Genomic DNA, 67,897 nt, shown 5'->3' on the forward strand with positions numbered 1-67,897 from the left:
AATTTTCTATGCATCTATGCATTTTGCCTAGGTTTTCAAACTTATGGGTGTATACTTAAAAAAAACACCTCCTGTGTTTAGAATAATGATCATAGGCAAGAGTTATTTACCCCCTTTGTCCTATATTTTGTTTTACCTCTTTTTTTCCCTTAATCACTCTTTTTTCTAAATATTTAGTTATTTATTTGGCTGTGCAGGATCTTCGTTGCAGCATGGGAACTCTTAGTTGCAGCATGTGGGATCCAGTTCCCTGACCAAGGATGGAACCTGGGCCCGCTACATTGGGAGCGTGGAATCTTAGCCACTGGACCACCAAGGAAGTCCCTCCCTTAATCACTCTTGAAATAAACTATTTAGAGAGCCAACTTTGATTTTGTCATCATTTCTACTCTTCATTCTTGTTCCCTCTTGGTTTATGTTTTTATTATTTCCTTCCTTCTTCTTAATTTCTTTGGATTTATTCTGTGCTATTTTTATAGATCCTTGACTTTTTTATTTTCAGATAAACATATTCAAAGGTATACAATTGTCTCTAATACTGTTTTAAACGTGTCCCACAAATATTAACTTGTAAAGGTTCCATTATTGTTAAATTCTAAGTATTTTGTAATTTACCTTATGAATTCCTCTTTAATCCAAATGTTATTTTAAAACATAACATAACATATTATGGGAGGAGAAGGGAATGGGGGGAGGGGGGAGGGGGAGGGAGAGAAGGCCCACCAAGCCGAGGTGGACAGCACAGGAGGACAGACCTTGCTGGACGTCCTCGCTCCCCTCCTTTTCCAGATCAGAGGGCACTTGGCTTTGAACTGCTGCTGTGAGGGACTCCGCTCTCCCTCCCGCGTTCCATGCCCCTAGAGGCTGACTGGTCCTGGGACCTGGGAAGTTCTGCCCTGAGAAAATTGTTGCCGTGTGGCTGCACTGAAATAATCAGGTTGAACAGCATGAAATCATTGTTATGTGTCTGATTTCACCTAAAAAAGGCAATTTCACAGGGTTCAATCTAATGGGAAAAAGGCCGCGTGGCGTGGAGTGCGCATGGGATGGAGCTCTGCAGGGCAAGGATAGATGTGCCACCCACAGCGGGTGAAGACACGGGGGTGGGGGTGGGGGGGATGCCCCTCAGTCTCTCACTGCAGCCCCCGCCATCAGCAGTCACACCGCTCCAGTGCTCGGGTTTAGAGACCCATTTAAAAATGGAGCTTCAGGGGCTTCCCTGGTGGCGCAGTGGTTAAGAATCCACCTGCCAATGCTGGGGACACGCGTTCGAGCCCTGGTCTGGGAAGATCCCACATGCCGCGGAGCAACTAAGCCCGTGCGCCACAACTACTGAAGGCCGTGTGCCTAGAGCCCGTGCTCCACAAAAAGAGAAGCCACCGCAATGAGAAGCCTATGCACCACAATGAAGAGTAGCCCCGCTCTCTGCAACTAGAGAAAGCCAGCGCGCAGCAACCAAAACCCAACGCAGCAAAAAATAAATAAATTTAAAAAAAAAACCAAAAAACGGAGCTTCGTGCCTGCAGCCGCGGACGCCCACAGGGAGCGGGCAGCGCGTCCAGGGCAAGGGCCGCTTCCCTCCCCCAGCCCCCTCCAAGCAGCGGCTCTGCCCGCTCCCACCCTGCGCACCTGTGACCATCAGCATCTCTTCTTCAGAACCCCACCCACCCTGGGACCCCTCCGCTTAACATCTGAAAATTTAACGGTGGATCCTCGGGGATGACTCAGCGCCTCCTCGCCAACAGAGCTGTGTCAGATCCTAAGTGGTAAAGAGGTGGGGCTAGAACAGAGAAGCAAATGTGTCAAGGCTGCAGGACACACGATCCTTAAAGAAAGCTCAATTACATTTTTATATTCTAGCAAGAAACAATCAGAAATTGAAAAAAATACCATTTACAAAGGCATCACCTAATAGGAAATACTTAGGATAAATCTGACAAAAGATGTGCCAGAGCCGTAAATGGAAAACCACAAAGTGTGAACTACACACTTAAAAACAGTTAAGATGGTAAATTACATGTTATGTGTATTTTACAATTACATATAATAAAAGGACAGAAAATCAAAAAAAGTCCCAAAATATTAACAGTGGTTGTTTTCTGGGTAGTGAGATTGTGAAAGTTTTCCCTTCATTTCTATGTTTTTCTATATTGTCCACATTCTCTCTAATCAACAAGTATCACTTATACTTGGAGAAAAGTAAAATTAATTTTTAAATTTTAAAAAAACTACAAAGCATTGCCGAGAGAAATTCACAAAGGGAATTCCCTGGTGGCACAGTGGTTAAGAATCTGCCTGCCAATTCAGGGGACACGGGTTCAAGCCCTGGTCCGGGAAGATCCCACATGCCGCGGAGCAACTAAGCCCGTGTGCCACAACTACTGAGCCCGCGTGTCACAACTACTGAACCTGCACACCGAGAGCTCGTGCTCCACAACAAGAGGAGCCACCGCAATGAGAAGCCCATGCACCGCAATGAAGAGTAGCCCCCTCTCACTGCAACTAGAGAAAGCCTGCACTCAGCAACACAGACCCAGAGGAGCCAAAAATAAATAAATAAATATAAAGAAATTCACCAAGACCTAAATCAATGGAAAGGTACACTACAGGGACGGGTGAGAAGACCCAATTTTGTTAAGACGCGGAATCTCTCCAAATTCAACACAGCTCCAATGAAAATCCCAGCAGGAGTGGTAGGGCCATTCCTTAAATCAGTCAGGCAGCTTCTTAAAAAGCTAAACATACACACTTACCCTACAACCCAGCACTCGCACTCTTGGGCATTTATCCCAGAGAAGCAAAAGCCACCATTCACACCAGTGCCTGAACACTAATGTCTATGGAGCTTTCTGTGTGGAAACAGCCCAAATGTCCTTCAGCAGGTAAACAGCTGGACAAATCTTGGGGCGTCCATGCACTGGAACAGAGCTCAACGATACATGGGAACAGACTGTCCATCAACAGCTCGATGGATACAGAGGAGATGATGCTGCGGGAAGAAAGCTCGTCTCAAGCGTTGCAGGTTGTGTAGTTCAACTCACACAACATTCCTGAAACGACAAAATTGCACTGGTGGAGAGCAGATTAGCGGCTGTCAGGGGTGCGGGCGGAGGGGGACTGGGAAAGGGCAGCAGGGTGGGTGTCTTTGTGGTGGTGGTGATCTTGGTTGTATCTAACTTGCGGCAGTGGTTGCAGGAATCTACTTTTATGATAAAGTATCAAGGAGCGATACACAAAGACACACACAAAAAGGAGCGTCTGCAGAAACTGGCAATGTCTGAGGAAGGTCTGCGGGCAGGTTCATCATATCGTGTGGGTCAGCGTGCTGCCTTTGGTAACACACCACAGTTACGGAAGATGCTGCCAGAGGGGGATGCAGGGTGATGGGTATGCAGGACCCCTCTGTACTATTTTTTGCTACGTCTTGTGATTTTATAATTACTTCAAAGTAAAAAGTTAAAAAACAAAACAGAATCTCAGCAGGTTTTTTGGGGGGGAGGGGTAGAAATTGACCAAGTGATTCTAAAATTCAGATAGAAATGCAAAGGACCTAGAATGGCCAAAAGAACTATGAAAAAGAAGAACAGAGTTGGAGGAAATTCCCTGGTGGTCCAGTGGTTAGGACTCAGCGTTTTCGCTGCTCGGGCCCATGTTCAATTCTTGGTGGGGGAACTAAGATGCTGTGAGCTTCGCAGCACAGCCAAAAAAGGAAAAAGAAAAACAGAGTTGGAGAAGTAACACTACCTGATTTCAAGACCTATCATAAAGCTATAGGAATCCCCAAACTGGAAACAATCCAAATGTCCACCAACGGGTATGAATGGATTAACCAATGGTGGTACATCCATACAATAGAAAACTACACAGTAATAAAAAGGAGTAAGCTATTGATTCGTACGACAGGGACTGACCTCAGAATAATTAAGCTGAGGGAAAGAAACCAAGTCGAAAAAGAGTACATCCTGTATGATTCCATTTGCACGAAGTTCCAGGCAATGCAAGCTAATCCATCATGAAAGAGAGCTGACGAGATGTTGCCTGGGGCTGGGGGGGGGATCACAGAGGGGCACAGGGCCACTCTGAGGATGATAGCCGAGTTCACTCTCGATTGCTGCCATGATGTTGCAGGTGTACACTCACGTGAGAACTTACCAAGTGTGTACTTTAAGCCTGTGCCATTTATTGTGTGTCAAGTACACTTCAATAAAGCTATGTTTTAAAGTAAGGAATGTGTGATGGTAACTGTAAATTTTTCTTCACAGTTGAGCACATATTCTGTTCCTTGGGAGAAGCCATGGTTCTTACAGCAGGAGTATGCAGGTAGAAAGCATCCGGGGCGTTCATGTCCCTGAAACCTAAGGTCACTGTCGTCCAGCTTGGGGAACGCCTGTGAGGTCATATTATATGCACAGAGATGGATATGCATGTATGACACAGATAGTCATGATTTATTTTTTTTCATTATTTACTTATTTATTTAATCTTAGGCTGCGTCGGGTCTTAGCTGCGGCATGCAGGCTTCCTCTCTAGCTGTGGCGCTTGGGCTCCAGAGCGCGTGGGCTCTGTAGTTTGCGGCACGTGGGCTCTCTAGTTGAGGTGCGGGCTTAGTTTGCCCAGAGGCATGGGGGATCTTAGTTCCCCGACCAGGGATCGAACCCATGTCCCCTGCATTCTTAACCACTGGACCACCAGGGAAGTCCCATCATGATTTCTTTTAAAAGAACACACATAGATCATCTCAATATCACTAATCATTAAATAAATGCAAATCAAAACCACACTGGGACACCACATCACACCCATTAGGATGACTACTATAAAAAAAAAAGACAGAAAATATTGAGTGTTGGCGAGGGTGTGGAGAAATTGGAACCCTTGTGCACTGTGGATGGGAATGTAAACTGGTGCAGTCACTGTGGAGGACAGTATGATGGTTCCTCGAAAAAATAAAAAATAGAATTACCATATGATCCAGCAATCCCGGTGTGGGTGTTTATCCAGACAAACTGAACGCAGGATCTCAAAGAGGGATCTGCGTTCCCATGTTGATAGCAGCGTTATCACAACAGCCAAGAGCTAGAAGCAATCTGAGGTCTACGGACAGATGAAAGGATGAACAAGATGTGGTCCATTCAGACAACAGAATACCGTTCAGCCTTCCAGAGGAAGGAAGTTCTGACACGGGCTACAGCATGGATGAACCTTGAGGACATCGTGCTGAGTGAAATAAACCAGTCACAAAAGACAAATCCTGCATGATTCCGCTTGCATGAGGTACCTAAAGTAGTCAGATTCCTAGAATTTGAAGCCAGGGGCTCTAGGGAGGAGAAAATGCAGAGGTGCTGTTTAATGGGGATCAAGTTTCAGGTTTGCAAGATGAAAAAGCTCTGGAGAGCTGTTGCATGACACTGTGAATATACGTAACATTACTGAAGCACACACCCCAAAATGGTTAGTATGGAAGCTTTACATTGTGTTTTTTGCCACAATTGAAAAAAATTTTAAATAAATCATGACGGTTCCACAACAGTGTGAATGTACTTAATGCCACAGAACTGCACGCTTTAAAGGCTAAGGTGGTAACGTATTTTATGTCTATTTTACCACAATTTCTTAAAATGGAATTAAAGAAAGAACACAGAATAGATATCATGACTCCTTTTCCGGATCTTTCCTTTCCAGCTCAACCATCCAGTGGGGCAAACTTCCCAAGGCCGCGGATAGCGCTTCAGTGCGCTCTTCGTAAACCTCGCCACGTCCCACCCGCGTAGGCTGTCGCGGCTTAGGTGGCCCTCCCCGACGGATGGCATGGCTTGGGGTCTGGTTCTTGGTGACTACTGGCCACGCGCTATAAACAGCCCAGACTTAGGACCCTAATGCTTGGTGCTCTCAGGCTGCACCAAAGGCTGCAAACACTGGACGCTCGTCCAAGCGCCGGGTGCTTTCCCGACGGCTGCAGCTCTTCCTCCTTCTCGGCCACCAGCCGTCGGCTCCTGCCACTCCCAGCTTCCCTCCACCAGCCGGGCTCTCGATCCTGATGAGGTCAAGGTGCTATTTCACGCTGAATGTAACTCGCATTTCTCAGATGGTTATGAAAGTGGAACAGCTTTTCTATGTTGGTTTCCTAACACAACAAATCACCACAAACTTTCACAACTTAAAACAAGACAAATTGATGATCGCGCAGTCCTGGAGGTCAGAATTCCAACCTGGGTCTCGCTGGGCTAGGATTAGGGTGTCAGCAGGGCTTTGTTCCTCCCGGAGCCTCCAGGGGAGAATCTGTTCCTCACCTTTGCCAGCTTCTGGAGGCGCTGAGTTTCCTCAGCTCGTGACCCCTCCTCTGTCTTCGGCAGCTCTCAGTGGACGTGTCTCTGCCCTTTCCCGGGGTATCGTCTCCCCAGCCTCACTCTCTCCCCAGCCACCAAGGTTTTCTAAGGACTCATGAGAAGGCCTTGGCCCCTCCCGCATCTCCCAGGACCATCTCCCCGTCTCAGATCCCCACTTAGTCGCATCCACAAAGCCCCTTTGCTCAGGTACGGTCCCATCTTCACAGGTTCCAGGGACCAGGACACAGAACTGCCCACCACACTATTTCCTTTGTTGCCGTTTGATTTTCTCTTCCAAGAATTCTTTCCTCGCATTCCTCACCTAGTTTTCTATTGGGCATATTTGTCTTCCTGCTCGTCTGTAGAAGCTCTTTGAATATAATAGATATTACCGCTTTGTCAGCGTTATATTTAAGTCCTTATGAATTTTGTTGTATAGAAGGTGGAGCCATGTGTGCGAACTCCACTTACTAAACGATCGATCCATCAAATCCCACTTTGTCACGTGGGTTCTCTTTATATCAGCGTCTAATTTTATTTTATTTTATTTTATTTTATTTTATTTTTATTTTTTTATTTTTTTGCGGTACGCGGGCCTCTCACTGTTGTGGCCTCTCCCGTTGCGGAGCACAGGCTCCGGACGCGCAGGCTCAGCGGTCATGGCTCACGGGCCCAGCCGCTCCGCGGCACGTGGGATCTTCCCGGACCGGGGCACGAACCCGTATCCCCTGCATCGGCAGGCGGACTCTCAATCACTGCGCCACCAGGGAAGCCCCTCCGCGTCTAATTTTAGACTCTCTTCCGCTGAGGAGTCAATGTGAGTGCCTGTGAGCCCGATGAGCACACACAAGTGGGGTCTTGGCTCCTAACCAAGTTGAACACCGGCCCCTCCGAGGGAGCACTGCTGGGTTTGCTGGGCCGGGAGCCGGAAGGGCAGGACTCACTGCATCTCTCCTCCTGTGCTCTGCCCCTCCCTGGCTCCTCTTCTTCCTGCTCTGCATTCCGAGGGTTTGATGCCCCTGCTGTTCACTCCTTACCTCCCTGTTCACAGGAAGTTCTGCTCTCCCATCCCTCTCATCCCCCCTGTGAGTGGAGACTTACCTGCTTTTCTGTTCAAACATGACTCTCCTGCTGTTAGCAGCTGGGCAGCCAAACACCTGTGCCCTGACCTGCTTACCGCCACCCCACACAGCAAGGATGAGCCTGTGGGATCACACTCCCCCAACCCCTCCATGGGATGAGAGGTGGACACGCCCACCGCCCGCCCCTCCCCCACCCCTCCATGGGATGAGATATGCACACGTCCACCACCCCTCTCCTCCCCATGAGGTCCTCACCCTGACTCTGGCCGAGCTTCCCTTCATGACATCTTCCCCCTCCTCACCATGTGGTTGCCAGCAGCGCGGCCACTCCCGCGGGGCCCTGTCCCCTCTCCAGCTGCCCAGCTGCTCCCACCTGCGCCCCACCACCGAGGGCAGCGGCCAGGCTGCAGGGTCCCTCGTGCACTCTACACTCGTCAAGCCCCCCGCACCCTCTCATATCCCCACCTCGGGCGTCCACACCGAGGATTCCTGCAGCTGGGCAGGTCCCCAGCCAGGGCGAGGGGCGGGCTCCCTCCTCCAGGCGCCCCCATCTCTCCTCACAAGACCCCGGGGTCGACCCCCACTCCTCTCCCCGAGGGATGGGGAGGAGAAAAGCCACCTGCCCCCAGGACTCCCTGCAAGGCAGGCAGGTGTCTCTCCAGCCCCCGCCCCCCCCACCCCCCCCACCCCCCGGCCTGCAGCCTGCACCTCGGCCTTGGGAGGGAGGCGCCCTCCCGCCTGGTGCTCCAGGTGGGGCCTGGGAGCCCACTGCTCTGACTCGGGGCCCAGCTGGGTGGGGAGCCCCGCCCCACGCCCGGGCAGCCTCTCCTCCTTCCTTCTATCGGGTGACAGGTGCGGGAGGGAGACAGCCGTCCAGCGTCCTCCGCATCTGCTCGTCCGGGGCTGGCCTGGCTCTCTGTTCTGGACACTTCCCTCCTCTGTGTGGGTCGCGAGGCACTCTCGGGGCTCCCGGACCCCAGGTCTCTCCCACGCCGGCTGCAGTGGGGTCCCCGCGCTGATTCCCCTCCCTCGGAAGCCTGGGTGCCCAGGGTGGCGCTGGACGTCTGGTGCCCCGTGTGTGTGTCAGGTCGGGTCAGGGGGGCGGCCGGTGGCGCTTTTAAACATGTTCTGGGTCCTCCTCCCTCGGGTGTGGGCAGGACGCCCAGGTGGAGCTGGTGCAGCGACGGCACTGGCGGGTCGGTCAGCCAAGCCTCGCAGCTCCTGTCCTGCGGGTCCCGGCCCCCAGCGCCCCTGTGAGGATGCTGTGGGGACCGCCGGGTGAGGCGCTCAGGCCCCACCAGGAGCCACGTGAGGGAGCTTGGAGGCAGAGCCCCTGGTTCCAGCCAAGCCTTCAGAGGACACGGCCCTGGCCGACACTTTGGCCATGACCTCGGGAGACCCCGGGCCAGAACTGTCCCGTGAAGCCTCTCCCAGACCCCTGACCCACAGAAACTGTGAGATGATAAGTTTGTCATTTTAAGCCACTACGTTTGGGGTAACTTCTCACGCAACAGCAGATAACCAATCCTGGCACAAACAGACCCTGGAGACGTTGCAGTTCAGGTCCAGACAACCCTGATAAAGCAAATATTGCAAGAAAGTGAGTCACATGAATTTTTTTGGTTTCCAAGTGCATATAGAAGTTATGTTTACACTATACTGTAGTCTATTAAGTGTGCAATGGCATGACGTCTAAAAAAAATGTGTACAGACCTTCATTTTAAAATAATGCTGTTGGATGTACTGAGCCTGCGCTCTAGAGCCCACAAGCCACAACTACCGAGCCCACGTGCCGCAACTACTGAAGCCTGCGTGCCTAGAGCCCCATGCTCCGCAACAAGAGAAGCCACTGCAAGGAGAAGCCTGCGCACTGCAAGGAAAGAGTAGCCCCCGCTCGCCGCAACTAGAGAAAGCTCTCACGTAGCAATGAGACCCAACACAGCCAAAAATAAATTAATTAATTAAACTTAAAAAAATAATAAAATAAAATAATGCTGTTGGATGAATGGCGCTGATGGCCTTGCTCAACACAGGCGTGCCACAAACCTTCAATTTGCAAAAACGCAGTGTCTGCGATGTGCAGTGAGGCGAGGGTGCCTGCACGGACAGGAAGTCCAGGGCCCTGTGCATGTCGGGCTGGGAGAGGAGGTGCAGCTGGAAGCAGCAGCCCCCAGTCTCAGGGCTTAACACACACGTGGGCTTCTTGCTCCCACTGAGGCCGGCTGCGGGCGTGCTCGGAGCCCAGGTCTCAACTGGTGGCGGGTCCCAGTCACCACGGGCCTTGGGCGGGGGGGCGTTGGAGGGCAGAGAACCAGGGCGACAGGTCACTCATGCATGTCACCTGCCTGGGGAGGGAAAGTACTGGAAACGCCGGGGGCGGCAGTGCTTCCTGCTGCACAGTCGGACTGGCTCTTGTCATTTCGTGGGTTGGGCTCATCTCCCTAGATCCACGCGAGCCTCCTTCGCTTCCCAGAGAACCTCCCTGGCGCCTGCTGAGGCACGGCCTGGGGCAAGGGCCCTTCCCTTGGAGCCAGGGCTTTCACGCTGTGTCTGCTTCTCCTGTCTGCTCCTTTCTCTCTTCCTGGAGCTCCTGTTACTCACGTCACCTCCCCTGAATCTCTACCCAAGAATTTCATCTTTTCCCTTGTGATCTTCAAGGCGCTACTTTGCGTCTCAGCACTGACCACCTGTTCTTTCAATTCTGCTGTTGAATCTCTCACTGGGACCTCATGTTTTAGCTGCAGAGCCATTTCGAGCCATCCTTTGATCTCCTGCAATGCTTTCTCTCTCTCTCTCCCTCTCTCTGTCTCTGTCTCTGGCTTTGATAATTAGCTCTGTGGCCAGCTTCTCCTGCAGCCATTGTCTCATGGGGCAGGTGCTGGGGGTCCTGACGGGGCCTCCCTCTAGATACCAAGCCCCCCTGAGGGCTATTTTTGTGGCTGGTTCTGGGGGCCTGGGGGGCCCGTGGGAGTGGACGGCGCAGCAGCTCTACCCACAGGTGGAGGGGAGGGTGCAACAGCCCCCAGCGCCATGGGGACCTGGGAGGATGCAGGGAGGGCTGGGATGTGAGGTGTAGCCACCACAGGGCCTCTTGGAGGTTTTCTCCCAGGTGCAGGTGCAGGGGCGGGGGCGGCCTAAGCGTGAAGAGGACGGCGTTCGGGAGCTCGGGGCGGGGAGGCTGTCTCTGCAGGACCCCCACGTGGCGCACCTCTGCCTGATGAGCGGTCTTTCCCACCTGAGCAGACACCCGCCCCCCACGGCCCCAACTCAGAGCCCGTTCCCGACCTTGTCTGAGCATCGCCAGCGCCGTCCTGGACACAGCTCTCACGCTCAGGCACCGCCCAGCTGCCACCCTGGCCTCATTGCTGGCCCTGAGCCTGGCCGGATGGCAGCAGGGTTCCGACGAGCCCTCCGTGGCCCCATGGCGGGCTTCCAGAACCTGCCGGGGCCAGGGAGGCCACAGACTGCTGCAGCCAGGTCCTTCCTCTCAGGCCTCAGTTTCCCTTTCGTATAGTGGTCTCCACGCCCCTGGCACCCAGATGCTGGCAGCTGGAGACCCTCACAGGTCCCTGACGACCCAGCGCCTTGGAATATCTGGGTCTGGGGTCTGATGAGGGAGGGGCAAGTCGGGCTGGGTCCCAGGATAGCTGGAGCTGGGCCACCACGAGGCCAACACCAGCCCGGCCCGCAGGGGTTAATGGGCCCAGCTGCCCTGGGGACGAGTGTGGAATCTCCTCCCCGCTCCCCAGGGCCCATTTTCTTCCGAGACTCAGCAGGCAGAGCCGTCACCAAGCAGAGCCGGCTGGCGCAGTCCCTGGGGCTGAGCACTGAGGAAGCAGCGGGCAGCCCTGGGGTGGCGGGTACGAGAGGCCCCGATCCTGGCCTCGGAGTTGCTCCACGCCTGCAGTGGAGGCTGGGTCGTGACACGGCCCTCGGTCCAGGCCCGGCAGTGATGGGGCACTGCTCCCTGCTCTGACCACATGCAGATGAGGGGGTGGGAGAGGCTGATCCGATGCCAGCCTGAAGGAGCCAGTGTCGCCACGGGTGGGTGCACCGGTGCCGCTCCGCCCGTGCCATGATGACCACTGTGCACTGGCCTCTCTTTACCCGGTGGGCAGGCCGAGGCTCCCTGGCCTGGGTCCCCTGCCTGCGGAGAGAGTGCCCGCTGCCCAGGGCAGCTCCAAGCACAGTCTCCAGCACTTCTCCCAGCACAGCCTGGCCAGGCTCCCACCTGAGGCCTCGGACTCCGCCTGGACCCACCTCATCCCCAGGCCAGTGCCTCAGCGCGCGGCTGAAGCCCACCTCCCTCTCTCCCGATGGCTGCCCTGACCCCACCAGCATCCTCTCTCCACTGGACAGCATTGGGGTCACAGATGCAAATGAGGGGTGCATGGAGACCCTGCTGGGCCCACTCAGCCTTCCCAGACCCCAGCTGGGAGCAAACCAAAGGTCCTGGCCAGGCTGTCCTCTCAGGGAGCCCCGGGCACCCGAGGCCTACACCCCTGAGCCTGCCTCGCGCTGCCCCAAAGCCCACTGCCCACCAGGCTGTGGGGAGGTCCAGACCCTACTGTGGTGACATGCGCCTCAAGGTCAGTGAAGAGGCCCCCTCAGCCCCTCCCGTCTGGTTTCCCCAGACCCGTCGACCAGGAAGGGGAAGAGGTGGGGCCGCTGGGAGGAGGCCCTCAGGTGCTCAGAGCAAGGAGGCTGCAGAGGGGCCCCGGGGACCCCTCACTGCTCCTGGACTTCACGTCCACTCCTAGCTGCCACAGCTTGACACTGCTGCATCACACAGGCAAACGGAGGCGCCTCAGTCTGGGGGCCCAGCTGTCCCTTGGCCACAGCTTCTTGCTCTGCCGGGGGAGTCACAGGAGGCCAGCACCAGCCTCGGGGAGACGCGGGGCAGCCTCAGGGAGACGCGGGGCAGCCTCGGGGACGGCGCAGGGGCCCGCGAGCGTGCTTTCCTTTGTCTGAACTTCCTAATTAGGCGGCTGTCCCTCTGGGGGCCAACTGCCCACCTACCCACCCAGGAGAGGACAAGGTGCTGGCAGGGGTGGGACAGAGGTGCCTGACCCTTGCCGTAGGGGCCGGCCTCTGTGTAGCCAGCCTAAGAGAGGGCAGAGGCTGGCAGGGCGAGCGGCGCCCTGGGGGCTGAGGGGCTGCAATCCCACCCACGCTTCGTGGCCTCACCGAGAGCGGGGGAGGGCGCCGTGCTGAAAGTGGGAACGAGCCCCACCGGCCAGGGCCACGGCAGCAGGAGAGGGCGGAGGATGGGACGCGCCCGCGCGGCCGGCAGTGTGAGCTGGGCCTGCGGAGGCAGGTGGGCGGCCCTGCCCCGCCCCTGCCGGGCACCGGGTCACCCAGGCCAGGCCTGAGCCGGGCTCAGGATGCTGGCAGCAGGCGGGCAGGGCCAGGCTGCACAGGAAGCGGCACCCGCGGGCGTGGTGTGCACGACGGCCTGCGGCAGCCAGCCTCCCCCCAGCAGGAAGTGTCCGGCGAGCCCTCCAGGCCCAGGCCAGACCCACCCCCTCGAGGTCACGGGGTCTTGCCCAGAATGTGGGGGACCGACTGGCATCGCCTGCGGCACACGTCCTGAGGAAGGGACTCAAGCGGCCCAGCCGCTGCTGCCTCTGCCACCTCTCTGCTCGCGCCACACCCGCCAGGCTCCGCTCGCCTCGGGACACCCCGCGGGCCCCCCCAGCCACACCAGCCGCTTACACTCTTCCCACCTTCTGCCTCTGGGCTGCCTCGGGACCACTTTCTTCTGACCTCTTTTTCACTAATTCTTTCTTCAGCAGCATCTCAAGGTGACTGTTGAGTTTTCAGTTTAGGGGATGACGCTTTGTCATCTCTAGAAATTCCACGCGTTTTTTTTCAAATCCACTTGGTTATTTTCCAACTCCCATCCGGCCTGTTGGCATTGCTCAGCTGTCCTGTTTGAGCGCGGCCAGCAAACGCTTTTTTTTTTTTTTTTTTTAGCATTTATTTATTTGGCTGCGCCAGGTCTCGGTTGGGGCACACGGGATCTTCGTTGCTGTGTGCGGGATCTTTAGTTGCAGCATGAGGGACATAGTTCTCAGACCAGGGATCGAACCCGGGCCCCCTGCATTGGGAGCGTGGAGTCTTAGCCACTGGACACCAGGGTAGCCCCAGCAGACACATTTCAGACTCTGGGTCCGAGCACCCGATGGGCACCTGCAGCCTGGCAGCGCTCTGCCGGCTGCTGCTCCTGGTGCTGGGGTTCCCGTCGTGCTGGGCGTTCTGCCGGCTGCTGCTCCTGGTGCTGGGGTTCCCGTCGTGCTGGGCGTTCTGCCGGCTGCTGCTCCTGGTGCTGGGGTTCCCGTCGTGCTGGGTCTGGACTGTGGTCTGTTCACTGACTTCGGAAAATCACGAGGCATAGACAGTTCCAGGACAAAGGGCATTGGCGTTTGTTTCCCCCAGGCACCTGGGGGCCCAAGTTAGGTAAACATGGCTTAAAAGGAAACCGGAAGCTCAGGATCTTTCTGGCTGAGCTCCACACGTGCACGAGGCTGGCGTAAACCGTGACCTGGTTAGCGACCACCTGGTCTTCTCGGTGACCTGTGCACAAACTTACAGGTGCCAGGGCCTTGAACGGCCACCCCGAGGCCGCCACGCTGAGTCCCAATGTGCCCGACCCGCGGGAGCCAAGAGGCACTCACGGCGCAGCGTCTCGCACTCTCAAGTTTTGACCTAATTCCTTGAAACCTTGAGAGCTCTTCATTGCTAAGCGACTTGACACAATTTACAAAGCTCTGCTCACCTGTTTTCAGTACGGAGCGGATGCAAAGCGCCTCCCTCGCCTCATTTCCAGGAAAGCTTGTGTCAACCACACGGATGCGAACGTGTTCCCCGCCCACAGGGGCCCTAGGGCAGCAGGACACTCCCACTGCTCACACACAGCCCACACCCGCGCCCCCGCGCCTGGCTCTGCGCCGTGGACGCCCCCCTCCTGCCCAGACTCTAAGTAACAAAGGAACAGTACCCGAAGAACAAGGGAGGACAAAACATTTAAGTTATTAAATCAAATATACAGTGATTCATTTAATATGTACATATTTACAAAAATGCACTTTCACGAGGAGGGGCGGCCGGGGCCAGCAGGTGGGCAGCGGCCTGGTGCCCACGGCAGACGTTGACAGTTGCGAGGGGAGAGTCTGTGTGAAGGCACTTGTCACAAGCTTCAATACTGCCACCGTCCCGGGGAGAACAGAGCAGTCAGGAAGGGCACTTCTGAAAGCACAGTTGAGAGATCTCTGGAGCGAGCGCTCTGGGCAGGAGCGAGCGAGGACGGCAGACTGGGGCGGATGGACTGGCGAGCTGGCGAGGGTCTGCCCACGGGCCTCAGGCCACGCCGACCGCCACGGGCCCCACCAATGACCTCAAGCCCCACTGCAACCGCAGGTGCCACCAACAGCCATGGGCCACGCCGAACATCACAGGTCCCACTGAGAGCCACGGGTCCCGCTGTCAGCCTCGGGTGGTCCCACCGACAGCCATGGGTCCCACTGGCTCTTTGGCCTGGAGCCACTGAGAACCCCAAGTGAGGAATAAAGGAAGATTCTGTAAACAGTGCACCACCTCTGGGAACAAACGCTCAACGATTTGGTGAGAACACAGACATCCTTGCTTTTTCCTGCCACACGGCGAGTGCGACACACAGAAACGTTACAAAAATAGCAACTACCCGAGAATACTGCATTGTTTTCCGCCTGACAGTTACCCAATAATTTATACAAGCTTAAAGAAACATAGAAAATAAACATCTGTTTCTCGTTTTTGGTGTTTTTTTTTTTTACACAAAATAAAGGAACTATGCACACGGCCTCGGCCTCCTGTGGTCCGGCGGGTGGCGTGGCACCCGGCGAGGGGCCCTGGGTCCCGGCCCAGCTGGCGGCCGCAGCCCTACTCCCGGACGGCACGGCACGTGGCGCCGAGGCTCCCAACGGCGCGGTTGTCCACCTTAGGGCCTGAGGCCCAGTGGGCCGGCCTCCCAGGCGAGCAGCCGGGGTCTTTGGTGAACTTGCGCGAGAGGAACTTCTCGGCCTCCGGAGCGTCGTCCTCGCCACGGCCGGGCTCCTCGTCCTCCCTGCTGCCCGCCGGCCCGGGCAGCACCTCACCCACCCTGCGTGGGGCTGGCGTGAAGTTCTTGCAGGGGAACAGCACGTCCTTGGGGCCGCCCGGCCGCTCGATGGGGTTGCGGATGGGGTTGAGCGGGGCCCACTGGTTGTTGGCGCCCTCCTCCCGCGGCAGCCGGCTCCTCTCTCGCTCTTTCCTGCGCTTGCGGGTCCACCACACGCAGATAGCCACGCACACCAGACACAGCATGCTGAACACGCCGCACAGCACCGACACCAGCAGACCTGGGGCGGGGACGCCGCGAGGGGACCGTCGGGCGAGGGTCCTCTGGCTCCCGGTGGTGGGGAGGGTCCCAGGATCGGGGCTGGGGAGGGGGTGCGTGGGGGGCTGGGGGTCCTTCGCTGGCAGGTGCAGAGCAGTTGCAGCGTTTTGTGGATTGGATGGCACGGCCCCGCGGCAGGGCCAGGACAATTCGCAGGCCCTCCCCTCCAAGCCCCACGTGCCTGAAAGATTCCCACGGCCCGGGGGCCGAGAGGCGGCCCCCTTCCTCCTTCTCACCCGTGGAGGAGCTGCCCACGACGACCGTCTCCACCTTGACCTCGGTGACAGCCAGCAGCAGCGAGCTGTTCCCCTGTCGGGTGATGGCCGCCACGATGGCTCGAGCTGCACTCTGGATCAGACTGCTGTCCGGCAGGTCGCGGCGTGCCGGGCTGAAGGACTGAGGCAGAGGACAGAGCTGAGGGGCAGCACGCCCGCGTCCGGAGGCCTGGGACCCCCACCCCCAGTGGGACAGCGTGCCTGGCCCCGTGTGCAGCCCCAGGGCACACTGAGGTTCCCGTCCAGGCCAGCAGCTCTCGATCAGCGGCAAGGAGGGATGCGGGTGGCTGTGGTCCCACGAGCAGGGCCGTCCTGGAGCAGAGTGAGGGGCTTGGGAACCTGCGGCCCCAAGGCTTCCTGGAGGGAGGCTCATCGAAGGGCGGGGGGTCGCCCCACGCTGGGCAGTTCACGGGGAGGTGGGTGAGGCTTGGTCTGCACTTTCCTGGTCTGGATCCCCTGCACCTGGGGCTAGGACGGCTGTCCCTGCGGATAGGCTCCCAGCCCCAGCCAGTCACGCCTAGAGTCCAGAGCATGCCACAAACCCAGCACTGGCCCCCGATGCCGGGGCTCCCCCGAACCCTGCCGGCACCGTGCGGCCCTGCTGCCCCAACACCGGTACCCAGCCAGCACCCCGAGAAGCTGCCCTGCCCCTACCCCCTTGTCTCTCCCCGCACGCCCCCAGCCACAGCCTCCCCAGACCCCACGGTGCCCATTTACATTGGGTAGCCACCTGGGCCCCCAAGCAGGGCCCCAAGGACACCCACTCAGCCGAGGGCCCGGGCAGGTGGCCAGGCCCTGACCACACATCCCAAGGCGGCCTGATACCACAGGCACCCCCGCTGCCATAGACACCAGGGAACACAGCACAGGTGAAGTAGGGACCCGGGTGCAGCCGAGGCGACAGAAAAATGAGGCTTCCACCCACAATCCCGCCCGCCCCATCCAGTCGGGCAGGCCCTGGCCTTAGCGCCGCACCCAGGCCACAACTGACCCCCATGGTCTCGAGTCAGGGTCCCACCTGAGGGCTCCCCATCCGGAGGCCCCGGGCTCAGGAGCTTCCTCACGCTCCCTACCCTGCTCTCAAGGGATCCTCCAGCTATACCCCGTCGCTGTCCACCCTGGCCCCTGGCCACTCTCCTTCCCTCTCTGGGTGCTGCCTCTGTACCCCGACTCCTGCTGTCACCCGGTGCCTCCCCTGCCCAGAGTCCCAGCTGTGCGCGCTGGCCCCGCAGAGCTGCACATGCGCCCTGCCTGGCCCCTCCTCCTCCCCTCGCCGGGCTGACAGTGCCTCTCCTGCAGGCCCGCCCCAGCTCCGCCGGCCTCCAGCAAGGGCACGGGGAGTAGCCACAGCCCTACGCCGCGCAACTGTGCCGGACCTGACTCCCGGGCCTGTGGTCACCCCGTGTCCCCAAGTACCTGGGAGCCAGCCTGGCCTGGGCCCTCTGCCCCAGTCCCCGCCAGGCACACGTGCAGAGGAGGGCCCTGGAGAGGGGAGCGCTGAACAAGGGTGCCCACCCCGCCTGCCAGTACCCACCATAGCCACCTCCACCGCGCTGGCCTCTGAGGACGGCCGGTCACAGAGCAGCACGAGCAGGCGGTCCCGGGCCACCGCCCGCGTGGCTGGTAGAGCGCGGATCCCTGAGCAGACGGCGCCCACGGTGGTGCCCTGAGCAAAGACGGGCTGCACGTGAGCACGGCCCAGGGACCGAGAACCTGAGGGTGTTCGCCCCCAGCTGGCACCTCGGACAGGTGGTGGGACACGCCTTACAGGCTGTCTGAGGGAGCAGAGCAGGGATGCGGGGGGAGTGGGGGGGGGGTACTGGCTCCCACAGCGGTCCTGTGCCCCCTCACCCACGACAGACCACCACCATGGTCAGGGCTGGGTGGGGTCTCACCCGGTGCTCAGGCCACAAAGACGTAAGGACGGGGATGCGGCCTGAGTGAGAAGTGCCCGCGGAGCTGTGGGCTGCCCCCGCCTCCCTGGAAGGCCACCTTCAGCCCAGGTCCCTGGACAACTGGAGGATCAGGCACCTCGGCCCAGGCTGGCCACTCCTGGCCACTCCCCTGGGACCAACACTTCACCTCATCTGAGCGCACTCGGCCAGGCTCCCCAGCCTCCCTGACCCCACAGGCGCCAGGCCGCCAGCAGGGGTCTCGGGCCATCTCAGTGGCCACTGAAGGAAGGATGCGGCACCGGGGCTCTGCAGACCTTCGCGGTGCGCGGCGCCGCTCACCTGGGGCACCTGGTCGCGGTTGAAGTGCAGGGTGAGGCGGGCACAGTTATTGTCCAGGTGGCCGGAGCGCGGCCGGCAAGGGGTGCTGGGCAGCAAGGGCTCCTCCGCGCCACACTCCCCCCAGGCCATGCAGGGTGGCTGCAGGCACTGGCCCGGGGCCTTCTCCTGGCACCGCTGCCCAGGTGGGCACTGGATGCTCAGGGCGTCAGGCCGGCCAGCCAGCAGGCAGGGCTTCCGGCCGCACCACACCTGGGCACACGCAGATGGGACCCGCAAACACACCAGCACCACGCGGGGGAGGGGGAAAGACACGGTTGGGTCAGTGAGTCCCAGGGCGGGGCGGGGCGGGGCGGGGCGGGGCGGGGCGGGGCGGGGCGGGGTGGGGGCCCACCCGGGGGACCCCCAGCGCTCCCAGGTTGAACGTGGCACCAGAAGGACCCCACCAGAGCAGGGCAGGGCAGGACAGTGCAGGCCCAGGTCTTCTGGAGCCCGGCTCACCCGTCCCCCTCTCCCAGCACCCTCACAGGGTGAGCAACAGGGTCACGGATGAACGATGGGGACCCCAGGGCACTGGACACCCAGCAGGGCCAGCTGGAGAGGCTCTGGGGCAGGAGCCCCCTGTACCTTGCTGCAAGCCCGGCGGCCGTCCAGGCAGCGGCAGCTGTTACAGTCCTCCACCCAGGAGCCCCCATGAGGGAAGGGCACTCCCTGGGACCAGCAGGACCTCCCGAACACAGTCACTGCGGGGAGGAGAGGTGGGGGCAGCCGTGACGGCCGGGTCTCGCCCTGCCCCCCCAGGCACGGCCCTCGCCCATGACGTGCCCCCACCTACCCTCCTGGCACCGCGGGCCGGCCCGGCCAGGAGGGCAACTACAGCGGTAGCCGTTGACCTCGTCCACACACGTGGCCCCGTAGGCGCAGGGTGAGGACTGGCACTCGTCAATGTCTGCGGGGAAAGCGGCAGCTCATCGGGCAGCAAGTGGGAGGAGCAGCCCCCGGCCAGCTGGGGCCTCGGGTTGCCCTGGGGGGCCCTCTGGGCTGGGCCTGGCACCGTCACTGTCACCAGCCCGAGGCTTAAGCACCACCCCCATCTGCCTCTGGGACGGGTGGAGGGGGGCGGCCTCTGGGTACTGAGACCTCAACCCAAGCTAGGGTCTGCCCCTTGCCGGGTGGCAGGGGACAGACAAAGGAAACTACGGCTGAGGGTGAGGCGGGAGCAGCTCCGAAGGCTGGGGTCCCACAGCACTGCCCGCCCGGTGCCCCCCGGTCCCTCACTGATGCGGCAGTCAGGGCCTGCGAAGCCCGGCGCACACTCGCAGCGGAACCAGTTGACGCCGTCCACGCAGACACCGCCGTTGTAGCTGCAGGGGAGAGGGCAGGTGTCAGGGGACCTGGGACAGGCTGAGCTCCCCGGCCAGCCCACCTCAGGGGCTGCCACTCACCAAGGCAGGGGATTGCAGTCATTGGTATCTGTGTTTGCGGAAAAAAGAGAACAGTAGGCACGGCATCCACCCGCCTGGCACCCATCCGTGCCGAGCCTGGGGCACCCCAGGCATGCAGGGCGGGAGGATACCGAGCTCCCCAGCCAGCCCACCGTGACCAGGCTGGAGGTTGGGGGGCCAGGGCCGCTCTGGGAGGAGAGCCTGTCCTGGAGGGGACTGGCCTAGGAGGGTGGGGTGCACGAGCAGGACGCCCAGGCCACAGGGCGAGTGGCTGGCGGGAGACGGACAGAGGGCAGAACACGGGAGGGGGCTGGGCTGCGGGGCTCGGGGGGTGTTGGAGGTGGCACAGCAGATCTTGGGGTTCAACTGGACTTTGGTGGCCAAGTGCAAGGGGCAGGTCTGTGAGGCAGGTTCGAGGGGGAACAGGACCCGAAAGCTGTGGGAGAGAGGAGTGGGTCCCACCCACGCCCAAGGGCTCACTGTGTGTGCAGGTACGGCCCTCCCAGCCGTCCCGGCAGATGCAGGAGAAGGAGTCCCCGCTGCCCACACAGGTGCCCCCATTCACGCAGGGGTTGGGCAGGCAGCTGCTGTTCTTGGCTGCAAGGGCAGAGGAGGAGAGGAAGGAGGCGGGGGGGCTTTCACCTGGGCTGGGCAGACCGGGCCCTCCGCCCCACGCCTCCAACCCAGACAGCAAGGGGCAGGCGGGGCCAGCGTGCCCTCGGGGCGCCTCACCGACCGTGCAGGTGCTGCCCTTCCAGCCCGGCGGGCAGGCGCAGCGGAAGGTATCGCCGCTGTCGTAGCACGTGCCACCGTTGCTGCAGGTGTAGGCGTCACACTGGAACTCACCTGCGGGCACACGGCCGCTCAGGGGGTGCCCGAAGCAGTGGGTGGCATCCCGGTGGGCAGCCCCCAGCGCAGCAGGGGTTCACGGGCACTCACGCGAGTGGCAGGTCTTGCCCTTCCAACCATCGTCACACGCGCAGTAGAAGTCGTTGACCAAGTCGTAGCAACGGCCGCGGCTGTGGCAGGGATCGGGAAGGCAGTCGTTGGGATCTGGGGGTGAGGACGCCGGTCAGCAGGGGGTCACCGGCGCTCAGGGAGGGCTGCCCGGGGGAGGAGGCGCCGGAGCTGGGCCAGGGAGAGACAGAGGGCGTGGGGAGGGCAAGCGTGTGCCCCTCCGCCACACACACACACACACACACACACACCCCGCTTCTGGTCACCAGCTCGCCACGTGGAGCCGGTGACCACCTGGGGCCGCTGAGGTGCCCGGTGACAGGCCACGTGGGGCCCGAGGGAGGGGCAGCACGGCCCACTCACTGGTGTCGCAGAGCTCGCCCTCCCAGCCGCTGGGGCAGAAGCAGCGGAACGTGTCCACCTCGTCGATGCAGGTGCCCCCATTGCGGCACGGCTGGCCGAGGCAGTCGTCGATGTCTGCAGGAGGCGGGCGTAAGCCAGGTCCCCAGGCCTCCCGGCCCCCTCCCAGCCCCCGGTCCACAGCCACTCACTCTCGTGGCAGTAGGTGCCTGTGAAGCCGCTGTCACAGACACAGGAAAAGTTGCCCCCGGGCTGGCTGACGCAGTGTCCATGGGGGCCACACACGCCGGAGGGGGCCACGCGGGCCACCCTGGTCCCCGCCTCGAACCCGCAGCCATCGACCACTGCCACAGAGATGGGAGGGGTCAGCCCCACCTCTGCAGACCCCACCCACCTCTCACCTCACCCCACCCCACGCCCTCAGGCCCCGCCCACACTGCACCCACCTCTGCAGGCCCCCCCAGGGCACGGCTCCCGGGGCTCGGAGCAGTTCTTGCCGCCCACATCTTCGGGGCACGCACAGTAGTAGTCGCCCTCCAGGTTATAGCAGCGGGCCCCGTTCTGGCAGGGGCTTGGCTGGCAGAAGTCAACATCCACCTAGGGGGCGGGGCACCCACAAGAGCCCAGGCCCTACTGTTGGCGCTGGACAATGAGCCAGGCCTCGCTGGCGTCCATACAAGGAACCCCAAGGTCCAGGCCCCACCTGGACTAGACAGCCAGGCCTCTGCAGCCACAGCCTGGAGAGCCGCCCGACCCAGCCTGGCCAGGCCCCTCCCACCACCCTCGCCTCCAGGGCGGCCCTCTTCCGCTGCATCCGGCCTTCGCCCCTCCTACTGGCAGGAAGGCCAGCTATCGGGCCCCCCTCCCCAGCCACCAGGGCCACCCTGAGCCCTGTCCGTGGGTCCTTCCCAGAAGCATCACCGCCAGGCTCCACAGCGCTGGACAGGACCTCTATCCTGGGCCCCAGGAAGCCTGCTGGCCAGGAGACCCGCCCCTTGCACCCCTGCAGCCCCACTAGTCTCCCCTACAACGGCCAGGGCAGGTCAGAGGGCGGTGGGTGCGCGAGCCTCTCCTCAGACCCGCGTGCGGCAGCCCCACCCCACCCTAGGGCCCCTCTTTCAGGGGCCCAGGTGCTCCAGCGACTGTGGGAATCAGACAGACAGGGCTTGGGACAGCCGGCTGACCGGCCAGGGCTCCCGGCCCACCCCACCAGGAGGGGCTCATCATGACAAGCAGTGACCCTGCGACCCTGCTCTGCCCCTGCCCAGAAAGGCAGCCCGGACTCTCTGCAGGGCCGACGACAACTGTGGCCCCTCTTGGCCACTCGGACGGGCCACCCGGGCAGCGGCTGGAGGAGGGGGAGGCAGGCAGCACACGCAGGCCTCACCTCGCAGAGCGGCCCCGAGAAGCCCTGGGGGCAGTGGCAGCGGAAGCCGTCGACCAGGTCCTCGCAGAGGCCGACGTGGCAGGGGCTGCTGGCACATCCGTCCAGCTGGCGCTCACAGTGCCGGCCCCCGAAGCCCCGTGGGCACACGCACTGGTAGCCGTTCACCAGGTCCTGGGGGGAGTGGGGGGAGCCGGGGGAGCGGGGGGGGTGAACCTCCCGCAGCTGCCCCCGCAGGCGGCTCCCCTGACGCTCCCCCCACGTGCGCGCACGGCACGGACCGGCCCTCACCTTGCAGGTGCCGCCGTGCTGACACTGGCCCCCACAGTCGTTGACGTCTGCGGGCAGAGGCACGGTTACGGCTGGGACTCCCTCTCCCCCAGCCCCGCCCACCTGCGCCCGCCCACCCCACCCGTACTGACTGATGTGACAGTCGGTGCCCTTCCAGCCCGGGATGCAATCACAGTAATAGCCACCAATCAGGTTTTTGCAAGAAAAAGCATTAAGGCACGGCTTCCCTTCACACTCATTGGCGTCTGTGAACGAAACAAGGGCAGCGATGGGGCCCAGGCCCCACTCGCCCTGGCGCCCGCAGCAGCCGCGCATGCCCAGTGCACAGCCCATGCACACACGCGCCCCGCGGGCCCCTCACCCAGCTGGCAGGTGGCTCCCCCCCACTGCTCGGGACAGATGCACTCGAAGCCGTCCACCTGGTCCACGCAGGTGCCCCCTGCCGCACACGGGTTGGAGGTGCACTCGTCAATGTCTGCAGAGGATCAGAGGAAGAGGTGTGGGGCGGGAAGGAGGGACACGGGCCTGGCTCTTCCTGTAACCCCTCCCCTGACCACTGCCACCCACATGGACGCGGCCACTCCACCCCTACCCTCCAGACCCCTCAGATGCCAGGCTGAGTGCCCCAGAGGCACTGGAGTGGGCACTCACCAAGCGCACAGGTGGGCCCGCTCCAGCCGGATGGGCAGTGGCACTCGAAGCCTGAGGGCACCTCGTGGCAGGAGCCCCCGTTGGCACACGGGTTCGAGGCGCAGGCGTGCTCGGCTGTGTTGAGAACCACGGGAAGTGGGTGTGGCGGCCCAGGCCCCCTCCTTCCTCCCCAAGCCCCCAAGGCCCCGAGGTGGGAGCGGGGGGGTGCCTGCCACACAAAAGGCCAGAGAGGTGGGCCCAGCCAGCTCCCGGCCCCGACGTACCCCGCTCGCAGTTCTTGCCCGAGTAGCCGTCAGGGCAGGCACAGCGGTACTGGTCAGGCTCCGCGTTGATGCACGTGCCCCCGTTGGTACAGGGGCGGTGGCTGCCACAGTAGTTCAGGTCTAGGAGCAGGGGTGGGCGCTCAGGGAGCAGACCGAGCCCCTCGCTCCCTACCTCCCCGAGGCGCCTACCTGGGGCCTCGCCACCCGCCCCTCGCCCACCAGGCGCACCTTTGTTGCAGAGCAGGCCGCCCCAGTTGGTCTCGCAGCTGCACTGCCAGGGCTCCACACAGCTGCCGTGCACGCAGCCCGGGTACGGGACGCACTCGTCACAGAATCTCCCCTGCCAGCCATAGCTGCACCTGGGGAAAGCCGAGGGCTGTGAGGCCATGTGTGTAACAGTGGACCCCGGGAGCTTTGGCCGCTCCCAGGGTGGCTTGGGGACACGGGCGCAGAGTCACATGGGCCGCCCAGGGCCGGCAGCCTCAGCCTTTGAACTGGAACGGGCCCCGGGCCAGGCGGGGGTTACGGTCCCGCCGGCCAGCCCGCACCGTCACGGCACTCCCGGCCGCTGGCCTCGCACGGTTGGCCGCAGCTGTCCAGTCACTCCTCCCGGAGCTATTTTGGGACTCACCCCAAGCAGGGCCCCGAGAGCAAGCGCCAGGAAAGGAAGGCACTGCCGGGACCCCAGGAATGAGAGGGCCAGGTGCTGCCAGGCCTGCGTGGGCCAGCGGGGCATCAGGAAAGGACTCCTGGCCTGGCCCCAACCGGTAACCGTGGGCGCAGCACGTGACCTCACCTGGGACTCAAGGGCAGTAACTGCTCTCTCCACGAGGCCCAACCACGGGCGCATCTCACAGATGGGGACACTGAGGCCCACAGGCCGCCCCAGTCCAGCCCTGAGAGAAGCCAGGTTCAGAGCAGCTCTTGGGCTAGAGTCACCCGCTCCCCGGCAAATGGCCTCAAAAGGCCTGTTGGCTCCAAGGCCACGACACTGAGGCCTGGCCCTGCCTGAGCTGTGGGCCAACATCCTCTGTGGGAAGTCCTTCAAGAGGAGGGGCAGAAAGACGCCCAGGCCATCAGCGAGGGCCGGACCTCAGCCAGCCGGGGGCACTGCTCTCGGGGGAGAGAGACCAGCACCCTGTGCTAAACGCCCCAGGGCCTGGCGGGCTGCCCTTCAGGCCCTGGACGTGACCCCCAGGGGACCCTCCCTAGAACTTCGTCCTGCAGGATGGAGCGACGTCCGTGCCATCACCCACCACGTGGATTTATTTTTGGAAAAGGAAAGAGCCACGGCCCTTCCCGGGCCGCCTCTGTGGCCCACGGCACCCAGCAGGGACGCTGGCCAGCTCAGCCAATGCAGGACAGGGAAACCAAGGCCGGTGAGAAGGGGCTCCTCCAGCCCCCCGTACCCGGGGGCGGGGCGCACGGTGTGTGTGCCGGCCTGGGCCACACGCCCCCATCCACCACCCTCCCTGCGGGGGACCCCTGCCAGGGAGCACGAGGGTCCCTCGGGCGTGCTCTCGGCCCTGGGTGGGGCAGCCCTCTCCACGCCCCCCCTACCCCAGCTTTCCTGGCCCCAGAAGCCCAGGGAGGAGACGGCAGGAAGGCACGGCCATCTCCGCAGCATCCGGTGGGGGTTTGTCCTGCGCTGAAACCTGAGCCCTGAGCCACGGGCGGCAGCTGGGCCTCACCCACAGGCCAGGGAGAGAGGCGGCTAGGGCTCACCTAGAGCCTCTGTCCCAAGCGTCCCACGCCGCACCCCCCGCCCCCTCCGCGCCTTCCTGCACAGCCCACACTGCAGTGGAGGGAGGGCCTCTCCCACCCTCCTCCCACCCGGCTGCTCCGTCACCGGCCACCCAGAGCCGCTAGCATGGCCCTGCCCCATTGTGCTCACGACCCAGGTGGGGACCCGTCTGCCCGGAGTCCCAGGGCTCATGCCCACCACACAGGTCACAGGGCAGGGCTTCAGGGGAGGGCCCTGCCCCGGGCAGGGAGCAGTGCTGCACTCAGGCTCCCACCCAGGATCTGGTTCCTGGAGGTACCTGTCCCTCAAGACATGAACCCACCCTGGGCCAGGCCCCCAGGTGCCCTCTCACCGGCACTGTGCTCCCCACGCCACTTGGAGATCCACTCAACTTGTCTGAAACCTGGCAGAGTGAGTGGCCGGGTGGGTGCAGCCCTAGCCCCCTGCCTATCCCTGGGCAGCCTGCCCGCCTCCCTGCCCTGGGACTGGCGGGTCTGCTCCACATGCCGCTTCCCAGGCCAAAGCCACCACAGGACGAGCGGAAGGTCACCCTCCCATCCCGGCCCCCGGATCCCAAACACTGCCCTCCCTGTCCAAACTCAACGGGGGAGTTATTAAATTTCTCTGCTTAACGCCCTTATCTGAAAAACACACCTGGGAGCAAAGCCGCCCTCCAGGGGTCCCGGGATGAGTGAGACCCCAGGCTGGGGCACAGGCATCACTCCCAGCACCTGCGCATCTCTGCCAACGTGCAGGCCCCTCCCAGGGGCTCGCCCCTGAGCACCCACCTGGTCCCCCAGGCCCAGCTCCCGGGCCATCCTCACGCACCCGCGGCGCCCACCCTTGCTCACACACCCTAGAGAGCCCTGCTCTAAGCCCTCCGGGCTCCGAAGCCTGGCCCCGCCCCTCCAGCTGTCCCAACCCCCGCTTCTCTGCTCACTACCTGGCAGGACTACTCCTCCCTTCCCACAGCCACCAGACCCTGCCCAAGCCGGCAACTCTACCTTCCCCCCAATCAAGGTCTCCGATGGCCTCCACTGTCTGCATGAGGCTGCGGGGACCCCTCGCTCTCTGGTTCCCTCTGACCCCCGGCCAACCCTGTGTCACTGCCCGGTGGCCTCTGCCAGCTCATCGTACACTGTCACCAGCAGGAGGCTGGGACCGGCTCCTGGACCTCTTCTCCTCTCCAACTGCCCCCCGGTGGCTGTCAGCACCGCCCCTGTGCCTCAGGGGCCCATCCGTGTCTCGGGCCAGGCCTCTCCCCACAAACCCAGGGCAGGGCAGGGCGGGGCACCTGCTGCTCTCACCCCTGCCTGCTGCACCTGAGCCCATCCCTGTGTCCAGTGGCACAGGGTATAGAAGGCTTGGGGTCCTCCCCGATCCTCCCCGCTTCCACTCCAGGACGTCTGCAGGACCTGCCCACCCTTCCACCTCCCACTGGACCGTCACCATCACACACCCCCTCCCCAGCCTGGCCCCTCCCACATAGCAGCTGCTCTGGTCCTTCCATCCCACCTCGCTCAGCTCCAAACCCTGCAGCAGCACCCCCTTCTTTTCTAGGTCCCCCCCCACACTCACCACCCTCCCTGTCCTCCCCCCACAAGCACAAGCCGCTGTGCCCTCTGCACTTCCTGTGCTGCAGACACCTGCCCTCGGGTGGCTCTCTGCCTCCCGGCCTCTGCCCCTGTGTAAGACCGTCCCAACCAAGTTACGTGAAACGGCCCTGGCCGCCCCCCTCCCCAGGCCCCCGCACCCCTGTCCTCGTGGGGCTATCACTGTCGGGCACGCCCAGGCTCTGAGGCCACGTGCGTCCCTGTGCCGATTATAAGCTGCGTGGGAGCAGGGCCCATGTCCCCACTCACTGTGGCCCCGACACCCAGCTCCCCAGCACCGCGTCCACAGCAGGCGCTCAGCCAAACCCTGCTGAGGGAGCAAGTGTGCCTGGAGAGCAAAGAAGGCGCAGGCGCCCGGCACTCACTCACCTGCACTCCCCAGGCACGGAGCATCCCCCGTGGAGCAGGTTACATCCTTGCTTACACACGGCTGCAAAGAGAGAGATCAGAGAGGCGCCGCTGCTGCCAGCCATGCACGGGCCCCCACAGCCCTGAGGCAGGCACGGGGTGGGGGTGGGGGGCCTCCAGGTGGCACCCCGCACAGCCCTCCACGCGGCCCCTCCGCGTGGCCCTGCACAGCCCGCTCACCCTCCTTGCACTCCTTGCCCATCCAGCCGTCCATGCAGGCCTTGTTGCCATACTGGTCGCAGGTGTAGTGGCCGAAGAAGTCGTTGCGCGGCCGGCAGAACTTGTTGCAGGTGGCGCTATAGTAGTTCTCATCGCAGCGTACACGGATCTTCAGCTCCAGGTGTGCCACGTGGCCGCTGAAATGCAGGCTCTTCCAGCGGTCCTCCGGGTTGATCATGCCCGCGTGCGACACCCGCTCGATCAGCAGTTCCTCTTGGGGGGGCGGCAGAGTCAGCCGGCTCAGCCACCACATCCTCCTCGGAGGCGCACAGCCCGCCAAACCACGCGGCCAGCGGCCTCAGGCCACAGAGCCGGGACAGCAGGGCCACGGCAGGAAGCGCGGGGCTAGAGGGGCCTCCTGCCCCGCTAACACAGGCGACCCCGCCTGTGCCCCGCAGCCCGCGGCCCTGCTCCCACCGGCACCCCCACCGGGCACCACGCCCACCCCTCACCAGTGGACGTCGCTGGCCACCCTCCCGCCCCTGCCGGGACCCCTTCTCTCTGAGGGCCTTCCCGGCAGCAACCGCACCGCTCACTACCGCTCATCTGAAAACAAGCCTCTCTCGGCCCCGAGCACGCACGGATCCAGCGACCCGATGGCTGGGCCTCCCTTCAAACCAAGCTGCCGCGTGGGCGGAAGCACCCTGAGCTGGCAACCACAGGCACAGGGCTCGTGGTACGTCTCCCTATACGCTCGTACCAGTTCGGGGAAGTCTGCAATAAGAGGCTAAGGATCCCGTGCACCCCCCCACCCCTGAGCTACAGGAAAGGCCAGGCCCCTCCCTGAAGCGTCTCTCCCTGGGCCGACCCATCCCCGCCCTCCTCCGGGGAACACTCCTGCCTTGGGCAGCCTGTCCCCACGCCCGCCCAGCCCCGCTGACCGCCGCTTCCAGCGGCCCCTCTGCGTCCCCACAGTGTCGTCACCTGTGGGACCCAGGGGCTCGGTCTGCCTCGGCATCCGACTGCCCGCGTGACAATGCCCCCAAACGCAGCATGTCCAAACTGTGCTCCGGCCCATCCGCAAGACGGCTTCTCGGCCCTGCGGCTGCTCAGGCCACCCCCGCCCGCTCTCACCACGTCCAACCCACCAGCAAGCCCCGTGCCTTGGCCTTCAGAGCGACCGGAGCCCCTCTCACCCCGCAGGCTGCTCCTGGTCCCAGCACCCCCAACCGCCACCTGCGTTCACACAACCGCTTCCTCAGCCATCTCCACGCCGGTCCTGCAACCCGCCCTCCAGCAGCAGCCTGAGCGACCCCACTCCGGGAGAAAGCCAGCCCACGAAGCCTCCGCGACCTGACCCCGGCCTTGCTGGCCTAATCGCTGCCTCCACCCCTGCCACGAGGGCCCCATGCTCTTCTCCAGATGCATCGGGCTCACTCCTGCCTCAGGGCCGTGCACGCAAATGCTCTTCCTCGTTTGTCCACGGAAAACCTCTCTGCCCCACCACCACAGGGCCCCGCAGATGCCGTGCAAGGTCGGCCAGCCACCAGGTGAGCCTGCGGGGGAGGGCCACCAAGCCCCAAGTTCCAGGGCAGATGGGCAGAGAGGGGCTCAGAAAGCCAGAGAGAGCTCTCGGCAGCGAACCGCTCTGCTGCGCCACTGACCCGGCCTCAAAAGAACAGGCTTGGGTCTGGGCATCAGCGGGAGGCTACGGGAGCGCTGGGGAGGCCCAGGTGCGGCCCTCGGCCCTCAGTGAGGACACACGCCCATCAGAACAACACAGAGGAAGCTGAGACTGGGGAGGAGGGCAGTGCACGCGCAGCTCAGCAAATCACAAGTGTGGCAGAGCTTCCTCGCAGCCAGGGCAAAAAGGGAAACAGCACAAAGATCCTCAGGGTACAGGCAGCTTTCCTGCCACGTGGGCCTTTGTCCCCAGCAGGCAAAGGACCAGGAACCTGGCTACGTGCATCTCCGTGAACGAGGAGGTCAGCCTCCCAGTGCCCTGAGGGAGGCCCTGCAGGCAGCGGTCCACCCAGCCGGGGCTAACTCACCATCTGGGGTGGTGTCATTGTCCCAGTCCCAGGCCTCCACGATGAGGGTGAAGGAGCGCTGCGGACACAGGGAGGGGCCCGTCAGGTACCCGAGGCCCTGCCCCAGCCCAACCCTCCCACCACCACCCCCACCACCATGCCTCGGCCACACCCCCACTTTATCCCTCGGCTCTGAGGAGGGGTCTCCTCAGCAGACCCCGAGATGACCCCCTGGAGGAGGACTGCCCCTCCGGGTCACGAAGGCTCAGGGGGTGTGAGCTCGCGGCTCCCGCAGCTTCGTGGCCCACCAGCGAGCCTGACCGGCTTGGGTCAGGACGGAGAGAAGGGAGAGTGACCCAGACAGAGCAGCGGGCAGAAGGTGGGCACAGCTGGAGCAGCTGCAGACAGGGGTGCCAGGTGGCCGGGGACCAGAGGGGGTTGAGCGGGAGGCCCCTCGGCAGCTCACAGGGGCCCAACCCACTGTGGGGAACAGCAGGTCCCACCCCCAGCCTGCCCGGGAGGGACGATGCCCCGTCACCAGGCCACGGGACGGCAGGGGCAGGCCCAAACGCTGGTGCCGCCCCCACACCCCCCGCCCCGGGACACAGTAAACGTCTGCCCCACTAGCCTGCCTCACCCAAGACCCAGAAAGCGGCCCCTGCTGCACAGATAGGGAAACTGAGGCCCAGGGACTGTCCAAGGCAGCCTCAGCCTATGCTCTCTCCCCCTCCCTGCCCCCAAGACCATCCGGCCCTCGGGCACCAGGCAAATGATGGGGTGAATGATGGGCTGACATCACTGAGCAGCCCCAGGACACCACCACTCCGCCTGCCGTGAAGACAGCCAGTCGCTCCCGGCACAAACTCGCGCCTCGCCTCACCCCTCCCTGCCCAGCTCTTCCCCGGCCGGGACCCTCCGTGGCTCCCCCCTCCACGCTGCTCGGCCCCCTCTCGGGCCAGCCACAAAGGTGCCGACTACCACCCACCCGGCTCTAGCCCCACCCGGGCTGGGGGCTCACAGGACAGGGCCATGTCTGGGACACGGGCTGGCCGGCTTCCTGCCCGAGGGCTACTGCCCTGGGGAGGCCAGACGCCTCCCCACCCTCGGCACCCCCATCTCCCAGCCCCTGCAGGCTGGTTTCTTCGCCCCTGCAGCTGCCTGCCGGCACCCCACCCCACTCAGCCCTGGCTCTGCCGTCCCCCACATCCCGGCCCGAGGCAGCTCCCCGCGGGCTGCCTGCCACATCCAATCACACCCACAGCCCCTGGACACCCAAGCGCGGTCCTCCCTCGGAGACCCTCCTCTTGTCCCCTACCCCGTGCCTCCAGCTGCCCTTCCTCTTCCCGCCCCTCCCACGACACGGCCTCAGGGCCCAGGACACACGTGCCCACCCTCAACTTCGCTCAGCTCACCTACGCCGCTGCCCCTGCCCTGAGCCCAGCCCCCCAGCAGCTGTCTCCCAGACACCCCTGGACGACCCGCAGGAGTTCATGCTCACAGCCGCCACCCTAGGACCCACACCCACCCAAGAAGCATGAGCGGGAAGCGGGGAACCACCCTCCATCCTTCTAGAAGCCCACCCCCTGCCCCCATGGAGCTGTCCCCAGGCTCTCAATCCCACCTCTTCAGTCTCCCTGAAACCCATTCCCTCACTCCTGCCACTGCCCTCTGCCAGGCCATCAGGATCCGTGCCCAGGATGCCCATCTCCACCAGAAGGGCTCCCGGCAGACACTGGGGCCTCCACACCCCCGTTCACAGGAGCCCCAGTGACCCCCAGGGCTCTGTCCACATGTCCCCCACTGCTCATCCCTCTTGGGGCTCCCCGTGGCGTGCGCCCTCCTCACAGGTACCCAGCACGCCCACCCTGCCCCTGGGCCTTTCCACACACGGCTCCATCCCACTGCCTGGAATGCTCCCGGCGGACGGGTGAGTCAGCGGGGCACGGAGCTGCTGTTCTAAAAGGGGGTCAGGGCAGGCCGCGGAGAGGGTGCCTCTGGGCTTGAGGCTGCAGAGTACAGGAAGGAGCCATGTGGCAGGGCCTCGGGCTGGAAGAGCAGGGATGTGGGAACAGGGGTCTCAGAGTCAGACGGCGGGGCTGCCAGCCCCTGTGCCAGTCTTGGTGCTAACGCTTTGGAGCAAAGTGGGTGGCTGCCAGGTGGGTCTGAATGAGGCCAGAGACCAACGGGGCTTCAGCAGTCGTGCTGGCCACCTGGCAGAATGGGCTATAAAGGACACAGGAGGAAGCAAGGAGTTGACACGGGCTGCGCCCAAGAGGGCGGGACCATGGCGGTCAAGGCCCCCAGTAGGGCAGGTGGAAGAACGCCCCAGGCCGGGCTACCCATCCCACAGGGTGCTCACCCCTTGGGGCAGCCGGAGTCCACCTCCCCACACCTGGGCTTCGGGGAGTAGGGAGCGCCTCCTGGCTCCCAGGAAACCCCACGCCAGCCACTCAGGTAGGATTACCGCCACCTTCGCCAGAGCCCAGGGCTCCGGTTACCTGCTCCCGCAGGGACATGTGCTGCCCGCCCACCCGCAAGGGCCCCACCGCCCGCCAGCTGGGTTCCCTACACCTGGACGGCAGGAAGTCATCCAGAGAGAACCTGAGCCACTGGGTGGGGCGGCACCTCCTCTCCTCCTCCCGACTGGCCTCTAGGACTCAGTTTCCCTCCTGCAAATGGCAACCTTTCATTCCACTGCTGCTGCCTTGTGGGCCATGGGCCCGGCAGGGCTTTGTCAACCCCAGGTCTCTACAGAACAGGAAAAAGGCAACAGGCCTGGACGGGAGGCCTCGGGGGGCACACTGTCATCCCAGGGACCGGGCTGGGGGGTGGGTGCTTGGGCAGGGTTGATGACAGCTAGGGGCCGGGGGCAGGTTCCTTAGGAAGCAGGCAGGGGAACACCCCTGGCCAGGCACAGTTGGGCCACCAGCCTGCCCAACCTCGAGAGGCCCACCCAGCCGGCTGGCATTAATCCCTGAAGACCCAGCCACACCTCTTCCAGGAAGCCCGCCCTGACCTACCCACACCAGAATCCCAGCCCGACCACGGCCTTCTTCCTGGCCCACCCCCAAGGCCAGGTCCAAACCCTTTGTCTGACCCCCCAGAAAGGATGATGGGGCAGCCGCCCACAGACATGGAAATGGCACAGGGCAGACGTGGGGCCGGATGTGCCACACCCCACGGCCCAGGACACCCCAGGCCAAGAAGGCCTAGCACAGACCTTGGACCTGCTGCCCCGGCTCCTCTTCCACAGCACCCTGCATCAACGCCCGGCCCCCCACGGAGCAGAGCTTCACGCCGGGCGCCAGGAGCTCTAAGCACAGATACGTTTCCTGAAACCCGAGCTTCAGAAAGGCCCAAGCCTCTGCCTCCATTGTCACCCGACAGGGAGGGGAGGGGGCCGCCTCCCCTCAAGGCGCTGGGCCCCGGCACCCCCGCAGGAGGAGCGGACCGCAGGCCTCCCCACAAGGGAAGCCAGACACCCACACTCCGCACCAGGGACCAGACAGGGCCTTGCCTGGGCGTGCCCCTCCCACCCCACTGCGGGCCGGCAGCCCACGGTCTCACGACACCTCATCACACGCACGTTGCAGGGCTGCAAAGCCCACAGTCAGGTCGACCTTGGTCACACCAGGCTCACGGTAGTCTGGGGGATGAGGACCCCAGTGTACCTGGGGTCTGGGGGGATGCGGACCCTGGCTCAGGCCTGAGGATTAGAGATGCCTGTCTCCACCAAGAAACCCCTCGCTGGCCCAGCCTGCCCTCAGCCAGACACTACCCCTGAGAGGCTCCCTGAAAGCCACAATCCCTCCAAGGAGCCGCTGCCTACACCCTCCAGCAAGCTCCTCCTTGCCACGCTGCAGCCTTGCTCCCCAACCCACCTCTCAGGCCCAGGGACAAAACCCCCGCCCGTATCCAAGCACTCCACTGGCCGGTGCAGCCCTCCCGGTGTCCCCACTTTGCCCGAGAGCCCCGCCCTGCTGCCCCAGTATCAAAGCCTTGACCAAGACCCCTGAAGTACACGGCAGGTGACGGCACGGAGCAGGTGCAGCCTGCCAAGCCCCACCTGGGCAGGACCCCAGGGCCCCAGTGGGAAGGTATGGAGAGGAAGGGGGCAGAGGAGGCCCCGGGAGCAGTGTGGGGAAGGGGCCAGGGTCCACGTTAGCTCCCACCCCAGTCCCCAGCTCCTTGGGGGTCGGGAGCACACGGAGGGTGGTGCCACACACCACCCAGGGCAGCTTAGGCGCTCCCAGGCACAGACCTTGGCCTGGCCCACCTTGGGATGGGGGCTCGTGCCGCTGACAAGCCCCCTTGGCAGTTGGACGTGGGGGGGCTGGGCCCTGTGTCCACATCCCGGCAGACCTCCCCCTTGGGTGTGCATGCCCCCGACTGGCCCAAGTCCCCTGCCCACCCCTGAGCACATCACAGACCCCGCAAGGGGCTCCGGCCTTCTGCTGGGCAGCCAGCGAGGAAGCGGGGAGACTAGGCCAGCCGGAAGGCCAGGCTGGGCACTGAGCCCTGCAGCCCTGTCCCCCGTCCACAAGCCCACACAGTTGCACCACGCGGCCAGGTCCCAGGACCTGCTCTGGCCCACGATCTCAGGTTGGCTACACCGTCAGAAACGGGATCAGGCCCAGGCCCACCTCGGTTCTCCTCACGACTCCAGCTTGGCCTTCACGAGCGGCCACACCCCATCTGTGCCACCATACACAGCCACCCCCTCGAACCCACAGGGCTCGCTCCAGGAGAGGGACCCTCGACCTGTGGGCCAGCTCCTGGGGTCCCATCTACCAGAACGTAAACCAAGTAGGCAGGTGTGGCCTCTAACTAGGCAGCAGGCCCCCTCACTCAGGGCCCCCGATGCCACACTGCACCTCCATCGGCCAGCCCCACCCGGCCCTTCCAACACCCCCAATGGCCACCTACCACACCCAGAGAGAACTCACGCGTGCGCACGTGCACACACACGTGACCAAAAGTGGCCTCCGCCCTGCTAGCTATAGGCCAGGCGCTGGGGCCGACACGGCATCACCTACCTCCTGCGGGGGACCAGCGGGACGCATACAGACATCCATGGGGCCGGATGAGGAGAGAAGAGGCAGGCCTCACACCCAGGCTGACCCCACCTTTCTCACCTCCAAGACCCTGGACACGCCCCTCTCCAGAAAGCTAAGCCCGACACCAACCTGAAACCACAGGCGGTAGACAGCGCAGGGACCCGGGCCCATGCGGCCAGGTCAGGGTGCCCCGACCAGGCCTGGGGCAGCGGCGGAGGGGGGCGTTCGGGACTGGCTGAGGGTCACTGGGGCAGGCGCAGACCGGCTGCCGGCCCTCCCCCTCCAGGGGCCTGGGTCGGGTGCAGGAGGGCGGCTCCCCACACCCGTGCACCTGCAGCCACCTTCAAGGCCCTGCTCACACCCCTACTCCAGGGTCTTGAACGGGAGCCCACCCACCTGAAGCCCCGAGGCAAGGCCTGGCCTCCTCCTCGGTCCCCAGGGCACCAAACACAGTCCTCACTTTCTCCGGTCAGGGTCAAGGGCCCTAGTGGGCACACTGGGTTCCAAACTCGCCCCAGCTCAACTCACCCCAGCTCACGGGATGGAGCTGGACTTGCAGCAGGCAGAGGCAGTGTGGCCCCAGGGCTGCTGCCGGCCGAGCGGAAATACCAGTGCGCTGGCATCGCCACACCGGCTGCAGGCCTGGCAGCCAGACCACACTACTGGCAGGGAGGAGAGAACAAGCGCAGCCCCCCAAGCACACGGCTGCCCCCCAGCCTCACCCCCGACCGGAGGGTGGGCCACCTGCTCCTTCCGAGAGGACCCAGCTGGGGGCAGGAGGAAGGGAGGGGAGCTGGCCCAGGACCCGGTGCCCAGTCTGCAGGCTCCTGCCTGGGGAGACCAGGGCCTGCCCCGTCCCGTTCCACCCCTGGCCGGCCAGCAGGGCCGAGCGCCTGAGGGACACGCGTTGGCCCGCCACATTCCTCCAGGCCTCCCTGCCCCCACGGCCACTGCTGCCAACTCGAGCCGAAAACACATCCTCAGGTAGCGATTTCGAACCGTGCTGGCTCCGGCCCAAGCGCAGATGACAGGCTGCGGGCCCTGCTCAGACCTGCCTGCTGCGCCGCTGCGGGGGCGAGGGGGCTGGGCTCATCCCCGCGCCCGGGGCCTCCCAGGCCGCCCCTGCCGTTTCCACCCCAGGGACACATTCCCCGTCTGAGGCCCCAGGGTCAAGGGAGACCCCAGAGACCAGCCAGGTATGTGGGGGTAGGGCTGTGGCCCCAGGGGGGTGTAGCCAGGGGTCAGGAAGGGGGTAAATAGGACAGGGGAGGCCCCCGGCCCAGGCTGAGGAGAAGGTGCCAGCACAGGGCTCAGAGCCGGGTCGGGGAGGAGGGCGTCGGGCCCAACTTCAACCAGCCCGGCCTCAACCTCCCGTCTCTTCCAGAACCAAGACATCAGGTGGACATATTCCTGTTGGCTCCCGCTGGCTGGTCCAGCCAAAGGTCCTTAGTCAGAAGGACAACCTCTCAGTCGGAGCCTGGCATCCTGCTACAGCCAGACCCACCCCAGCTGCGGGCACCTGCTCCTGCACACCGAGGCCCCGCTTTACAGGGTCCTCTCTCATCCCTGCCCCCACCCAGTTCCCTGCATGCAGCACAAAGACCTGGGAGGGCCACATCAGGCAGCAGGAAGCCTTCACCTGCCCAACCACAGCTCCCTGCAGCCCACGGTGATGAACCACATCCCTACCAGCATTCTCAGACCCAAGGCTCCTGCCTGACAGGCCAGCTCCATCCCCCTCCCACAAAAGAATAAAACCAAAAACCCAAGACTGCAAGATGTAAGGAGCCTGACAAAGAATCACTGCACCAGGGCCCACTGAACCTTCCCCCCGGATCTGGGCCAGGAGCAAAGGCTGCCACCAGCACACGTGCCCGAGGTCTGCCCGGGCCCAGGTCCCCCGGTGCCCGCCGGAGCTGCCACCCCCCACCCCCGCCCCCGGGCATCCAGGAAACTGCAGGGCGGGCGCAGGCTGGCCAAGGGCCCAGGCGGCTCCGCCGGGGCCTGCCCCAGACCAGCCCCAGCACGCGCGGCGCACATGCCTCCCCGGCCTGCCCAGGCCCGAGGCGCCTGGCCGCGCCTCCCCACCCAGACAGACACGCGCAGGGCGACGCAGGCACACGCCGCGGCCGGCCGTGCACGCGGGCCGAGGCCACCCCGCCCGGCCGCGACCCCCGCGCGCCCACGTGGCCGGGCGCGGACCCGGCCCCACGGAGCAGGCGCCCAGGGTCCGCCCGCCGCGCGGCGCCCCCTGCCGGCCCCACCCGCAGGGTCCGGGCGCGCGAGGCTCGCACTTACGGCCGGGGCCGCAGGTGCCGGGAGGCCGAGGGGCCGAGGGGCGGCGGGCAGGGCGGGGCCGGGAGCCAGGCGCCGAGGGAGGGGAGGGCTGGGGGAGGGGGGTGGGGGCGCACGTACCGGCCAGGCGAACTGGAAGGGGATGACGACGAGACCCGGGTCCTGGTCGCCTCCGGCCCGGGCCCGGGCCCGCGCCCGGTCCCCCGCGGCACCCACCGGCGGCAGGTAGAAGGAGTTGCCGCCCAGCACGGGCGTGGCGCCGTGGCCGTAGCTGCAGGGCCCCGTGGGCGTCACCTTGGCCTGGTACTCCTTGAGGCACACGCGCACGTACGTGTCGCACTCGTCGTGGCCGCAGCCCCCCGCGCGCGTCGTCCGGCCGTCGCCGTCACAGCAGGCGCCGCTCAGCAGCTCCCCGTTCACGTTCCGCAGCGCGCTCAGCTGCAGCTCGAAATAGCCCATGGGCCGCGCCGCCTAAAAATAAGGCAGAGGGAGAGCGCAGGGAAGCGCGGGCCGGGGTCGCGAGCCGGGGCGCCCCGCCCCCACCCGCCGCGCAGCCTCGAGGGCTTCCGAACCGCGGCGCCCGCAAGCGGTGCCACCGACCCCGAGGGACGGGCCGGTGCGCCCCGTCCGCGCCCCCGCTCACCTGCACGCAGAGCGCCAACAGCAGCAGCTGCCGGGGCAGGCGCCCCCGGCCCCGCGCCCGCATCGCCTCCTCGACCCCGCCCGCCGGCCCGCCGCCGCCGCCGCCCCTGCGCGCCCGGCCCCGGCCTCCCAGTGCCCGCCCGCCCGCCCTCCAAGCGCCGGCAGCAGCGGCAGCGGCAGCGGCAGCGGCAGAGGAGGCGGCGGCGGGCGGGGTCGAGGCGGCGCCGCGCGGGCCCGGGCGGCGGGCGCGCTGGGGCTGCGGGCGCGCGGGGGCGGCGGCGCTCGGGCTCGCAGGGTGCCGCGCCGACCCAGCTCCCTCGCGGCGGCGGCGGCGGCGGCGGGCGGCGGCGGCGGCGGCGGGCGGCGGCGGCGGCGGCGGCGGCGGGTCCCGGTCTCGGCTCTGCGCGCCCGCGCTCCCGGCGCCCGCAGCCAACAAGTTCGGGACAAGACTGACAGCTCGCTCGCCCATTCGTCACCCGCGCACCTGCATATGCATGAGGGGGCGGGGCCGCGCCGCGGGGTGGGGCTGCGGGGGGGGGGTGCCGGGGGCGCCCAGGATTTAAAGGCGGCGGAGGACTCCTCCTGCCAGCGCCTGGATCCGGCGCACGCTTCCCGGCGCCCTCGGGCGGCGGGGCGGCGGCGGCGGATCCACTAAAGCCTCCGCCGAGCCGGGAGAGCGGCGCTGGGCGCCGCAAAGCGGCTTCCCCTCGCCCGATCCCCGCCGGGTGTCAGGAGCCAGGGGGTGGGGCGCCCCCTGAGGTCACCGCCGTGGTCCCCTCCTACCGGTGCGCCGCCGCCGCGCTGCTCGCGGTCCCAAAGGAGATGCCGCCTCCTGCGCAAATCAGGGCTCGGCCGCACGCGGGGCAGGCGCGGCCTGGGACCCGAGCCTGCCCGGCTCTGCTGCGCGACCCCCTTCCCCTGTGAGTGCCCCAATCCGTGCCGCTCCTACCACCTCCACTCCTACCACCTCCACTCCGGCCGCAGGGGGCGCTGCTCCCCTCCCACCCCCCGGCGCTCCCCTCCCACGCCCCGGCCCTCCCCGCCTCACTGCCGGGGGGTCAGGAAGCCAGGGAACGAATGTTCCTCCGCGCAGACTGTGTGCCCAGTTCGGTGCTGGTGCGGGGCTCGCCAGGCCATACTTTCGAGGAACGCCCAGGATGGGTGTCGGGGCTTGGGCGGGGCGGGGCGAATAAAGGACGGTAGTGCACCCCCAAAAGGACAAGGTGAGGGCCGCCCAAAGAGGCTCCTGCTGCTGTACCGGTCGCCAGGCCCCCATATCCCACCCTCTGTCATCACCTTGTTGCCCTCTACTGGAGTAACCTCGCCTCGCCTCCGCCGAGGCTCCTTGTCTCCAAACATCCCAGCCTCTCCGCCAGTCAGCGTCCCTTTCAGGGCTGGAGCTCGCCTTTGCCGTTAGGGATACCGCTTCGGTCCAAAGGGGTCTTCCCGCTCAACCTCCGTAGTAACTGGGCTTTCTTCATTCTCCTGGCTCCTCCGGCCCTGGGCTGGATGCTGGGGGGTGCAACCCCTGCCTGGAGCTAGTCACTGCTACAATTTGGGGGGTGGGGTGGGGCTGGAAGCCTTCCTGGAGGAAGAGAGCTTTGAAGGAGGCCAGGTTCAGGGGCAAGGGCAATGGCAGAAGGAACTCAGGAGCACAGACACTGCCCTCTCTCACACTAGGATATGTAGGCGCAGCAGCAGCCTAAGGGGCCTAATGCCCTGGTTTCACCGCCCAGCCTGCGGGTCCAGGCCTCAGGGGCCTAAAGAAATGGGCCTGGCTTTGCTCACTCCAAGCGCCCATCCCTACCTGAGCCCCCCTGTAGGCTGGGAGGGGGCAGGACACAAGCCAGGCACCGCCATGCACAGTGACCCCCACCAAATAAGGGAATGTGAGCTGTGTTCAGAGCCTTCCAGTTGCTTTCTTCCTGAGGGTGGGTAGCGGTTACTGCTGTGGGGACAGGGGGTTCCCCGGGGAGAGGCTTCCTCCTCTTTGCTCTGGCCCAGAGACAGTACTGAGTACTGGAGGCTCTGTCCCAGGGGTCCAGGGCTCCAACCCTGCCCATGCCCACTGTCCTACACCCACCGCTCTCCTGCACTCATCAAGCGGTGAGCAAGGCTGACACAGCCAGTGGGGGCTGGGGGGTGGGGTGGGCAGAGAACATAGACAAACAATGCAGAACAGCAAACTGTAAGGGTGAGGCATGCAGCAGCACATGGGGAAGAAGCCTGCTGAGACCCAGAGGGAAGGCCAGGGTCAGCCAGGTGAGGGGCTGGGAAGAGCACATGCAAAGGCCCTGGGGCCGAGGAGCACACATGGCCAGGGCAGAGCAGGTGAGGGGCAGAGGGGGAGGCTGGAGGTGGTGGTGAGTGCCGGCTGTGCTGGGCCTGCCTGGCTAGAGTCTTCCTGCTAAGGCTGACGGGAAGTCACAGAAAGCAGCTGAGCTGGGTTGGGCTGCACGTTTGTGATTTACGTTGTCACAAAGATCCCTGGCTTGGGGGGGAGGGGCAGCACAGGGCGAGGTCAGACAGGGAGGCCATAGGCAGCCACTGCCATAGTGCAAACGAGAGGGGCCGGTGGCCGGCCTTTCCGTGGAGAGGTGGAGGAGGGGGGACTTCCAGCGCAAGTAAGAGGCGGAATCTGGAGAAGAGCCCCCCGCCGTGCGCCCCTCCCTCGTCCGAAGCTTCCTGCTCCTGGCCAGCTGTGGGAGGAGACGATGGCCTGGACTAGCTCACACGGCGGGTGGTGTGGCTGACGCTGGGCTTGCTGTGCCGCCGGTTCCAGAAGCTGCTGCATTTCAGCTGAGGCTCTTCCCCTGCTCAGGGCCGTCTTCGGCACGAAGGCACCAGTGAGGGATGCTCACCCATCCCAAGGTTCCAGCTCCACCTGCCAGGGGACGTGGCCACCCTGGAGCCCTTCCCACTGGCCAACCCTGCCTCAGGGATACAGGGAGCCCCCGCCCGCCCTGCAACCCTGGGGAGACAGTGGTCCGGCCCCATCTGCCTCCAGCCAGGCCCTTTGGGAATGGGATGGGCTCCCTGCCTCCCAGCCCAGGGAACAGAAACCCCCTCGCGCTCATGGTCCCCTTCCCCCTCCTGCCCCCTAGAAGCCACAGCCCAAACCTAAGGGACTCAAGACAGGAAGCTGGCCTCTTGAGGGAAGGCATTGGGGCTGCTGGCAGAGGGGATCCTCCCTCCTGGGGTCCCCTCCTACAGGGATTTCTGCACCCCTTGGGCCAGAGGGCTGGAGATCCAGAGGCAGCCAGGCTCCTGCCTCTTCCCTTGCTGGGCCAGGCTGCCCTGCCTCTTCCAGGAGGACCCCCAGCATTGTTCTGGGGCCCACTGGGCCACAACACCCCTCAGTCTCCCCGCCCCACCTGCCCCCTAACCCAAGGGCTCCCTCTCCAAGCGCCTCACACCAGGCAAGTTCTGGGATGGGTCTCAACTTGTGCCGGACAAGGCCCAGACGAGGTGGAGGCCTCTCCGCCTGGCCAGGGGGCTTCGGCACCAGGCCGGGGTACAAGCTGCTGGGCGTTTGGACAGAGCCGGCTGGGCTCAGGAGTGAGCTGCGCTTCCGCCCATGTTCTGCGGTGCTAAATATAGCGGCCAGGGAGGGGAGTTTCCGGTTACAGCCCCCCCACCCCTGTGCCGGGAAATCAATGCCAGCTCCATTAGGTCCGGCACTGGTGCCTGCTGACCCGCCCCATCGGGCTGCCAAGCAGAGTGCGGGGCTGGACTGCACCCAAGTCCGCGGCCCTGCCCCCAGCCCCCGCCCCGCCAGGCTGGAGCCTGGCATGCTCCCCAGGGCACAGAGAGCCCCCAGCCCCAGCCAGTACCCACTAGGGGCCCCTCTGAGATGGTGGGCAGCGCCTGCAGCCCAGCCCAGAAGGCCAGCGGAGCTCAGGTGAGTATCAGGCAGTCCGCAAGACACAGGCAGGGTGGGGCATGCTGCCCTGGGAATTCTCCAGGTGTCCTGGGGCCCGGGGCGGCCCACTAGGCCTCCTCTGGACGGGGCGGAGCTGGGCTGCTCAAGACCCCAGTGCAGCGCGACCCTGCCGGCCCCCTGGACGCACACCCATGCCTGAGTGCCCCTCCCCAGCAGCGTGTCACTGCCTGGCTGGGCTCCCAGGAGGCCCCACCTGGGTGGTCCCACCTGGGTCACAGCCGGCATTTGCATACAGGTGATGCTGCTTGAGTGGGCCCCTTGGGCGCAGCTGTCCCAAGGCAGCCTCGAATGCCAGGCTCGGGGGCTGTTGGCACTGAGCCACTCCCGGCGGGGCTCAGCCACACACACTCCGAAGGCCAGCAGGAAGGAAAGTGCCCGCCTGCCTGGGGTGGGCCTGGGGCGGGGCAGGGGGCACAGGAGGGCAGGGTGACCTCAGCCCCGGGGAAGTGCCCCCACCTGACAGCAGGGTCTCAGCGGAAGCCAGGGCAGCATGTCCTGCCTTGGCATCCTCTACCATTCCAGCCCAGGGTCCAGTCCCAGGGGACGCTGGGCACAGGGCACGAAGTCAGGTTCACGGCAAAGCTCCCGGTCACTCCAGCTCCCCAGTCCCCACCTGCCTGCCGGGCAGCATCCCCTGGACACCTTGCCCTCTCCAGGGTCAGTGGACCATGACCCAGGCTGCCCCCGTCCCATCCCCTAGGGCACTGCCCAAGGGGGTGACCAGCACACGTTCTTCATGGTGGGCTCCAGCCCACCCGTTATGTACAGAGGCCTCACTCGGTGCCTGGCTGAGCAGACATCCAGCCCTCCTGCGGCCCCAAGTGCGTGCCGGTGTGCAAGGCAGGGGTCCTACGGGGCTTTCAGGCTACACCACACACAGGTTGGCAGGTGGAGTGAGACCTCATCACCAACACAGGGGACACAGGGCTACTGAGAGCCCCAGTCACGGAGGGGACCCCTCACTGGCCCCAGAAGCAGGGAGCACGTGCCTTGTGGGTTTGTCCACATCCTCTCCTGACGTGGCTGGCGCAGCCACCACTCCTAAGGCCACAGCTCCATCCATTGCCCAGTACTCAGTGGACCCTGAGCGCTTGACATGGCTGAGCCCCTGTCCCCAACCTCTCCTACCCCCAGAAGTGGCACTGCACGGCACCATCCTCCCTGCCCCCCACTCAACCTGGGGCACTACCCAGGGCCTGGCCTAGCCCTCTGCCAGCCGCCAACTCCCAGTTGCCCCCTGCACAACCTGCAGGCTTCTGCCCCGGTGGAGCTGAGGGGCTTTCACGGAGACCGCACCCCAGCCCACCACGGTCACAGCTCGGAGTCAGTAGACACAGGCTAGAGCTACACCAGCCTTTATTAGGCTTGCGGAGCAGGTGTGCAGAACTGGGCTCGTCCAGACCGCCTGGAGTTTCACTGGGGACCCAGGCCAGGGGCCACGTGGCTAAGGAACCACGAGATACCAAAGATGACGCCGAGGGTCTTGGGAACATCCGGGTCATCTGCGAAGGCCTGGGCGCCATCCAGGGGCAGGTGCACAACCTCAATGAGCTCGCCCTCCTCCGCCAGGCCCCCACCTGGGCCACCCTGCTGGGCATCTGTCACCTCTGCGTAGAACATGGTCTGGCTGGAGCTGGTCAGTCCCACACCGGACCTACGGGTGGAGACAGCGTCTGCTGGCCACCCCTGCCCCTCCCACAGCCCTTCTAGCCCCTGGTGGGCAGTGCTCCAGGACGCCCCCGGCCCCCCAGATTCCCCCCTGTAGTGTACACACGCCATGTAATCTCCTCCCTTCAAGTGTGGGGGAGACCTAGGAACATGTTGGATGTGACCTCCCACCGTGGTCAGGCTCCCGTGTGATGAGGCTGGGTCAGGTGATGGAGGAGGAGTTCTGCAGATTAATTAAGGGCCCTCATCAGGTGGCTTTGAGTTCATCAAGAGGGAGGCGACCCTGGGTGGGGCTGACGCAGTCAGGCAAGCTCCTCATTGCCGGTTTTAGGGGTCAGAGGTGGAAAGAGTCAGAGAGACACCTGAAGACGAGGTAAGCCACCATGCTGTAAGAGGGCCACGTGCCAGGGCCTATGGGCTAGGAGCCGACCACGGGCCCCCGGCTGACAGCCAGTGGGAGACAGCGCCCTCAGTCACAGCCACGAGGAGCTGGGAAGACGACCTCAGCCCCAGATTAGACCTTGGCCTGGCCAACGCCTGACCGCAGCTTGGCGGTCAGGCTGCGAGACCCTGAGCGGTGGGCCAAGTCCGCAGCAAGCAGACTGCCGACCCCCAGCAACCGCGAGGTTGTAAATGGGCGTCGCTGAAAGCCGTTGAGTCTGGCGGGTGGTTCTGCGCACCGACACTCTGCTCATGCTTGGCCTCAGCCAGGCCTCTCCCCGCACGGCGGGCCCCGGTTCGCAGCCGGGGCTCTGGCCGGCGCAGCCTGGGTCTGCGAGCACTCCCATGTGGGCACCCGCAGGACGCCTGTTCTGGGCTGGGTGGGGAGCTGGGGCTCACGGCGGGTTGCGGCGCGGTCCCCAGGGCCAGGACCAGGGTTCACAGGCTGGAGAGGACTGTCAAGGAGTCCCCTCCCTCCCTAGGTGGTGGCCAGGAGGGGGCTTCTGGCCACCAGGAGGGGGACAGGCACCCAGGCAGGGGGCAGGGGCCCAGACCGGTGCCGGGGAAGGTAACGAGTGGGCAGCCATGGTGACAGCTGGCCATGAGGACGGGGTGACAGACAGGAGGGGAGGGCTGAGCATGGTCTGCTGGGGGAGAGGGGAGGCAGAGGGTGTCTGGGGAGACGTCCAGGGGATCAGGGAGACCCCAGGCCATCCCAGGAGGTTAGCTGAGGCCAGCCGGGGCCTGCAGGGTGGACGCGGCGCCAAGGTGCGCCCCGCACATGGGACAGGGAGCAGAGCCGGAGGAGCTTCCCTCCCACTCCCCAAGCTCCCCACCCCCAGGCGGGGGCCCCACCCAGACTGACCTCACCCAGCTGCTTCCTCCACCCTCCCGCCCCTCATCTCCCTCGGACCCTTCCTGACAGCCCATTTCCGGCGGCAGCTACAGCCTGCGCCTTTGATGGAAGCAGCGGCCTGTGGGGTTTCCAGTCCCAGCTTCCGCCGGCATGTGACGGACACCGGCGCCGAGAAGAATGTGCCCGCCAGGCCGGGTACTGCCTCTCCCTGCTCACTCAATCACGTCCTCAGCTGGGGGATCTCAGACAAGCACTGGGCCTTGTCACCTGGGCCGGGCAGATGAGTGGCCTGGCTCCCCCCCGGGCCACGGAAGGAAGCCGTGGGCCCCACCCCAGGGCAGCGCAAGTTCCTGCTCATGCAGCCCGCCGTCGGGCTCCCAGGGAGAGCTGCCCTGGCCTCCACGCCAGCCCCGTCCGGCCCTGCCTCTGCACAGCCAGCCACCCTCACCTCGAAAGTGCAGTCTGAGCAGGCCACTCACTGTCCAGAGCCCTCCTTGGCACCCAGCACCCTCAGGATCAGGCCGTAGCCCAGAGGCCTGGGCCACTTGTCCCCTTGCCCCTGAGCCTTTGCCGTGCAGCGCCTCTGCCAGGACTTCCCCCAGACTCACCAGCTCGGGGGACCCCAATCCTCCAAGGCACCTCCACCTGCCTTCCTCCTGGCCTGCCCGCTGGCTCACCCCCTACCCGAGGTCAGGCCCCTTGGATCCTCCTGACCCCCCGGACCGCCAGCCCAAAGGCTCAGAGGCTACGTGGCCACTGGCCAGCCACGCGGAGGACGCCCGCAGGTAACTGAGGCCCCTCACCCCAAGATGTCTGGCTCTTTGGTGTAGAAATCCCATGCCTGAGTTCCCGGGACTAAAACTCCACCCCCACCCCCAGACCGGGGGCGCCTGGACGAGGCCCTGGGTGTCGCCGAGGGGGGCCCAGGCCCAACACTGAGCGGCCCCTTGCTGGGCCGAGGAGGGCGGATCCGCCTCTGGGGAAGGCCGCCAGGGGCTCAGCATCAGGGCGACACCGTGAGACTCTCCTGCTGCCCCCGGATTTCACCAAGGTCAGGGACCCACTGTGACATCCTCAGGCCAAGGGTGGGCTGCACCCCGACATCCTGTCCTGGGACGGGGGAATGAGGGGCGGGCTTTGGTGGGGGCGGGCCGCACTTAGCCCCCCAACCCCGGCCCAGGACTTGGCCTTTCCCTCGCCCCTGGGCCGCTGTCAGAGCAGACCTGTGACTCGCCACGCCCCCAGCGCCCGGCGCTTAATCCCACAGGAAGTAGAGGCACCTGTTAGCATCAGCTACCACCGGAGCCAGAGCCCGGCCGCCCCGCCCCGCCCCGCCCCGCGGTGGAGGGCACGGGCCAAGCAGGTTGCAGGACTAGCCCCGAGGGCCCCGGTTCCCGCCCAGATCACGCCCTGAGGTGCGCTCCGTCCAACCTTCCCCCAGGCAGCTCGGCCCATCCCCTGGGCTGCGCTGGCGACAGACGGCCCTTCCCCAGCCCCGCAGGCCCATGGGCCCAGCCCCACTCACTTGTACGTGGCGACCCGGCGCAGGCCGGAGGGGGCCAGGTGGTAGCCGCACTCCTCCCACACTTCCTTGCAGGCCACCTCCTCCAGCGAGAGCCCGGGCTGGTCCACGAGGCCGGCGCACAGCTCGTATGTCACCCCTGCCGAGCCAGGCAGTGCCGGCTGCAGCTCCCGGGGCCTGTCCTGGTCCACGGCGGCCAGGGACCCCGGGAAGAGGCGCTCCACCTCGCCAGCGTACACAGCTGGTTGGGGGAAGGCAGACCGCAGTCACCGCCCTGTGGTGGCCAGCTCCACGTGACCCGCTCTGGCCAGACCCCCTTGCCGGGCCTCAAGTTCCTCTAGAGCCCTCTCCCCACGTCTGCACTCTGACCCTAGGACACCAGGGGCCTGAACGTGAGCCTGCAGGCCTCCCCTCCCCCCATACCCCACTTGGGCCGCCTCACCTGGCCGGAACTGCTTCACCAACACCAGGCTCCTTCGAGAAGAGTTGAACATGAGAATGGTCACACTGCAGGGGGAGGGACCCAGCTCAGCACAGAAGCAGCCCCCTCACCTCACCCCCCTGGGGGCCCAGCCCACCTCCTCTCCTCCACAACCCAGGAAGGTGGTGTCCCTTGCTCAGATGGGCAGACTGAGGCCCAGGACGGGTCACAGCTTGCCAGGGTCACACAGTCAGGCCAGGACCCAGGCCTCCTGTATTCCAGCTGGCAGGACGGGGGCCGGGGGGTGGGAAGGACATGCTGGGCAGCTGGGCAGGCCGGGGGTGGCAGCAGCTGAGGACGGGTGACTGACGGGACACGTGGCCCCTGCTGGCCAGCTGCCGCCAGCCACACTCCTGAAGCCACGCTGCCATCCAGCCCATACTTCTGACGCTCGGGGGCAAGGGCACCTGGGCAGCTTCTCTCAGGTCCAAGAGGTGGTCCAGGTGGCCTGAGCTGGGACCCAGCTCAGGCTCCAGGCCTCAGGCTGACCCCTCAGTGAGACGACAGGGAAAGTGGGGACTTCAGACACTCAGAGGCAGGTGGGGCTCTGTGCCCCTGGGCCCGGTGTCCCTGCAGACATCAGCCTGGGGCTTCCCCGGCGGCCAGCCAGCCTGGGCCCTCACCTGTCATGGGTCTTCATGAAGTCCCACGACTTCTGGGTACCATTCTGCAAGAGGCAGGGCAGCGGTCAGGGAGGGCTGAAGGGCTGGCAGCGCGGGTGGAGGTGCTCCAGGGAGCGAGAAGGCCACACAGACCCACCGTACCCGGCCAGTCATGGCCCGGGCCCATCGGGAGCGACGAGCTGCAGCGGGTGGGGCAGGGCGTAGCCGCCAGGGTGGGCAGGGAAGTCCAGGACAGCCTGATGCTCTCAAGGGGTGAGGCAGAAAACCGGGCCAAAGGGTGGGAAGGCGTCCCAGGCACAGCATGAGCCAGCACCCAGCACAAGGTGAGCACGAGAAGCTGCAGAGAGACGACACTGCCACCAAGTGCGGGAAGGGCCACGGGGGTGTGGGGAGAGGCGGGCGTGACATGTCCTCACAGTCAGGGCGAGGGGCAGGAGGGGTCCCAAGCGGGTAGAGCAGAGATCAGGTTTTCGTTGCTGAAGCTCCCTTGGGCCACTGGACAAAGGGCGACAGGAGGGCAGGAGGGGCAGGCAGGCCTCCGGAGAGCGCAGCAGCCCCGGGAGCAGCTGGGGAAGGGTGTGCCCGCGCCGGGCAGGAGCTCAGCCCGCAGGACGTGACGATTCAATGATGATGACTGGGCAGTGGATGACCCTCTCCCCGGCCCGGTTTCTGTCTCGGGCTGTCTGTCCTGTGTCCTGTGGTCCTGCTGTTCTGTCACTTCCTTCCACCCCCCTGCTCCCCGACCCTGGACGCCCCGTCCCAGCAGCTCCCAGGGCTCTGAGCAGCATTCAGTGAACAAAAGGCAGTGCGGGGGGCCGGGGCCTGGGCCAGCACCACCGGGGGCGGCCAGAACCGAAGCTTACGGGGCTCCAGCCGGCAGGGGGCATGAGGGGCCAGAACCCTGCCAGCGGGACACCGCTAAGTGAGGTAGGCTCCCGTCCTCCGGGCTGTTCCGCCTGGCCCTGACCCCTCCCCAAGGGGTCTCTGAGGATGGGGCTGGCCCTGGGGCCCTAGAGCCCAGCCCTGTGGACGCCCACCACCGGCTTGCTCAGCCACTGGGTCAGCCCTGCGCCCTGGCGAGCTGCTGGCCCCACACTTGGGGCCCTGTCCGAGCCACGAAACACACATGGATCTGAGCACCAGAGACACCGAAAGGGCAACCGGGGCTGCAAAAGAGGAAGGACACTAAGGAACAGCCTGTGTGGGGACTTCCTGGAGGAGGTGACACTGCACCAGGCCCCACAGAAAAGAAAGGGCATTCATTCCCAGCAGTGGGCCCTGACAGGCAGAGGCCCGCATGCCGGTCTGAGGGGAGCTGGGGACATTGGTCTGAGCTGGGCCTGAAGGCGGAGGTGATCTGGACGGGCAGGAGCCTCGGTTTTCAAGCAGGAGGGAGAGCCGATGGCCTGCCCTGTGCAGGTCGGGCTGCCCGGGAGGCCGTTGTGAGACACCACCCCCAAGAGGCAAGCCTGGGCCTGCCTGCAATCTGGCCACCCCAGGGCCAGCCACCCCCCAGGATGAGCTCCGGGGAAGGCCTGCCCCCCAGTCTGCCATGTGCCAGCTGTGCCCCCTGCCTCCCTCAGGGTAAGTGTCATCTCGTGCTGGTTTCAGGTACCCTCTTGGATCAAGATCAAAACATCTGTCAGACCCTCAGGTCCAGCCAAGGCAGGGTACAGGGGAAGGTCCAGAGGGGCCCACTGAGGCCCAGCCAGCCCCTCCCAGAGGGTCAGGACCCAGGCCTGGCTCATCTTCCAGGGCCCTGGGAGGGAGGTACAGGACTAGAGTTTAAACACATCCCCTCACCCTCAGAGCCACGCGGGTGCCCTGCCTCTGGCTGGTCTGTCTGTCCATCCACCAGGTCTCCCCTGGCCATGGGTGGCTACTGACCAAAGGCTGCAGATGCCCCTCAGTGACGTTCACCACCCAGCCCAGTGTCCCATGGCCCCTGGGAAACACCACCCCGGCCCCCAGCCTGTGTCCATCGCAGCCTACCACCCGCATGGGCTCAGCTTTGGTTACCAGCACCCATCCACACTCCACAGGAAGTGGGGGAGGGTGCCACAGCCATAGGCCACAGCGGTTACGTGCCTTGATCACCCTGTGCCCATCTGCTGCTGGCCCCAGAGCCCCAGCCCCTGGAGGCTGTGCAGCCACAATTCGGCATCCCTGCCCCAGGCCAACACCAGGGAAAGGGCAGCAACCTCCGTGTCCCTGCACTCTGCCCCTCAGCCAACCCTGGCTTCTGCCCCAGGCCGGTGCTGCCAACTTGGGTCCATCCTGGGGATAGGGATTCCCTGTCCCCTAGAGCCAACGGGACAGCAGCGACAAGGGAGGGGGAGGGGAGTGCAGCCTCTGTCAAGCTGGGCGTCGAGAGGGCTTCACAGGTAAGTGAGAGTAACGGGCCTGGGGAGGAGGGGGGGCCACAGGATGCTGCAGGCCAGGGACAGCCCGGCAGAGGGGCACCAAAGACCTGCCCACCTGTCCTAACTGAGGGGGCAGGGAGGGGCTGCACCAGACTCGGAGGAGTGCAGTCCTCACCTGGATGGCGTGGAGGGACTCGGTGGAGCGGCAAGCAAAAGGTGGGGGCCCGAACTGGACAAACAAGTGTTTCCTGGGAGCCTACTACTTGCACAGCGCCACGGGAGGCGGTGTGGTCCTGCACTCCCTTCCCGGGCCGGCAGGAGGAGGTGGCGCCCCGGCAGGTAGCCCACCTGGAGAGGCTCTCCAGGGCTCACTAGCTCCATCGCGGGCCTCCTCTGCCCAGAACGGAGACCACCAGGAAGCTTTCCCTGATCCCCGGGGCGCCCAACACGTCCCACCGCAAAAAAGGGCCGGGGCCCAGCAAAGCCTCCTTGGAGGAATGAGTGGTCCCCCAAGGTGTCCCTGCCCAGAGCCGGACGCTCAACGGGTCTGCGAACGCAGACTCACGGGCAGAGCGCTCGGCGAAGAGGCGGGGTCCGCGGGGCGGGGGCACGAGGCCATGGGCGGGGCCATGGGCGCGTGGGCGGGGTCCGGGGCGGGGTCCGGGGCGGGCGTCAGGCCGCGGAAGGCGCGGAAGGCGCGGAAGGCGCGGAAGGCGGGCTCACCTGGCGGTAGTGCAGCGTGAGCGGCAGCAGGTAGGGCGAGGCTGCGCAGCGGCCCACGGCCGCCCCTTCGATGCGCTCCATGGCGGCGCGCGGGGCAGCGCGGGCCCGGGGCGGACGCGGGCAGGGTCCGCTCAGGACTCGAGCGGGCGGGCGGGCGTGTGACCGGGCTCTGGGCATGCCCGGTGCGCGCGGGGCGGGGCGGCGCGGGGCGGCGCCGAGCAGGGAGGGCGGGCCCAGCGCGCAGGTAGCACCTGCCCCGGTCCCCGTGCACGTGGGGGGCTCGTGACCGCGGGGCACTCCCGGAGTCGCGCAGGGTGTGAGCAGGGAGGGGGGCTCGCCAGGTGGGCCCCGCAACAGGGAGGGGGTCAGCCGAGTGTGCGGCGGGGCGGGGCGGGAGCAACTGGAGGGGACGAGCTGAGAGGTGACCGCCGGTGCTGGAGTCGGGGGGTGACTTGGGCGTCCTGGTTGGGGGGAGGGAGACGCAGCGCAGCTCTGGGGGAAGGGGAGATGAGCCGAGCGGACGCCTCCCCCACTGGGGCTGACCATACCCGGAGACTGGGTCGTCCGGGGCTGGGGCGGGCCTCCAGGGAAGGAGCGACTAGGCCCTGAAGAGAGAAGCTGGCAGTCCCAGCTGCCTCGCCGCCGAGCCCCGGGAGGAGGAAGGCAGAGGTGGATTCGGGGCTGCGCACGGGGTCCTGCGTGAGCCGTGGTGGGGAGAGAGTGTCTACACCTCTAGGGGCCCCTGGGTGGAGGGAGAGAAGGCTCTCAGAGAGGGCAAGGTGAGAGGAGCCTGAGTGGGGAAGGGAGAGGGACCAGGGTCTAGGCAGAGCCAGGCCCTCCCCGCGGGGCTCCGGCGGGCTGGCGGGGAGCTGGCCTGGGCCAGACTGTCCCCCTGCCCCGCCTGCCCCACTGGGAGGAGCTGCCACTCGCTGTCTCTGGGGCTGCCCCTCTTCCACCTCGGCAGGAACTAAGTGCTCTTCCCTCCCCCAAGAAGCCCCTCCCTGCTGAGGAAGGGCCCCCTCCTTGCTTGGATGTGGATCCCAAGGACCTGCTTCAAATGTGGCCACTGCCTCCCCAGGGACAGGCACAAATGGTGGGGTGGGGCAGCTGAGCCCTGACCTGCACCTGCTCTCTGAACTATGGCCCCAGGGGGGACAGCCCAGGTGGGCTTGAAATGGACTCCCATGTCCCCGTTATCCATTGCTGTGTAACAAAGCACCCCCAAAATTCGTGGCTTAAAGCCCCCCTTTGTTCCTCTCTGTCTTGGTCTGTGGATGGCCCTGTCTCAGCTGAGCGGCTCCCCCTTGGGGCTTCTCTGCAGTGTGGTCAGGTAGCAGCTGGGGTGGGATCTTATGAAGGGGTGCATGTCCAGGATGTCTGGTGCCCTAGTTGGGTGGCTGGCTGGCCCTCTCCCTGAGCGTGGCCTCTCAGCGTGGCCGGCTTGGGCTTCCTGGGAGCACGGCGGCCTCAGAGTAGTGGGATTATTCCATGGCAGCTGCCCAGTCCATGGTCACGGGGCCAAGCTTCTCACGACCCATCCCGGGACGTCTGACAGCACTGCGTCCTATGGGCCAGAAAGTAAGTCCTGGCCACCCCAGATTCCGGTGGGGGGGGGTACTTCCCAAGGGTAGGAGACCTGGGACACATGGTTTATAAGGGCCATCGTAAGAGACTAGCCATCACCCCCGTAACTCTGTAGGGCAGTGCACTTCCCAGCCTTGGGCTGGCCACATAGTGTCCTGGAGGCCAGAGTGAGCATCCACCAGAGAGCCCATCCTGGAAGCTGGTCCCATCCTGCCCAACAGCCAGGCGGGCCTCTTCCTGCACACACGCGGGACCCAGGCTGTGCTCCCTCCCTCGAGCACAGGCCATTCCCTCCTGTGTTTGTGTGAAAATGGGAACCAGCCACAGAGCCTGCACAGCAGCGGCCCAGACCAAGGAGGAGCCTTGCTCCCAGCCCCTCCGCCCACTGGCTGGGCTGGCCCCGGGAAGCTGCAGCTCAGATGCAGGGAAGAACCAGCAGCTCCACAGAGCATCGTTTTGCCTACATTTGGAGGGAAGGAACATTTGACGTTGATGCAGGCTGAGACAGCTGGGAGCGTAGACTGCAGAACGTGTGTGCCTTCAGAATGTCAGCAAGGTGCCACCCCTGCAGGAAGCAGCCTGGCAGTTCCTCAGGCAGTTAAACAGAGTTACTGGGTGACCCAGCAATTCTGCTCCCGGGTGTCTATCCAAGGCTTCGAAACGGACTCAAACAGATAACTGGCAGTATTCACAATAGCAAAAGGTCAGAGCAAGCCGTGTCCATCAACTGATGACTAGATAAACAGTGTGGTCTAGCCACACAGGAGAATGTGACTCAGCCATAAAGAGGAATGAAGTTTTTCATTGCAGCACTATTTAAAATAGCCAAGACATGGAAGCACCTCAATGTCCATCAACAGACGAGTGGATAAAGAAGGTTGGTACCTATTTACGGTGGAATATTACTCAGCCATAAAAAAGAAGGAAATAATGCCGTTTGCAGCAACATGAATAGACCTAGAGATTACCATACTGAGTGAAGTAAGTCAGAAAGAGAAAGACAAATACCATATGATATCAGTTATGTGTGGAATCTGAAAAATGGTACAGGGACTTCCCTGGTGGCTCAGTGGTTGGGAATCTGCCTGCCAATGCAGGGGACATGGGTTCGAGCCCTGGTCCGGGAAGATCCCACATGCCGCGAAGCAACTAAGCCCGTAAGCCACAACTACTGAGCCTGCGCTTGAGAGCCCACAAGCCACAACTACTGAGCCCACGAGCCACAACTCCTGAAGCCCACATGCCTAGAGCCCGTGCTCCACAACAAGAGAAGCCACTGCAATGAGAAGCCCACGCACCGCAACGAAGAGCAGCCCCCGCTCGCCGCAACTAGAAAAAAGCCCGTGCGTGCAGCAATGAGAACCCAACGCAAGCAAAAAAACCCACAGAGTTACAAATGAACTTATTTACAAAACAAATAGAATCGCAGATGTAGAAAACAAACTTATGGTTACCAGGGGGATGGGGCGGAGTGATAAATTGGGAGATTGGGATGGACATATACACACTACTATTTATAAAATAGGTAACTAATAAGGACCTACTGTAGAGCACAGGGAGCTCTACTGAATACTCTGTAATGACCTATATGGGAAAGAATCTAATAGAATGGATATATGTATGTGTGTAACTGAATCACTTTGCTGTACACCTGAAAGTAACACAACACTGTAAATCAAGTATGCTTCAATAAAAATGTTTTTAAAAAAGGAATGAAATTCTGACACGTGCTGCCACACTGAGGAGCCTTGAAGACGTCATGCTGAGTGAAAGAAGGCAGACAAAAGGTCCCACGTTCTATGATCCATTTATATGAAACGTCCAGAATAGGTAAATCCATAGGGACAGAAAGCAGATTGGGGGTTGCCAGGAGCTGGGGGAGGGGAGAACAGGGAATGAGTGCTTAATGGGGCAGAGTTTCCTTTCCGGGTGATGAGAATGTTCTGGAAATAGGGAGACTGGTGGTTACACACACTGTGAATGTGCTAAATGCTACCGAAGTGTACAAGGTAAGACGGTTAATGTGATGTGAATTTCAGTTCACTTTTTTTAAAGAAGGAAAAGTACATCAGTGAGACTGTTCCGGAGCATTCCACGCTGGCCGTGGACACCAGCCCCGTCAGCTGCAGTCCCGGGGCCCTTTGTGGTAGGTCGGGACCAGGCCCCTGCAACCTAGCCATGGGCCTGGGGACAGGGCGCACGGTGGGGGTCTGGAGTGAGGCCTGGCGGGGCGTTCCTCAGAGGCAGAGGGAGTTCAGCCGTGTGTCTGGAGGGCTCACTGGGGGCGGGCAGCGTGGAACTGGGGCTCGGAGGGCATTAGGACAAGAACACGGCGCGGTCGAGGGGGTGTTCGCAGAGACCCGAGGATCCAGGAGGACGAGAAGGGCAGGATGGAAGAGGGTGCCACAGCCCACGGGGCAGCCAGCGGGCTGTGCTGGGCCCCTCGGAGAGCCGTGGAAGGCCCCAGACAGGGGCGCAGTGGTCGGGCTCTGCCTCTGGAAGGGCGCTGTGGCCACCCGGCCGGGGGAGCATGAGGCCAGTGGAGGGACTTGGGCCGTCGTCCAGAGCGGGGCGTGCAGGTGGCTGGCCTTGGGCCCCGTGGGGGCAGGTGCAGGCGGAGGTGGCTGGCTGGGGGACAGCTCGGGGGCGCCGGGGCCCGAGCCACGAGGAGCCTCTGAAAACCCGCCTCTGGGTTTGGAAATGGGGGGGCTTTGGAGACCCCGCCGAGCCGCATTCAGAGGTGCTCGGGTGCGGCCGGGTGAGCGCGGGCTGGAGACCCTCACCCTGAGCGTCAGTGCCCCAGGGCTGCCGGGACAGGCTGCCGCGAGCTTGGCGGCTTAAAACAGCACAGACTGGTTATCCTACAGCTGTGAAGGCGGGAGCTGTAGCGGGCCTCCCTGGGCTGAAGCCGAGGCACGGGCAGGGCTGCCTTCCGGGGGCTCCAGGGGAGAACCCCTTCCTGGCCTCTAACAGCTGGAAGCGGCCGCACGCCTCGGCTCCTGGCCCCTCCTCCACCTTCCCGGCCAGCGGCCAGCAGTCCTGTTCTCTCTAGGGCTCTGCCTCCTGCTGTCGCATCTCTACTCTGACCCCCCCTGCCGTCCCCCACAAGGACCCTGTGACGACACCGGCCTCCCCTATGACCCTGGATCCCCCTACCTCAGGGTCCTTCACTTAACTGCGTCTTTGCCATGTAAGGTTCCCCATTCGAGGGTTCTGGGAGTACGGTGTGGACGCGAGAGCCAGGGCGGGGTCCCGGCTGGGATTCAGTCTGCTGGGCCCTGGCAGGACTGGGGGAAACTCCTGCTGGCCGCCGCCTCCCCTTCCTCTGTAAGAGGCAGGGACGAGGTCATCTACCAAGAGTGGGGCGGGTGGAGAGGGTGGGTGCACGTGGTTCCCATGGGGTCGGGGGCCTGGAGTCCTGGTTGCCTGGTGAGTGGGGCTTCCTACTGGCACAAGGCTGGAGGAGGCCCTCGGACGGCGCCAGCAGCCTGGGCAAGTGGACAGGTGGACATCGGCTTCCTCCAGGGCTCAGCCTTTGCCCAGAGGGGGTGACGGGGAGCCCGTGGGTCCAGAGAGGTGAGGATACTGGTCAGGGAGTTCCTGATGTGACAGACCCCAGGGATGGAGGGTGGTGAGGACCGGAGGGGCTGGCGGGCAGCGGGAATCGGGGGAGTCGGGCTGGGCGTCCAAAACAGGCACAGAACTCAAGCCTGGACGCAGGCTGAGCCACAGGGCAGTCGCGGAGGGTCAAGGTCAGGGGCGTGGGCGTGGGAGCCTGCTGGCTGGCGGCAGAAGTGGGTGCAGAGGAAGCCTGAGGACGGGGCCCGAGTGAGGGGTTGGGCGGGGCTCCAGGGGTGACACTGGTGAGCTACAGGGGTGTAGCAGACACCAGGTCCAGAGGAATAGTGATGCCCCAAAAGCAGGGAGTGGGCAGAGGAGGAGAGGGCCTGGGGCAGCTGGCAGGGGGCTGGATTCACGCCACCTGGTTACTGATGACGAGCTGCCCCCAAGTGTGTGTTTGCAGGGGTGGCGCCCTACCCTCTGCATCTCTGCAGCCAGGAGCAAAGGGCATCCAGGCTGGGCACCAGTGGGTCTGGCATGCTAAGCAAAGGGGCTGAGGGCCCAGGCGCAGTAAGGCTACCTTCTGAGGCTAAAGGTCTCACCTTTTGAGGTCCTCAGGAGGGTGCCAGGGGCAGCAACAGAAAGCCGGGGCCATGCAAAACCCCCGATCTTTCTGGGCACCTGGGGCAGCCTTTTCTTTTTTCTTTATGGCCGCGCCACACCACTCGTAGCATCTTAGTTCCCCGACCAGGGACTGAAGCCGGGCCACGGCGGTGAGAGCACCGCGTCCTAACCACTGGACCACCAGGGAAGTCCCCAGAAGCCTTTTCTTTTCACCTGAGTTAGGGAGTTTTAGTGATGGTTAAGTGTTTCTTGTTTATGCTGGATTTTTAGTTTCATTTGGTTTGAGTGTTTTGCTCTTTTTCAAGTTAATCGTTTTTCAAAGTGATGCACATACAAAGCAAAAGGAAAAAGAAAAACGTTAAATATTAGTGCAAGACTCATACACAAAACTACCAGCCCCCAGCCCAGCCCTCTCCACAGTTCGACCCCCCCAGAGGCGGCCACTGTCAAGCCTTCAGGCTGATTCTTTTGATGTTTCTCCTCCAAGCGTCTCTGCTCACGCAGCCGTTTCTTGATTTATTGGTTGTGGGCATTTTTCTCTGACTGCGTTGGTCAGGCCAGCTCAGCCACAGGCAGCCAGGAGAGCCACCAGAACAGCTCCAACAGCGTGGGGTCGGCAGTCTCCGACGAGAAGTCTGGAAGGAGGAGGCCCCAAAGCCTTCCATAGAGCACGTCCCCCTGGCACAGCAGGTCAGCCCCTACTCAACCTCATGATCTCAACATGGCTGCTGTGGCCCAGCATCACCTACAGACGCAGTGGCATCAGTAAAGGGGAGGAGAGTCTCTTTGCAAATTAGGAGGAAACGCTTGCCCAGAAGCCCCCATTGTGAGGACCAGTGACCTTTCACCTCTAAGATCTGGGCCAGGGTGTGGGGGGCACAGTGCCTTCCCTGAGCACACCCCAGGGAGGGTGAATGCCCCCAACCCCAGGCTAGGACTGTGAAGAGGAGGTGAGGAGGGAGGGAGTGGACATGGGAGAGGTGTCCACTGCCTCAGGCTCGCGGCCCTGGAGGGTTCCACACCCGCACGTCCCCTTCCTTCTCTCCCAGTGCGTCCCCCTCAGGATCGCCAGCTGAGTCAGTGCCGGGTGTCACTGTCCTTGATGAGAGGGTGCACCCCGTAGCATCTGAAGTGCATTCTGGTTACCCTTCCTGCCACAGGTAATTCTGATTTTCTGATTTAACCCCTGCCTTTTCCTCCTTTCCTTCTGTGATGTTTAATTTTATGTATGGACTTGGCTAGGCCGCGGGTGCCCAGGTATTTGGTGAGACTTTCTTCTGGGCGTCTCTGGTTGAGAGTAACATCTGAACGGGTGGTCTGACTCAAGCAGGTGCCCTCCCCTCGCGGGTGGGCCTCGTCCAGTCCTGGAGGCCTCAACAGAGCAGAAGTGAGCGATGCAGAATCCGCTCTCCTGGCCCGACGGACTCCAGCTCGGACAGCGGTCTCCTCCCTTTGGACACAGACTCAGGCAGGACCTCACACCTCCGGCTCCCCTGGGTCTCCAGCTGGCCGGCTGCAGACCTGGGGACTTGTCAGCTTCCATAACTGTGCATGAGCCAATTCCTCATAATAAATGGGTATATATATCCGGCCTACTTTACACTTCTATATATAACACATATCACATATGTGTTCTGTTTCTCTGGAGAACCTGTCGCCCCCGCCAAGGTCAATGCCCCGGTTGTCCTGCAATTGGTCTGTCTTGGTGGCAGCTCCCCGGGGCCCTCCTCCATTCGCCCTGGGCTGGCGCTTCCTCCTCCAGGACCCAGGGGTCTCCTATCTCCCAGATGAGTTCCAGCCCCAGGTCGCTGGCCCCATGCCTCCCCGTCCCTGGTTCCCTTCCTCATTTCGCTGGTGCACGTCCTTCTTGTCCTCGAAATGCCTCGTGAAAGCTGATTAGGGAGGACCTTCACGTGTGTGGAAATGTCACCAGCCCCTCACCCTGATGGATGCCTGACCAGATGGGTAATTCTGGTAGGAGTGTCATTTTCCCACGACGAAGCTTCCAGCACCAGGCTGACCGCTGAGCCGCCGTGCCTTTCTAGTCCCTGACCATTTGTGGGGAACTCCTTTCCCTCTGCAGCCATTTGGGTCCCCAGCTTCCGTAATACCCTGGGTTTCTCAATCCCTGGCCAAGTAGGCAGTGACCGTTTCAGTTTGGAAGCAGGTGCCCTTCCGTTTGGGAAATCTTCGTATTGTTTCTTTGATCGTTTTTTTCCTTCCATTTTCTCTCTTCTGTCTGGAACTCCAGTTAGTTGGATGTTCGACTACGTGAACGATCCCCTAATTTTCTTAACTTTCCTCTTTGTTTATGTCTCTTTGTCTTTACAGGAGAGTTTCTCAGTTTTATCTTTCAGTCCATCTGTCGTTTCCATATTTCTCCCGTTGTTTTTTTTTTTTTTTTTTTGCGGTACGCGGGCCTCTCACTGTTGTGGCCTCTCCCGTGGCAGAGCACAGACTCCGGACGTGCAGGCTCAGCGGCCATGGCTCACGGGCCCGGCCGCTCCGCGGCATGTGGGATCCTCCCGGACCGGGGCACGAACCCGTGTCCCCTGCATCGGCAGGCGGACTGCCATCCGCTGCGCCACCAGGGAAGCCCTCTCCCGTTGTATTTTTAACCTGATGGGAGCTGTTCTCTCTCCCCCTTCCGTGTCTTCCACCCGAATGTGGGTACAGTGGGTTTTTCTGGCCCACGCTCACTCTCTCTGTTTCCTTTAATTCGGGAGCTGGGGGCACCCCGTCTGTGTCTGGGTGGGTGTGTTGTCAACTGGGGGGGGGCCGCGCTGCAAACTGTCGAACCAGCTCCCTGGTGGGGCCCCCAGGTTTCAGTGCCGGGGGGTCCTTTCTGTGGGCCTCTTGGTGTCTCTCTCCAAAGGGGAGCCCTGGGCCCCCGGCCTGGGCACAGAGCAGAGTGACCTGTGGACGCCCGGGGGGGGTGTGTCTTCAAGCTTCCTTCTCCACCCCGCCACCCTCCATAGACGGCTGCACCAGCATCAGCCTGTCTCATCGCTCTGGTTTGGCTTTTTGTGTGTGTTTTTTGGCCTCACTGTGTGGCATGTGGGATCTTAGTTCCCCGACCAGGGATCGGACCCAGGCCCCCTGCATTGGAAGTGCAGATTCTTAACCACTGGACCACCAGGAAAGTCCACCATTGCTGTGGTTTTGATACCTGGTTCTACAGGCATTTTTTCAGAAGTAACTTACTTATCGTTGACTTTTTTCCTTACAAATGTTAGAACAAGTGTGACAAAACCAATGGCAGGAAGGTGAGTTGGGGTGGCATCGGGTCTGCAGTCACCTGGGAGAGACTCAGGGTCTGCGTGGCTCCCCGTGTGCCCAGACGGAGCAGCTCTCCTCGTTTCTCCAGATCGCCTACGTCCAGACTTCCTCTCTGCCGGCTGACCCACTCCTGCGTGGTTTCCCTCCTGCTGGGAACACTGCCCTGCTTTCTATCAGGATCCTGCTGGCTTACTGCCATGGGAAGGAGCGCCACTGATTTACAAACACTGAAACGTGAAATGTGTACATGCAGAAGAGAATGAAAAATGTCTTTGTATAAAGTACAGTTTAAAGAATAAGAGCCAGGTCACGGAATATAGCACATTTCTGGTGCCCTGGAAGCTGCAGGGGGAGGACCCTGCCCCCAGCAATGTAACTTCCTCCAGACAAGGTAGACTGTCCACTGCCTCTTCTGAACCTGTCAGCATTCGGTGTGTGTCCCCCGAGCTATAGTCTCTTTTGTTTTGACCAACTGCTCACCTGGAGGCACCAGGAGAAGAGAAGCCGAGCAGAGCCATGGGGTCCAGGTCCGGCCTCAGCCTCCCTGAGGGTTTTTAGGAACTGTTCTGGGGCCATCGGTGGGCAGGGACACTGATGACCTAGGGATATCCAGGCCCCCCACAGGCGGGGCATCTGGCTGGGGCTTGGGCTGTCCTGTATTTCTGCTTCTGAACCACCAGGGCCGTCTCCCAGTCCTCTGGCACAGGTCAGATGGGCCAAAGGAGACACTCCTGGGGAAGCCCCATCCTCAGATAACCCCGACGTGCCATCTCTCGCGTCACACTGTCTGACCTGGATGGCTGACAGTCCCAGGGGCACGGTTGTCCTGCAGACATCTCCCTTCAGAACCCCCTGTGCACTCACCTCCCCCCGGCTCCTGAGTTAGATGCTGGAGGTCCGTTTGCCTGGTCTGTCTACTTCTTGGTTTACTCTCGTTTTGATGGAGCACATCCTTCAGTGGCTGCTTGAGACACAGCGCATGCGTGGAAGATACATTTTAACACCTTGCACGTCTGAGAAGTTTGTATTAAACCCTCACGCTTGAATGATAGCTCGGGCAGGTATAGAATTCTAGGTTGGAAATCACTTTCCTCCAGCACTTCATAGGTACTGATTCCTTGTCCACTTACCTCCAGGGTGGCTGCTTTCACTTCTCAAGCCATTCTGAGGCCTCTTTGGGGACCTAATAATATATGTTAATTTGGAGAATGTCCCATTTGTACTAGAAAAGAGTGTGCCTCGGGCTTCCCTGGTGGCGTAGTGGTTGGGAGTCCGCCTGCCGATGCAGGGGACGCGGGTTCGTGCCCCGGTCCGGGAGGATCCCACATGCCGCGGAGCGGCTGGGCCCGTGAGCCATGGCCGCTGAGCCTGCGCGTCCGGAGCCTGTGCTCCGCAACGGGAGAGGCCACAGCAGTGAGAGGCCCGTGTACCGCAAAAAAAAAAAAAAAAGTGTGCCTCTTTCTATTTCTTGTGTTATCCACACAGTCCACAACTTTGCTTGTGATGGTTGAGCTGTCAGTGTCTGAGAGGGGAGTTGGAGGGTTTCCATCTCCAACCACCGTTGTTGGGTCAGTTGCCACCTATTGTTTTCTGTCTTCTGAGGCTATGGTTTTTTTTTTGTTTTTTGAGTTTAAAAAAATATTTTATTTAATTTATTTGTTTGGTTGCGCCGGATCTTAGTTGTGGCAGGCAGGTTCCTTAGTTGCGACTCACCAGATCCTTACTTGCGGCAGATGGGCTCCTTAGTTGTGGCATGTGGGATCTAGTTCCCTGACCAGGGATCGAACCCGGGCCCCCTGCGTTGGGAGCACAGAGTCTTAACCACTGCACCACCAGGGAAGTCTCTGAGGTTATGTTTTTAGTTGCATACATGTTGTATGTTGTTGATCTGCTGTTTATCTCACAAATATTGGATCCTGCTGTCTCCTAATTTAAAATGGTTAAAACGATCAATTTTATGTTAGGTATAATAACCACCAAAAAAAAAAAAAGCACCACACAAAAAGCAGAGAGCCTCGTTCCTCTTGACTGAAGAACCACTGATGGTGAGCGACCGCCTCCACAGGGACCACACTCCAGTCCTGGTCCACAGGAGACACATGGTCGGGGCAAACCCAAGACAGCCGGGAGGGAGAACCTGAGGATGAAGTGACGCCTGGGATCTACTCAGAACAGCCAGGTTGGAGGAGGTGTGAGAGGGACGGGGGTAGGGGGCCCAGGTAACCCGGGGACGTGCAGGACGGGCGGGAGGGGGTAGTGTGGAAACACATCACAGGACCTCCCCACCGAGTCCTCAGCTTTTTTTTTTTTTTCTGCCACCCCGCACGGCATGCGGGATCTAGTTCCCTGACCAGGGATTGAACCCTCGCCCCCTGCAGTGGACGCGCGGAGGCTTAACCACTGGAGCCCTGAGTCCTCATCTTCAATGAAGGCAAATCCTCAGACTCTGTGTCTCAGAAGAGTCCCCGCCTCTTTTCTCCTTCTGGGAATCGCGAACCTGCTGCTGTTTCCCCATGCTTCTCCATCCTCCGCTGTGTCGTCAGGGTGGCCCTTCATCCCTCCCGAGTCCGTGCCTCTTCTCGGTTCTCTCTGAGCCCTGGCTCCTGCCTCCGGCTTCCTGAGCCCCTGCCCTTTGGGCTTCTCTGTGAAGCCCCCTCCGATCAGTCATTCCGCCCAGAACAGCCGGACCCCGTGGCTTCTTTTTCCACCTCGGCCTGGACGCCTGGGCTCCACCACAGAGCTTGCGGAGCTGGGAGAGGTGCTCAGGACCAGGGGGTGGGGCCCTCTCCCTACCCTGCCCGCAGGGCCCACCAGGGCCTCGAGCAGCAGCCCAGCCCCTCCTGCTTGCCTCCACCCATCCTAAGCCCCCAAAGCCCCCCCACGCCCTCCGGCCTCAGCCCCTGCCCATCCCCCCACCTGTGCCGGCGCTAATCTGGGGCTCAGTGCTGGGGGCAGCCCTACACCTGCACCCCAGGTGCCCAGACTCCTCACTGGGGTCCCCCAGGATGCGGGGAGGGGGTGCCTGCTGTCCACGACCCTTACTGACGCCGCCTGGGGCGCCCGTGGCGGCCCCTCGGTCACCGGCCATTCCCCGCGTACAGCTGAGCCGACATGCAGGCGACACCACTGCTCCTTTACTACACCGTGGCCCACGCACTCAGGTGGGACTCGATGTGGCCCCGGGGCGGGGGTGTGGTCATGTGAGGGCTGCCTGCCCCGCCCACCCCACCCCCCCCCCCCCCCGCTTCCCCCTGGGGCACGGCATAGTCTGGACTCTCAGACCCCCAGCCGTGGCAGGGTCTCCCCGGGACAGAGTGGCCCGTGCAGGCCAGAGACGAGCTGAGCTGGGGCCGTGGGACAGCACCGGGCCCACTGGCCAGAGTCCCCTGGCCGGTCTCAGAGGTTGCCGGTGGTGCAGGGCGCGGCTGGGGGGCCCTTCTGGGGAGGCAGGGGGAGTTGAGGCAGGGCCTGGGCCGGACCCCTCTGGCCCCGCACAGTGCCGGCTCCTGGACGTGCACCGTCCTGTGGACGTGCTGGCGTCGCCCTGCACCGGTGGCTGGACCGAGGCCCCACATTCCCAACCTCTAGGCGCCCCTGGGTCTCGAAGGGAAACAGCTCAGCCAGGAGCCCCGGGAGCGCGCAAGCCCCACTGCAGCCGAGCCCGCCCGGAAAGCACGAGCCCGGGAACAATACCCTGCGTGTGACGGACGCTCCCCCCTGCGGGAGAGAATAGGGTTGGACAGAATGGCGATTTCCTGCATTTGTGCCTTCGACGGAGGGGTGATTCACACAAGACCTCCCACAAAGAGGAGCTTCCAGCCAAGTCAGCCAGGGCTAGGTGCCCCAATGGCCCTGCACCCCTTGGGGCCCCAGGGCCAGGTGAGGGTCCACCCGCCATCCTCCAAGCCCCTGCCTTCCTGAGCTTCAGCTCCAGCCCCAGCAGCTTGGATATGTTCAGAGGCCCCGGAGGTGTTCAGGCGGCAGCAGGGCTGGGAGGGGGCGTGGGGGGCTTCCTGGAGGAGGGGACCTCAGACAGAGTGCTAACAGCTAAGCAGGAGCCAGTCAGGAGGGCCATGAAGAGAGCTGCTCAGGGGACAGAGGGTCCAGGGGCAGAGCAGATGGGGTGCCACGGTGAGGGCAGGCCATGGTACTGGGTGGAGGGGAGCGGGTTCCAGGGAGGGGTAGCGGCAGCAGTGCCTGGGCTCCTTCCATAGGCTGGGTGAAGAGGGTGGGGTGGCCTGGGGGGCATTCCCGGATATGGGGAAGCTTAGTGGTTAATGACCGACGAGGGACACCAGAGAGTGAGGCTGAAGGTGCCAGGAGCCCACCCGCAGGTCCTGGGTGACGCGCAGCCCTGGATGGCCCGGGTGGTCAGACCCAGAGCTCAGGGAATGTCTGACCTGCTTGGAGGGTGGGGACAGGATCCTGAGGGCACCCCTGGGGTCTTTCCCTTCTCGAGAAGAGGTTTGCGGGCAGGACCTCGGTGGAGGGGGTTTGACCCCGGCACGCCACTGTGGGGCATGGGGGAGGCGCAGAGCAGGGCACCGGCATCTGGGACAGAGCATTGGGCCCAGGCTCACACTGAGGAGTCCTCTGGGCCGGGTGATGAGGACGCTGTTCCCACCCACCTCTACACTTGAGGACAGGGCTGCCTGTTGGTCCCCCCTTCCCCTTGCTTCCCAGCTCTGATGCGTCCTCCAGGGCACTCAGCCTGTCGGGCCCTCCCCTGACCTCCATGTTTCAACCTTTCTCTGTCCCCACCCAGGGCACAAGGACTCATGTGACCCGCGAGCGGCCCAGCCCACGGCCCCGCCCTGTGGCCACTTGCCTCTTGGTCTCTCCTGGGGGAGGCCCTGGCCGACCACCCTCCTGCCTTCGCCTGAGGTTCCTGCCACTCCCACACCCAAACCCCACCACGGCCAGACCCCCTCCCTGGAGCTCTGGGGCCGCTCCGGTTCATACCTTCCTCCCCTTCAGGGCCCAAAACGCAGAGATGGTGGGACCGACCGCCCTGCTTTGGGGACACACGGCCCTTCTATGCAGGCATCGATGACACCACTGCGGGGTGGGCCGGTGTGGCTGAGATGAGGCTTCACTAGGACATCCCGCTGTGAGGCTGGTGGACGGTGGCCCGGCTACTGCCCTCCAGATGCACGGGGCCTTGGCGCCAAGGCCTCGCTGCCCACGGCTGCCGCCTGCCCACGAGGGAGAGATGGAGCATGGCAGGGGTGCAGAGGCCCCTTCCTGCAGCCACACGGCAGCCTGAGGCCCCTCCTGCCGGGCCTCCTGCCTCTCCTGCTTTCCCCGGGGGCAGGCACCCTGCATGGGGTCTGGCCCCCCACTCCGCCAGCCCCCCACTTGATTCTTCACAGGTGTTTCCCCCCAGGATCTCGTCCACATCAGCTCCCCACTTGGCCTCTCAGATGGGATCAAGTTCAAGCCGCCGCCGCCTCTCCTGGACCTTGTGACCTCCAGCCAAGGAGCCTCCAGGGTGGCACGGCTCCCCGCTTTCCCTGGTGGGTGCTCAGGCCCTTTGTGAACGCTCGCTGCCCTTTGTGCAGCACCTACGATGTCCTGGCACTGTGCTGGGTGTTCTCCATCTGACACCTCAAGTCTCTGCGCAAACCCCGGTGTTACAGCTGAGCTCAGAGGGGTTGAGGCTTGCCCGAGGCTGCAGAGGGGCTCGGCCAGCAGCCCAGCACCACGGGGACACAGCCATGGTGGGCTTTGGGTGACAACTGTACCCTGGGCTCCTCTGGCCTCAGGCAACCAAGACCTCTGGGACCAACTCCTCATGTTAAATCCCGCCATTTGAAATATCCGCAGTGATTTTCTTCTGGTTGGGTTGGATTGAGTCGGGGAGGGTTTTGCAGGATGGGCCACAGGGGGGTTCAGAGGAAGGAACCACAGCAGGTTCCAGGGCGCTGGGGAGAGGGGCGGGGTTGGGGGCTGGCCCAGAGAGCTCCGCACTGTGTGGTGGGAGAGCGGGCAGAAGTTGGGCCGTATGCGCCTTGGCTGGCATGGTGAGGACGGGACGCCGTGCCTCTGGGGCCAGCTCCGTCTCCCATCCCCTCCCAGACCCCGCTCTCGGCTGTGCGTGAGCATGTGACTGAGGCCCAGCCAGAGAGCTGCGCTGGGCTGACTGACGGGGCCTGGTGAATGGGCAACCTTGGGGCAGAGGGCACGACGGAAGTGGAGGCCTGGTGTGGCCCCAAGTGGACGGCCTGTCCACGATGGGCAGGACTGCATGGCAGAGCCCAGGTGAAGGAGGGAGGGGCGGCCTGGCCCAGGTGGGGAGCGTGGGGGGCCCTGCTTCCCTCACTCCCCCGCCGGGCCACAGTCGTGCTTCCCGGCTGGAGTCCCAGTGGGCTCCTCCTCTCGTTCTATAGGGGAGCAGTGGGAGCTGGGTTTCCACCTTCCGGAGCTTGAGTCCCGCCTGGTGCTGTTCTTAACCTCTTCAGGCCTGCAACCCCTGCCAGGGATCAGAGGAAGAGCCCAGACCTGGGAGGAGCACCCCTCTGCCAGAGGGTCTCTCTCCTCCTTCCCATGCCCCTCCCCCAGCTCTACAGGATCTGATCTCACGAGCCCAGCCCCCACCAAGTCTTCCCCAGGAGGGGACATTCTGGCTCATCCACCCACTCTGCAGACAGGCAGACTGAGACCCAGAGGAAAGGGCTGAGCTGAGCCCGGTTTCGTCCCCTGGTCCGGCTCGGAGGCCCCGACAGCGAGCCTAGGGTGGCTCCGGGCAAGTGGCCGTCGCCTCTGACCCCGGGCCCGGACGGCCTCTGTGTCTGGGCCTCGGCTCAGAGCGTTTCCTGCCCGCCAGCCCCAGCCCAGCCCCTCAGGAAGTGGCCGCCTCCTGAACAAAGAGGCCGGCGGACAATGGCCATTGAATTGGGCCGGGGCGCTCGCGCACGGACAGGCCACCACCTGCCCGCACTGATAAGACGGCTCCGCAGGCTTGACCAGCTCCGGGATCCGCGGCAGGAGCCCAGGGCTGGCGCGACCCCGCCCCGCGGACTGGGGGCCAATGGGGAGACGGCGCGCCCCGCCGGCCGCTCGGGGGACCAATCCGGGAACTCACCGGGGAGCGTCCCCGCCCCTCCAAACGGCTCTGACCCCGCCCCCTGCCCGGCCCGGCGCGCCCGCCCGGCTGGCCCCTGGGCGGGCCAACGAAACCACGCTCTGGAAAGAGTTTTCCCCTCTAAAAGCGTCAGAAGTCGGTGCCTCGCTGCGCTTCCTTCACCTACTTTGGGTGGAACAGTCCGGGAGGGCGGCCCGGCCGGCTTTCCCCGCACTCCCTGGCTCTCTGCGAGGGTCGCGGGCGGCTCGCTGTGCTCCGGGGGCAGCCTGGTCCGCACGCCTGCCTGAGGCACCCCCTCCTACGGAGGCACCAGGACATATGGTGAACATGGTGCAGCTCCGTGTGCGGAGGCCCGGCGCTGAGAGCCAGCTCCAAGAGACGAGCGGGGGCCCCTGCCCAGGCCCGAGCCGTGGAGCTGAGGTCAGGAGTCAGTCCCGCGCTGGCTCTGGAGGGCCCATGTGCACCAGGTCATCCCCCCCAGTCTGGGAGGCTCTGTGAAGAGGCAGGCACAGAACTGTAGTCAGGGAATGTGGCAGGGTGTGTGTACGTCTGGGAAGGGGGTCACAGCATCTTCCAGAAGAAGCCTGGCCACCTGCAGGGGAGGAGCGGGGCTGAGAGGGGCAAGGCCTAGAGGTTTGGGAGAACTGAGACAGGCTCTTTCCTCCCGGCAGGATGAGGCGGCCCACTTCTGAGCCTGGCACGCCCCAGGCAGAGCAGGGATCTGGGGAGCTCGGGCCCACAGCAGCCTCCTGTTGTGTGTGTCCAGCCCGCAGCTCTGCCATTACTTCCTGGCATCACCAGCCTGCAAGCCCCGCCTTCAGCAAGCCCCTGCCCTGGTGGGAGCCTTCCCCAGGATAGGGGTGATACAGGGTGGGCAAAGCCAAGGCAGAGGGACACTCGCAGGCTGCAGGGCCCAGGAGCGGGCCCTGACCCAGCCATCGGAAGCCTTCTTGGGGGAGGTGACACTTGTGTTGCATTTGCCAGGACAGGACGGGATAGACCCACCAGGAGAGGGAGTGGCCCAGACACAGGCTGGAGACAAGGAGGAGCCAGGTGTTTGGAGAAGGGCAAGGGGTCCAGGAGCGCAGGTGGAACAGCCAGGGGGCCGGGGATGTGGCCAGGCCCCAGGCATCACCCTGACACAGCTGCCCCTTGGGCCTGTGGAGAAGGTGGCCGTTGGGAGGAGAGTGCTCGCATGGTGTCTCTGTCAGCGTCCCAGAGGCTGGGCTGGGCCGGGAGTGATGGTGACGGTGGTGCTGCATAGAGGGTGCAGGCTGTGGCCCTGGAGATGCAGGTCCAGCCTGGTGGCGGTGGTGGTGGGCACCATCTGGCTGACAGTGGTGGTCCTGCTGGTGGGCTGGCAGGTTGTGGGCACGGGCGTGGCAGCATGGCAGACTGCTGGGGCTGCGGTCACTGGGGGTGGTGCCATAGGGCAGCCCACGTGGCTCCAGGTGCCTCGGAGAGGCTGCCCAGACTTCCACTAAGTGGCCTGGGGTCATGCCCTCCAAGGAACCAG

The 67,897-nt window shown here is 63.6% G+C and overlaps 3 protein-coding genes across 4 annotated transcripts; 1 reads left to right on the plus strand and 2 right to left on the minus strand.

Annotated features, from left to right (window-relative positions):
- Window positions 1-14,402: 14,402 nt before the first annotated feature.
- JAG2 (jagged canonical Notch ligand 2) lies at window positions 14,403-37,727 on the minus strand. Of its 2 annotated transcripts, XM_022575922.3 has the most exons (26): window positions 37,631-37,727; window positions 37,108-37,458; window positions 29,657-29,714; window positions 27,627-27,878; window positions 27,408-27,468; window positions 23,910-24,040; window positions 23,682-23,801; window positions 23,419-23,532; window positions 23,129-23,242; window positions 22,899-23,012; window positions 22,768-22,814; window positions 22,480-22,650; window positions 21,539-21,689; window positions 21,284-21,436; window positions 21,096-21,209; window positions 20,715-20,828; window positions 20,508-20,621; window positions 20,256-20,372; window positions 19,776-19,803; window positions 19,609-19,694; window positions 19,166-19,279; window positions 18,958-19,073; window positions 18,334-18,582; window positions 17,634-17,765; window positions 16,061-16,220; window positions 14,403-15,786 (listed from the first exon to the last, which is right to left on the minus strand). In XM_022575922.3, exons 1-26 carry the CDS (start codon window positions 37,691-37,693, stop codon window positions 15,329-15,331), a joined length of 3,702 nt encoding a protein of 1,233 aa, XP_022431630.1. In that variant the 5' UTR covers window positions 37,694-37,727; the 3' UTR covers window positions 14,403-15,328. The 2 variants fall into 2 exon arrangements, with proteins under 2 accessions (XP_022431630.1, XP_022431631.1); XM_022575923.3 differs by lacking the exon at window positions 22,899-23,012.
- A 5,156-nt stretch (window positions 37,728-42,883) lies between these two features.
- On the minus strand, window positions 42,884-50,444 carry NUDT14 (nudix hydrolase 14). The gene is made up of 5 exons (XM_022575921.3): window positions 50,250-50,444; window positions 47,164-47,207; window positions 46,502-46,566; window positions 46,063-46,300; window positions 42,884-43,226 (listed from the first exon to the last, which is right to left on the minus strand). Exons 1-5 carry the CDS (start codon window positions 50,424-50,426, stop codon window positions 42,986-42,988), a joined length of 765 nt encoding a protein of 254 aa, XP_022431629.2. The 5' UTR covers window positions 50,427-50,444; the 3' UTR covers window positions 42,884-42,985.
- A 7,171-nt stretch (window positions 50,445-57,615) lies between these two features.
- LOC149750375 (uncharacterized) lies at window positions 57,616-59,021 on the plus strand. The gene is given in 3 exon segments (XM_089906291.1): window positions 57,616-57,931; window positions 57,934-58,026; window positions 58,069-59,021. Coding segments are annotated over 3 exon segments (1,047 nt in total). The 5' UTR covers window positions 57,616-57,645; the 3' UTR covers window positions 58,737-59,021.
- Window positions 59,022-67,897: the final 8,876 nt, after the last annotated feature.

The sequence above is a fragment of the Delphinapterus leucas genome, chromosome 2, assembly GCF_059928025.1.
Source record: "Delphinapterus leucas isolate spDelLeu-1000000601 "Yukka" chromosome 2, BTC_Dleu_Yukka2, whole genome shotgun sequence".
NCBI lineage: Eukaryota > Metazoa > Chordata > Mammalia > Artiodactyla > Monodontidae > Delphinapterus > Delphinapterus leucas.

Bases quoted from the DNA above. Each gene is read 5' to 3' on its own strand.
- JAG2 (XM_022575922.3), bottom strand. From the start codon at position 37,693: ATGCGGGCGCGGGGCCGGGGGCGCCTGCCCCGGCAGCTGCTGCTGTTG. The intron at 27,879-29,656 runs GTGAGTTAGCCC...CGCCCCCCCAAG, and splicing joins CAATGACACCACCCCAGATG to AGGAACTGCTGATCGAGCGG. The intron at 21,210-21,283 runs GTGAGTGGCTGT...CGCCTCCTGCAG, and splicing joins AGGCACCTACTGCCACGAGA to ACATCGACGACTGCCTCGGC.
- NUDT14 (XM_022575921.3), bottom strand. From the start codon at position 50,426: ATGCCCAGAGCCCGGTCACACGCCCGCCCGCCCGCTCGAGTCCTGAGC. The intron at 47,208-50,249 runs GTGAGCCCGCCT...TGCCTCTTGCAG, and splicing joins TCACGCTGCACTACCGCCAG to AATGGTACCCAGAAGTCGTG. The intron at 46,567-47,163 runs GTGAGGGCCCAG...CTCCCCCTGCAG, and splicing joins TTCATGAAGACCCATGACAG to TGTGACCATTCTCATGTTCA.